This window comes from Pseudorasbora parva, chromosome 21 (assembly GCF_024679245.1).
Source record: "Pseudorasbora parva isolate DD20220531a chromosome 21, ASM2467924v1, whole genome shotgun sequence".
NCBI classification, from domain to species: Eukaryota; Metazoa; Chordata; class Actinopteri; order Cypriniformes; family Gobionidae; genus Pseudorasbora; species Pseudorasbora parva.
In genome coordinates this window covers 31,590,399-31,661,031 of record NC_090192.1, presented here as the reverse complement: position 1 = coordinate 31,661,031, position 70,633 = coordinate 31,590,399, and the positions used below count along the sequence as shown (strand labels likewise).

The following is a 70,633-nucleotide window of genomic DNA, read 5'->3' as shown; positions in this document are numbered from 1 at the left end:
GATTGTTGAGCTTTACTAAATAGAAAGTGGCAGTAAGAAAAGAGCTAAAGCACTGAAAATTCCCATTTTCACTATCAGGGCAATAAATAAGAAGGTGCAATCAACTAAAGATGTTACGAATACCTCATTTGGTAGTCAGACACGACTGGAACTTGAAACGGGACCTGGTTCTATGGTCAGATGAAACTTTTTAAAAATATAGCTTTTGGTGCAAACAAGAATCAAAAATACCCCATGCCCACGGTTAAATATACTGCAGGAGCTGTGAAATTATGCCTATTTTATTTTTTTTTGCTAGATGTTCTGGACATCTTGTTCAGATACATGGTTTCATGGATTCTAGCAAATACAACAGATCAAAAAATCTAAACCTGACGGCCTTTGCAAGAGATCTTATAATAGGCTGTGGTTGGATCTTCCATCAGGACAATGATCCAAAACAAACTTCAAAATCAACACAAAAGTGTGTCGCCAAGCACAAAATGAAGCTTCGCCCATGACCATCTCAGTCCCCTGACCTGAACCCTGTAGAAAATGAGTGGGGTGAACTGAAGAGGAGAAGCACCAACATGGATCTGGGAATCTGAAAGATCTGGGAATCTGAAGGATCTGGAGAGGTTCTGTATGGAGGAATGATCTCTGATCTCTTGTCAGGTGTTCTCCAAACTCATCAGGCATTATAAGAGAAAACTCATAGCTGTTATCTTGGCAAAAGGAGGTTGAAAAAAGTATTAAAACTTTGTCAATAATCACGTTCAACATGTTTTGAAGAAAAGCATTTATTTCATAAAGGGATTTTCCACACATTTTCAATTCTTTTACTTTATTATAAGGTTAGATTTCTGTGGATTTTTGGACTAAAAGTTTACAACATTTATTTTACAGGCTTTTTTGTTCATATTTAGCAAGGGGGGCAATAATTCTGACCACAGTTGTGCATACACAGTATACTTCTCAAAAATGTCAACCACTGTTTTCTGAATATACTGTCAATCCAAAACTCAACAGTCTTCCAAGAGAGATATAACAGTATACAAAGAGGTACTAAAAACATATTTATCAGTTGAAGAACGTTAGAATGTTCTAACATCAAGGCTGATGTCCCACTAGCTGATTTTCAGTCATAAGCGCTGTGTTTCTCTCTGCGGGGAAGCTTTAATAGCCCCAGAGTCTAAACTCCCTGATGAGTTAATGAATCCAACCCAAACTCTTTCGCAGAGCCACATACTGCAGACATTGATTGTTTTTTTGTTTAGTTTTTTAGTTTTTTGTTTTCTAAAATGAATCAAATTAAAAGCAAGGTTCTCATTAATGCTGTGTATGAATATTCCAAAGCTAAATCCTGAAGAATGAATAGGGTAAAAGTACTCTGAATTGCTGGTATTTCTGTCATTATTGCAAATTTCACATTGATTTGTCAAAACACATTGCAATCTATGACAGGAAACCTGCCATGCAAATTGTTCTGAATATTGTATTTAATCAGTGATAATGACAGACTTCCAAAAGAAGAGGGTGAGATTAAAAAAAAAATGCAGGGTTGTTTTAGCAACTAAGGAATATTCTAAACTCACAAGTGGAACATAACAGAATTTTAAAGGGTTAGTTCACCCAAAAATGAAAATTCAGCCATCATGTCGTTCCAAACCCGTAAGACCTTTGTTCATCTTCTAAATACAAGTTATTTTTTATTAAATCCGAGAGCTCTCTGACCCCTCTATACGAGAATACTTTTTATGCGCAACACCCAAAATAATGACTTTATTCCATAGACAGCAATTTCATTACCACTTTTAAGGCCCAGAAAGGTATGAAGCCTCATGTGAGCGCCACGATGTATGTGTGTGATGCTGATGAAGGAGCTAGCCAATGGTGAGCCGTAGAACTCGGAAGTCCTGCTTTGTTTACACTACGTCAACAGTGTAGGAGACTGGCACAGAAGAGAAGATATTTTTGAATTAAGTCATTATTTATTGGGGGGTTGAATACAAGAAGTATTCTTGTCGCTTCATAACATTAAAGTTGAATCGCTGTTTTCACATGGACTCTTTTAATGATGTCTTCATACTTTTCTGGGCCTTGAAAGTGGTAGTGAAATTGCTGTCTATTAAGGGGTCAGAAAGCTCTCTGACTTGATCCAAAATATCTTCAATTGTGTTCGGAAGATGAACGAAGGTCTTATGTGAGTGCAATGATATGAGGGTGAGTAATTAATGACAGAATTTTCATTTCATGGGTGAACTTTAATTGTAAAAACTTAAGTACTCACCTTGGTGGCAGTCGCAGTAGGCCCAACCAATGGCACCTGAGCTCTGTCTGAAAAAGCACCATGGGTTGGACTCACGGTCAGGATTTCGACAAAAATTGTGCTCTCCCAGACCCCTACCCGGATACTGCTGCACGTAGTCTGGGAATTCAGTCCACTTTAGACAGGGTGAACCTGAGTCAGTCTGAGAAACGGTGCCATTGTAATAGCCCAGCTCAGTGAAGCCCTCGGAGCAGGACAGAGGAACTGCAACAACAACAAAAAAATAGAAAAGGGATTTTATAGTGTACACAAATCCGTTTTAGCTTCCAAATCTCATCTTTAAGGCTGACTGTTCGCACTGGCATTTTCCAAGTGATGAAATCTGATCTGTATGTTCAGACAGTAGTTAATATCCGGCGTATCTATATGAGCATGATACCAAACGATTCTCATTCAGCACTCGTGAGCAGCTGTTGGTGGTAAAAGAAAGGACAGAAAAATGGAAATTTAGTCATTGCTTGTCTATCATGAAACCTGGCTGCGATGCTTAAAATTAGATTTGCAGTTAGAGTGCATTCACACTTATTCACTCATTCACTAATCACAATTTAGTGAATGTTACATATTTAAGGAATATTTATGAGGATCAAATATTAATAATATAATACTCCAGACTCCAGATGAATCATTCACAGACCATATACCTTGTATTTAAAGAAGAAATTAGGTATTTATTATTTAGAAAAGCGCACATAAAATGTATTGTTCACTGAGTCCTGAAAAATAAAAAAATTATAGTTAATCAAAACATATATACATTATAGTTAATATATATATTTCTAAAAAGTGACAAAGTAACCATTGGTCTGTGTACAAAAAAAAAAAGGATTTAGTTCCAAGATTGCTCACTATCTAGCAAAATCCCTTTCCAAAATAAAAATCTATGTCGCATAAATTGCCAAAGTGAGAGCTCTGCAGATGTGGCATTTCAATATGGCTCTCCTGCCAGCATCTTATATCTAACAGCGGCCCTTTTGTTTATCTCTTTGGAACACCCACCTTGGCCTCCAAGCCATGAGCACTGAATCCTCAGGGCTGGAGAATGAAAAGAGGGAGAAGTTGGACATCTGGATCCCTTATACAGCCTCCTTTCCAAGCATAAAGGATGAGGGATTAGACAAGGCTGTGCTCAAAGCAGGTGCTGAGAAGCCAAGATGAGCAGCCAATAAAGCGGCAGGGAGCCGAACTCTCACTGACCTGCCCTACTTGAGACTCTCCAGCAAGATCTACACCACCCGTACTGGATTTAAAGACACAATTATTGTAAACTTGCACCTCGTGTTAAGGAAAACAGGCAGTTGTGGTTTCTAAGATCCAGTTTAAATAATAACTATGTTTTTGTCACATTTATTGCATATGCACTTTCCCAAAAATGTTTAGATCAGTTGGTTATTTTCTTTTAATAATCAAAGCAGCGTTTGATTGACCGATGTGTAGGTGGTCCGATGATGTCACCTGGTATGCATCAGTATGGATTAGCGTTTACACTACAAATGTCAGATTTTCGACAACCTCAAAATGTAATGACTCTTCACACCATATGCCATCTAAATGTGATATTTCTGGAGTAAATTCGGGCTAACAGACCCATTTTGAAAAGTATATGAAACCGTGCAGCAGTGCAGAAGTGAATGAAACTGAAATTACCACAAGGCTTTATTCATGGATAGACATCTACCATGTCTACCAATTATACTGTCACTTAAAATGTGTCTCAGCAGGTACAAACTGACAAGCTTCCAGTGACAAGCAATTTATCTGTCCAAACTGAAAGAAAAAAATTGTTGTCATGTGACACAATCTTAGCCAAATTGAGTGCATTTGATGTTATATATACACACCAGGTTTTTGGACCAATGAGATTTCCCTGTGGGAGGGGCTACTCAATGCAACACAACAAAAGCAAAAAGCCGGAATGGACAAAAATGCACAAAATAATTCAATATTTTTTTATAGTGCATATTGTTCCAAAGCAGCTGCAAATGTTTGAGTAACCTACATAAGATAAGGGGTAAAAAAACAAAGAAAAGAAGAAATGAAACAGAAGTCCTCACACGATTATGGCTGGATCATAGCTGGATAGAAAATCATAGCTGGTCTTCTTCCAGAACTCAAACTCGATTATGGTAACTCAGTTTTGGTGTTGTAGTGCTGTGGAAACTGGATCAAATTGCATTTCGCACATAACAACATCACGCACACTGTGAACGGCTAGATAATGTGTAGGAAAGATTATTAGTAGAGCTGTTCTAAACTTTCAAACAGTTTGAACACAACTTTACTTCGCTAAAAGATTTGAGTGTTCGGGTTTGGTGCTGTGCTGATGAAGACACAAATGCATCTCTCTCAGGATGACTGAACACACGGTGGGGAGGAGAGCAGAACTATGGGAAGAACTCACGGAGAGTTAGATGGTGAGGTCCATATGGACTGTGAAATGCTGCAGACATTGCACAAAAAAAGCCTCTAAGAGATGTCAGCAGGTTTTTCATGTTTGTCTGCAGTTTTTGAGGAACTTTGTTGGGAGTTGGACCCAAAGACAGTCAGAGAAGGATGGAGAGGCTGTGATCTGTCACTTCCCATAATCCTCTGTTAACCCACAATTCCTTAAGTCCCAGAATCCAGCACTACATGACTCAGCAGAATGTCCTTCCCAGTCTGTCACTAGAAAGCTCTGTAGATATGAAGGGTTCTCCACCTTCCATTTGCCTTTGAAAACACATCATTGGCAGTGGGAAGAACAGGCTGTTAATCACAGTCATGAATGGCATGTCTGCAGTCTTTTTTGTCTGCATACTCATACGACTGCACTTTCTGAGCCAGGCTGTCTGTATTCAAGTGATATCAGAAAAACATATATTACAGAGGAACTGTGTGCGTGTGTGTGTGTGTGTGTGTGTGTGTGTGTGTGTGTGTGTGTGTGTGTGTGTGTAAAGAACAGCAGTAGATTAATGTCTCCATCTGCAAGCTCAGACAGACTCACTGCAATCAGGGCAGAGCTGAATTAGACATATTAAAACAGGATGACGGAGAGCGCTCTTAGAAAGAGTTGTGCCAACCTCAGGGAAATCGTTGACTGCGTTTCTGCTTAATTGGATGCATAAAGATGTGTGGGCAGGAAACGCCATAATGCTGTCGATAAAGTGTCTGGGACAAACTGAACAAATATTTCATCCGTAGAGAGTGAGACAGAATAAAATGCTTTTGATTGGTTTTTACATTCATTTTCATCTTAATTAGTATTCTGTATTGTTTTACAATAAGACATCCTTAAAACAAGATTAATTCCCTTGAGAAGCAATAATTTGTCAGATAATAAGACTTGCTTTAAGATAATATTTTAATTAAGACTATCTTACCCCATTGGCAAGCAACTCTTGTTTTAAGCATTAATCGAATATTCTTAAAAAGCCCTTAAAAAACATGGGATCGGTCATATTTCTAAAATGTTTTTTTTTTTAAAGCAGTCTATCCAAATGCAGAAAAACTGTAATATTGTGAAATAATGTTACAGTTTAAAATTGTAATTATTCCTGTGATGGCAAAGCAGAATTTTCAGCATCATTACTCCAGTCTTCAGTCACATGATCCTTCAGAAATCATTCTAATATGCTGATTATGGATTTCAAACCGAGGGACAATATCTGCCATTATAAAGCTTGGATTAGCCAGGACTTTTTAAATATAACTTCGACTATTTGTCTGAAAGAAGAATGTCATATTGACTTGAGTGTGGGTAAATCATGGGGTAATTTTCATTTCTGGGTGAACTATTCATTTAACCCCCTTAATTCATTACGTATAGATACATTAACAACAATTTTAAACAAATTTACGTCATTAAATGGAACACTATGTGAGTGGCGCTCAGTGGCACAAGAGGATTTCGAACAGCTTACATTTAAGCTTACCTCTGGCTCCACCACTGCTTGAATCACGTGTCGCTTACGGTGCAGTTTTGATATCATAGACATTAAGAAACACTAAATAGTCATTGAAATTTGATGTAACTGACATCCATCCTGCACAATAAGTGCCATAATTGATATTGCTTTTAGAATTTATGGTGCATCTATTATGCGTTTTGGAATTGTACAGCCCTGGTCGTGATAAACTGACATTAAATCAAGATTCTTTAAAAACAATTGTGTTCCGCACTACTGGAATGACATAAGGGTAAGTAAATAATGATAGAATGGTCATTCTTGGTGAACTATCCCTTTAAGACTGATACATTAGGCTGACATTTGGATCCTTTTATAACAAAGAACAGAGGAGATAGACATCTTCTGTTTGATGGAATAGTACATTTGGTGATAAAAAGAAGCAAAGGGATTTTTACCAGGAATGACAGTGAAGGTCAGGTAATAAAAGAGTGTAAAACAGAGGTGTCTGCGCATCAGGAACAGCACCAGGAGCCGGCCATGCTTATTCAGCACAGGCTCAGACATTTTGATACCATTACATTACGTTGCAAGAAAAAAAAAATGGCTGATCTCCACTCCAGGTGTTAATGACTGCTACGACATGGAAAAGGTCGGGGGAGGGGACGCTACGGGGAAACAGAGAGAGAGAGGCATGTAGGATGCATGCTCTATCATGGATCTGATACATTAACACATCTCGCACTTTGAAAACAAGCCATTCTTTGAGAAATCGACTCCTGTGAAATCATCTTATACTGACATTCTTCTCCATTCTGAACCAAACACACGAGGATCTGACACATAAGGTGGGGGATGAGACATCAAAGCTGTTTGAGAAAGCAAAGACTGGCACAGATGCACAGAAGAGGGAGAGTAGCTGAGGGAGAGAGAGTCTTTTCTCTGATGTTTTGAAGTTGTACTCCAAAAAGAATTATTTAAAAAAATGACCTGAGTCAACTATAAAAATTGGAGGACATAAGTGATTCAGTCAAAGCTTGGGCAATACAAATGTACAATCTCAATTTTGTTACAAAAACCAAAAACTATTTTAAAAGCTAATCTTTGGATAATCAAATAAGAACAACCAAATTAAATAATACGTTAGATATAATAGAACTTCTCTAGAGACAATACGTAGTTAACAGTGGGTGCAAAAAATAAGCAAACCCATCATTCAAAATAATAATAAAAAGAAGACAAATACGGAGCACTGTATTAGAACTCTTTGGCTGCGATTCATTCACCTTCAGCCACTGACACCCTCTGTGCCGCTCCAAGCTAATGGAAGCACACTGGCAGAACGAATGGCAGCAGAAAAATCAAGTCATTTACGCAAAGCATCCGTATGGCGTACTTGGACACACACGCTTTCAGCTCTGCGCCATAGGAGAGCTCATTCTCCCTCCCCAAATAATCCATTTCCCCACCACAATGAATATTTGATACGGTTCACATAACGTGCTTTGGCGTGTTAAGCGAATGAGGGAGCGGATGCATGGTGGGGCACCAATGGGTGACAGGAATCAACGTAAGAACATCAGGGCATTCGCATTAGCATCGGCATTGGCATTTTTTCTGCAAAAAAAAACAGAAATGAGTTCTCTTACAGCAACTGTTTCATGTACAAAGCATCAGTTCGAGACATTCTTTGTTGCACAACAAAGACTTTGCACGCAATCTTTGTTTCGATGGATATAACTTTTTTTTTTTTTATTTGGTCCACTGTGGCATGCTACCTAGATCTATAGGAAACAATCTAACCGTGCAGTTTTCAAGGGAACTATAAAATCATAAGCTGACCCATTTCTTTTGATGTATAAAGGATGCTTCTGGCACAGTTTATGTTTTCAATGAGAAGAGAAAACCAAAATCGCTCCATCTAAGCCCTTTCCGTTCCCGGGCACCATAAAGCCGCCTGATTGGCTGGTCTTGGACGGGCTGTTTATCTGTCTTGATGCAGTGACATCAAAGCGCAGACAGTCATTAGCACTTCGGGATTGGTACTGGGGAATTTCACGCTGTCAAAGTATATGAGAGCGAGATGAGGGAGAAAATCTGACACAGCTCAGAAAGATGGGACACCATCACAGGGTGAATGCCCTTATTAAGCATCCGCACTGGTGATATCCAGCGACCAGCGCACAGTGATGGGGTGTAAATGTCACATTTTGGAGCTCAAGAGGAATTGATGAATTATTTATATAAGACAACCCATCGCAAATCCATCTTCTTCGGCTCATTACTAACACAGCCAGAACTGAGAGAATGAGATATAGTGGAATGTAACTCTAAACAAGCATTTGTTTTTAATTTTTCATACATCTCTATAAATGCACAAAACATGAAAGTGAGCCAGTGTCTTCTTTATAGACCATGAAATGAAAATTGTGTTTTGTGGCTTTTAGTACTTTGAACTACAGTTTATGCTAGTGTACTCTTAAAATATGATAAAAGTTACCTTTAACATGTCCTTATTTTCCGGGCAAATCAACTAAAAAAGTTGATGACTCATCTTGCACTATACAGCTTTGTGGCCAATCAAACGCTCTCTAGAATGAGGATGTCTCTCCCCTAATACCACCTGAATCAATTAACAAAGAGCAAATTCATGTACTGAAGCCTACTAGCTTTTTGTAAAAGGATGTAATCTCTTCAATAAATATATCCTTTTTCAAAAATCCACACATGAAAGAAATGGCTCGTTGAGAATTTCATAGAGAATTTAATGCCCTGTTTCCACCTGGAATTAACATCTGTCATCTGGCCAGATTACTTCTATTTATCCCTAGCCTATAGATCTAGACGCACCCTAGCGACAGCAAATCTAATTTGCAGCCAGGGTCGTCTAGCAACTCTCCGTTGGCATTCGAGCAGGAAAAACCAAACTCTGGTCAGGTCAATCACATCGTGTATAGAGTCGGTGGGCGGGCTTAACATAATGACGGCAAATTTGTGACGGTTCCGTGTGCTACTTGAAAATAAAGAAGCTGGCGAACGGCGGCCTTTCGAATCGGCTTTGGCTGCGACTCTGGAAGACTTGGAGTTAAGCATTCCTTTGAGAAAAGAACAAAGAACGGCACTGAAGTCATTCTTAAAAAAGGAAGATGTGAACGGAGTTTTGCCGACCGGATACGGCAAAAGTTTAATCTGTCAACAAGCTCTGCTTCACCTTCATCGTTGCTCTGGTTGGTTGTAGCGCTATCCTATTGCGTGAAGAGGGACTTTGAAAGACAACCGTTCATCCCGACCCCCGGATTAAGCCCTTCCAACGATGTGTTCCCAGACCCAACTTCATCTTGATGCGAGTCTGGCTTGTCAGGCTAATTTATCCCTGTTTTTTACATGCACCTCAAATGTGTGACTACATGTGTTTCTAAATGGAGGGTCACTAATTTCATGAGAAATGATATCACGAGCAAATGCTGTACAAAACTTGTACAGCATGTTGAGGAAGTGCAGCAATGTTTGCACACCATATTCTCAATTATTAATTTTCATAAATTATGCAATTATGCATATGCAATTTATGCAAATTAAATGATCTGTCATTGCATACAACAGTTAATGTATGCTTTTCCAAATGTTTTCATTTAACTCAGAAACAAAGTTTAAAACTCTTATTTTAGCATAATGGTGATGAATTGAGGGTATGCATCATTTTCCCGCCAGATTTCAGATGTTTCTGTAAACTGCTGCGATCCATTTGCTTCTCTTTTCTGCAGCTTCCGGCAGTCAGTTAAAATGTACCTCAGATTTCTTGTCAAATCTATTTGTACAGGCAAATCACAAAGCTCTTTCATATTTTAGATGCGTTTTTTGAGTGTGTTTTTGCAGTATTCACATTGAAATCCAATCCTGCCACTCAGTCTTTTTGCCACTCGGTGAGCATAACCGCAGTTACGCCGGCCGATTGTGACGTCACATGCATACCCTCTATAGGCAGTTCTTTAATGTTGCCTCAGACACATTAGGACTGATTAGAATTTACACTATAAATGCTGATGGGTCACATGCATTTTTGACCACTTCTGAATGTGGTTGACATTTTAACATGGATTTTGGACTCTCTTTACATGTATTAAATCTTCTAAAATTAATGTTAATAGCAAATGGGGCGTAAAACTGGACACACATTGGCTCACCTGTATTCTGCACTGCATTCAGGTAGCTGTCATCACCGTTCACCTGCAGGCAGGGAAAAAGGAAACTGAGTTCAAATGCAGAGAGAGCTGACAGAATTATGAATTGATTTGTTCGGAACACTAAAGTGTCTGTTTTTCTAGAAAAGTGAAGCTTTATCTTCTTAGACGTGACACACATTTGAACAGCGGTACAATCCGTTTCTGCCTGGCTCAGAGGAAGCTGTGGGAGTCACTCCTGACAAGGAATGAAGATAATATTTGTTAATATTTTAACTGACATTTTATTTATGCGCTTTCTCGTACTGCACTGCGACTGAAGAGCAATTAGGAGATGAGTTATCATTTTAATCTTTAAAGGTAACTGCTGTCTTTCAATGGAAGTGGGGTCTTGGATGCAAGGTAAATAGGATAAAGGGCCTTTCCACATCGTATTTAAGTGGATTTAATAGTTTAATCTAAGAACTTAAACTGTAAAAAACAAAAACAAAATTTACCTATGAAACACATAGCGATAAACAGCAACATGTACATTTAATTTAAATGATTTTTACACTTGAAAAAAATACCACCAAGGTGGTGCAAATTAATAGTTGAACACGCTTTGAAATGATTCACAAAAATGAACAGTATACAGGATCCATGGAAATGAATTGAACATACCAACTCAAGCTATTACAGAATGCTATTAAAACATCTTAATGCCCTCATATTCATGAGACAAAGAAGAACCATGAAACTAGTCTGTGATACACTCTTTAGGAAACCTAATAGTCAAATAAAATGCACAGTATTAATTGGTAACACTTTATAATAATTGCATGTTATGGATCAGTTAAGCATTAGCATATAGTTAATTCATCATTTATAAAGCATTAATAGACATTAATAAGCAGTTTAGAAATACAGCCATAAATGCTTTTTCTAATTGCATGTTCATACTTTATGATGATCAATTTATCATTTATAAATTTAGTATCACATTATTTATAAACCAGTGATTGAAGAGTTGTCAGTGGTTCATAAGATCATTTAGAAAGTGGAAGTAAATTATTAATAAACTATTTAAATGTACATTTATGCATCTTATTATTTAGACATACCGGTAGTAATTGTTACTCAGTGTGTTAATAAATGCTTTATTAAAATGTCTTCCTACTGTAATTCTTGATTAATTCAGGTAGGTTAAACATTTACACTATTTTTGTGAGCTGATCGAGCTCATCTAAAGTGTGGACTATGTATGCTTCGTAAAGCAAAGGAGAAACAACAGAGATTGAAAGGCTCAGTTATATTCTGCACTGATGATTTATTTATGCCTCGTGAAGCTAGTAAACTTACAAGTGACAACTACTAAATGTTTTATAACTACCCGAATTAATCATGAATACATGTTAATAAAGTATTTATTAACACACTGAGCAAGTATTACTATGTCAAAATAATAAGATGTATAAATGTACATTTAAATAGTTTATTAATCACTTTCTAACATATATGAACCACTCCTAAATAACTGGTTTGTAAATAATGTAAGACTTAATTTAGAAATGGTAAATTGATCTATTATTGAACACATTATAGATATAGATATAGATATATAAATCAAGAATAAAGTATTTATAGCTGTATAAACTTATCAATGTCTATTAATGCTTTATAAATGACAAATTAACCATTTACTTATGCTTAACTAATGATTCATTGCATGCAGTTATTATAAAGTGTTACCTATTCATTTCATATCCTTTATTGTGAATATATGGTGAATACTTAATTGCAGTTCCGTAAAGATTTCATTGCTCTGCAAACGCTTTTAAAATTCAGTCGAAAATATAAGCTACTGATACGGTGATCAAATCTGCCACTGAGTTTTCCATCCATTCAGCTAAAATTTAGGCAGCTCTCAAGGTTGAGTACACCCTAGAAATCTGAGGATTGCAGATAGAGCGACATTGTGGCATCAAGAAGGAACTAAAGCTCCTTCTGTGACTTGAAATGCAATGAGATATTTCAGCGAAGCAGGAAAGCAGCTATAAAGGTTTGACTTTTCCAGAACCAATCGGACTCTGTTCTAACAACTGATTTCTCGCTGAGCATCAGAAACCTTGCAGCTTGTAATCCTAAATTTGACCTAGCATTCATCACTGACCCTTAAGAATATTTAAACATTTCTTTTACACTTACCAGTCCTTCAACTAGATAAAGGAATCGTTGAAGCAAAAAAATAAGAGTTCTGTCATCATTTACTCAGCCTAATTCAGTCTTTCAAATCTATGATTTTCTTTTATCTCTGGAACACAAAAGGAGTTATTTATAGCAGAAATCCCAAACTGCTTTTATTCTCTCCAAACAACGATAGTGAATATTGATGGTTTTCAAGCAAGATTCTAACACAAAGCCTTTAGAAGACTAATATACAGCATGAGTCATATGGACCACTTTTATGATGCTTTTTGGAGCTTGACAGCACTTTTGTTGCATTGAAGAGAGCAGATCAGTCATTCTGTTAAGCTTCTTTTGTGTTCCATTCAGGTTCAGAAGGACATGAGTAAATATAAAGCATTTTATTTTTCATTATTCCTTTGAAACCCTTGCTTATAAGCTGCACCGCACAGTCATTTTATCAAACACGTCTGTAGATGAAAACATGGTATTGATTTACTTCATTACTTTACGACCAATGAACTGATCTGGGGGTTTAGCACCATGCACCAGCAGGGATAATTGCATTATAGATAACAAGCTCCAGTTATGCACCCTGATATTTATGCTCATATCAACACACTCCGGTCAGTTACGGCCATAATTGCATCTGTCATTTTCATTCCACAGCAGCAACTGAGGCCAGCCTGACGCTGTACTTGATTATGTTCCTTTCCCTTGAAATAGCAAAATACACCACAAAAAGCCCTTGATTTAAGCAGCATCTTTGTTTTTGACATTTAAGGAACAGACTGTGGTAAAGGAATATAGCACAGATGAGCGAACATATGACCAGGTGTGTCATACTGACAGCTGCAAACAGAGGAGGGCACATCGATGTCTTGCCTATAGCACATATCCGGTGAGCTGCTGCTCTGTATCAGGAGTCTAATTGCAAATGCACATTTTGAAATGCATGCAGATATAAAATCAACCCGGTGTATTACACCCATCTCAGGGGCAAAGCCTTTCAACAGATTTGTTGGTGCTGTAAAATTTTCATAATCAAGAGGAGCATAAAGTCGCTAATGGAGCACGGCAGTCATATTACTCATTAATTCCTTCCAGTAGTGCAGTTGTTTCACCGCCCAAACAGATGTTAAGATACTCCAGCTATAGTATGTAGTGATTGTGAACTGAGATGAAGGTATAATTATCTAGCATCCCGATGCCTTTTTCTTTATGTTATGCTAATAAACCATTCCATTTAGGAATGGTTTAGAATATATTAGTACATGGAAAAAAGACTTAAATCTGTCTAAAATTGCGTTTCTGTCTAATCTTTCACAACTGGATGTTTCTTTGTCTTCTGTGCTGAGCTTGAGTTTTGAGATTCCTGTACAGATATGCTCTAAAAAAAACAAAATCAGACATTCTTTTCAAACTATTTTGATACTAAATCATTCTCCACATCCCCTGAAATACCATTACCTGTGCAGGTCAATAATTTTGTTCTAGCACACTCATCAAACTCAGTCTTACAGCAGAATGTGGGTCAATGTGTTGTATTTTTCACCCCGGAATCATTCTGGTTTGCAAGCACTGGTCTTTGTGCATCTAAAGAGGATCATCCTAAATCCCAAATGATAACTGAATTTGAACGTCTGTAATTCTCTGTATTGTTTAAGCAACATTTCCTCCATACAGCATGTCAGATCCTCTGTTAGAGGGAGGTGGCTTTGCTTGAATCCATTAAACAGCATGTGAGAGCTTTATTGCACAATGACAGATATTAGATGCTAGATTTGATGAACAACAAAAAAGGTGCACCTTGAAATCATGCTATATTAATGTTATCGACTCAAAGCACTAATAAGAACACGTAAAAACACACATGGTCGTAGCAAATGCAATAAAGCCGTTTAGGTGTATTTCTCCCACTCTATCTTATTGAACAGCCCTAAAGGCGCATCTTACCTCCAGTAAGACTGCAAACACACCGAGCAGCGCGAGCATCATCCACACTCTTGGATCCATCCCTATCTGCGGCTATGGGTCAGTGGCATTGTCCTGTATTAGAAGCCACCTCCGGAGCAGGGTGTATTCGCGAATGAGCGCTGTTCAAACGGTTTGAATGGCACAACTGCGAGGAAGCAAGAGCGTAGGTTTCCAGGGTGAGTGATGCCGTGCTCCGTGACCCGCCGTAGGTTGATACGTGATGTCTAATCGGTGTTTTGGAGTAGCCTAGTAGTGTCAGGGACGCACACACCCCTCGTAGCGACCCACGCGCAGCGCTACGTCTCCAAGCGCTCACGCACCCCGCGCGCGCCGCACCGATGAACCAGCAGCCAACAAACTGGGCGTCACTGCTGCCTTAGTGGAAACCTGGCAACACAATAATAGTACAATTAATAAATAACAAGTTAAAGCAATTTGTGACATATGTGCCTAATGAACAATTAAAATGCTGCTCTATAACTGTAATAAAAGCCTATTAATAAACAACTATAAATAAATAAACAATAAATACATTTGTTGTGTAGTTATGCTATAAAAATGTTCTGCTAAATATAGACAAAAATAAATCATGAAGTAGTTCAAAGTGTGTAAACCCCAGTGGTTATTTATAATAGTGTTGTGAGGAATACAAAAATAAATAATTTTGATATCATGCAGATCGATTTTGTGAATGGCTCAACTGATTCATTTGGAAAGGTCCGATTCGACCAAATTGCTCTCAAGATCTCTTATGAATGTCTGACGGAGTGCAAGGCTGGATGCTAAACTTTTTAAGAGATTATAATAGTTTAAATTGAAACTTAGAAAAAGCCTATAGCATATATGTCATTTTGATGGATTGGGGGGGGGGGGTGCTCGTTCACAGAGCCTACACTGTAAAAAATTATTTAGAAATTTTTTTTTACCTGGTTTCCTTAAAATTTTGAGTTCATTAAAATTAAAATTCTGAGTTAATACAATAAAATTGTTTTGAGATTTGACAATCTCAAAATATTATTAAAAGATTTTGTAAGGATATTGGGTAATTGTGTGTGTTTTATTTCTGATGACGCAGTGAAACATGCCAAATAGTGCTATTTTCATGATTTATCACATTTTTTATGTGGTTCAGATACAATAATATTTTGAGTTTCTATTTATTAAACAAATTTCCTTCATCGTATCAACTCAAATTTTTAATTTCAATAAACTTAAAATTGTAAGGCAACCAGGTTACTTACTTTTTAAAGTTAAACCAACAAAAACCAACAAAATGTTTTTTACAGTGATTTCTCAGAACACAGATCAGGTAGGCCTACTAGAACATTTTATAGAAAAAAATAACACTTAGGTTACAGCATCTTTAAATAACTATCCCTTCAGGTAAGCAGAATGACTGACAAAATATTGACTGGAAGAGAATGGTCTCTCTCTGCATACATTGGGTTTTATGTATTGAGTTTGTATGCCCTACTGTTATTGTTTGGGGGGTGTAGTCCTAAAACTTGTCTAACCCCTTTAAGACTAATCTCTATTTTTAAAGTTAAACTGAATAAAACGATTCTTTAATTACTAACCTCTAGCCAATTTGCTTTAAGGGTTTATTTTAGCAGCCTTTTTTTGCATTGTTGTACTTGTACGTTTACCATCTAAATGTGCATAAACACAGGAAAGTGATTTCTCTCAACAAATGTTTGTTTTGCATGCAACCATGGAGAGGTGGAGGTCTGGATCTTCAAAAAGAAAAAGAGCTTGAGGGATTTTGAATAAAACCAGCAGAGGGAACATTATAAACTGCAGCAAAGAGACAAATTAAGCAAATTCATTGTTTGACTGGGTTTTAGATGGTAAGAATAGAATAGTTTTTCTCACAAATAATCGTGATTAATGCACCTACTAGTCAAAAGCATACAATTTATAAAACTATGTCTAAGAATTATTTTACATGGAAAACAAACATATAGACACACAAACATACATGGAAACCATAAAACTTCCAAGAAAATTATGAAATGCATTGATGCAATATATATGATAAAATATCCATCCACCCTATAGCATTTATGGGATGGCATGAGTTCAATTACTCTCAATAAAAACAAATAGAGCAGAGCATAGCTTTAGTTGCTTCATGTTTGCTCATAATAATAAAGCTATACAGCTGGGAAGCCCAGCATGAGTGACCTTCTGCTAGTGGCATGCAAAGTCACCCACAGAGTCTTCGCACCCACACAAGCATGCATACATTACCCTCTCCATCCTCCCTTTCTCCCGCTACACTCATGACCTGATCATTGGCACTGACGTGTTTTACAGTCTTGTTGTATCTCTGTGCCGCAGAGACACCTGCTACATGATGATCTGTGGTTGTAATGGGGGAAACAAGAATTTTACTGGTGAACCACTTTGATGGATGCGGTGTTGTCATGGCAACACAATGGTTAAACTGCCAGCAGTACCTCCAACACTCACAGCATATTTAAGGATTTTTAAGAGACAATTGTCTTTGTGCTCTCTGTAAAATTGGGTCATGAAAGGGGAGTGGGAGTGGGGGTGTTAGAACGATATAGAACCTGAAAGTGGCAATGTCTAGACATGAAATTAAAAAAGACCATTGTAAAAGAGATAGCATAGAAAGTACACTCCTGGACTAAAGAGGGCCAGGCCTTAAATGGATAAACAGCTTTTTATTGTCTTGACCACAGATTATTGGTCAGGAAAGTTGCAACATTAAGCATTGGCTTCTGAGAAAAACATCAAAGCCAGAATGAAGTTTTGGGCAGATTTGGATGTTGTGTGTGGAGTGATGAATCACAGTGAAACACGAGTTGCATGGCAATGAGCGGTGTCTTGAAAAACTGGTAATAAATATAATAATAAATGCATCTCTACCACGGTGAAGCACGGAGGAAGAGGTGTCATTGTGTGGGGAGCCTTGTTAGCTGCTTCATCACTGTGAAAAGTCATTTAATGCTGTGGAGCACAGGAGATCATTGCAGAATGGCTTGCTTCCCACAACTGAAAAGTTGTTATCTAAAGGGGAATGATCAGATATTATTTTTCAACAAGACAATGCTCCTGTCCAAATTGCAAAGACAGTCCATCGGGCTCATGTTTTGTCCTGGTCAGAGTCCGGATTTGAACCCTAGTGAATATTTGGTCTCACATTAAACTCAAAATAACATTGATTTTCATTAACTGTTTAACATTGAGTGGATCAACACTGACTCTTCTTCCTGTGAAAAGCTGTCTGCAAGTTTACCCACACAGGTTAAAGATTTAAAGATAACAAAAAAGGCAAGGCTATTCCCTGATAAGTTACTTTATATACAGTATTTGTGCAATTCTTGCTAATTTTCTGACCAGTGACTGATTCAAATGGTTAAGACCATTAAAAGACCGCTTCATATTTTGCCATAGCCCTTTTTTTGCCATAATGTCATAATGCTTTGTAAAGTATTTCCTTTTTTACACAGCCACACAAAAATCCACATTGCCACAGATTTGGGGGTTCTGTCTGTCTTTACCCAGCAGCATCATCGCTCTATAGCAGCCAATCCTCATTCAGTTGGTATGGTAACAGATAAGAAAGAAAACGGAATAAGCCTTTTTTTCCCGTCTGCATACTGTTAGATATTAAAGTAATAGTTCTCTCATGAACATTTGTTGACCCCTATGTTGTGTATTTTTCTTCAATGGAAGACAAATATATGATTAAGTCATGCACCTACAATAACAATATGTACATATTTAATAGGCATATTTATTTGTATTCATATAAACATGTTTATGTGACTTTTATATTTTATATGTCTTAAAAGTACATATTTATTTGTACTTTTTTATGCTTGCAGCCTTGGTCACCATCCACTTTCATTGTAAAGAGCAGCATTATTTTGCTGAACATTTCCTTTTATGTTTCACAGAGGAAAGAAACTAATATTGGTTTGAACTTGAAGCAACATTCATTTGAGGAGAAACACTTTACAATAAGGTTCCCATTATTAATGTTATAACTACATTCGTTAACATGAACAATACTTCTAAAGCATGTATTCATTTCAACAATAATATCTGTTAATTAAGGGACTTCATTAAATCTATTTTATAAACCCATAACCCTTTTTATGAACCAAATTGCATTGCTTAGTTAGTGCCTCTGAAATAAATCAAGATGTTTTTTGTCTCTGAGCATGAACTCCATATTTTCCAGTCACAAATATGTGCCATTAAAGCCGGATGTATCAAATATGATACTCAACAGACAACACATATGCAAACTTTATTTGAGATTTTCTCTAAAGGTTCAATAAATGCTTCAAAACCATACATTTTTCAGACAATTATGTTATGCTATAAAGGGTTAACTAACATTAACAAAGATGAATACATAATGCAACACATGTGCTGCTCATTGTGTTACTGGTAAATGATTTGATGAACTATTCCTTTAAAGATTAGCAGTCATTACAGCCAATGAGTTCATGGGACAAATCACACAACATGGTGAGATATTAGTGCTAGATATTAGATATTTGTATCAACAATTTGGCTTATTCAAACAACTAATATGTATGCATCATTTTTGTGAGTTTTTTTTTTTAAAACAATCTGTTATGTTAATTATCACATTAATTATTTTATATTTAACTGTTATACAAAAACAAAAAGAGAATGCAAACCTTGTGTGTTCTACATTTATGAATATCATTAAAAAATGTCTAACATGACACTGACTTCCTTATTCAGTGAAATATTTATAGTTAAATACTAAAATACTTAGACTTCCCTGCTTCCTCTATCTGTATCCTTCCCTAGAGTTTGGCAGAGAGACAACAGCAGAACGTTTAGCATTGGCTGCCGCAGGCACTCTGGATGCTGTTGTAAGATAGCGTTTGAAGTGGCGCATGCTGTCAAAGATGCGAGCAGCCTCATTGAGGGTTGTTCTTCTCTTAATGGAGGATCTTAACTACATTACTAATGTACCGAGCATCAATCGTGTTTCACAATAAAGTAGTTTAGAATGAGAATGAAAATGATTTGCTCCATTACGGCTTTGAAAATAACCAGTTAAATATGTTTGAGATTAGATAGATAGATAGATAGATAGATAGATAGATAGATAGATAGATAGATAGATAGATAGATAGATAGATAGATAGATAGATAGATAGATAGATAGATAGATAGATAGATAGATAGACAGACAGACAGACAGACAGACAGACAGACAGACAGACAGACAGACAGACAGACATGGATGGATGGACGGACGGACGGACAGACAGACAGACATGGATGGATGGATGGATGGATGGATGGATGGATGGATGGATGGACATAGATAGATAGATAGATAGATAGATAGATGGATGGATGGATGGATGGATGGATGGATGGATGGATGGATGGATGGATGGATGGATGGATGGATAGATGGATAGATAGATAGATAGATAGATAGATAGATAGATAGATAGATAGATAGATAGATAGATAGATAGATAGATAGATAGATAGATAGATGTGCTACTGCAAATGCCTATTCACAGTTGCACTAATTTTTGCATCTTATTCAAAATCTGTTTGCATCCAATCACAAGAGCACCACAGAGGGCTTTTGTCTGCTGATCAAAGAAAAAAACCCTCCTCTAAAATAAGCTGAAATATCAGCTTCAAAAATGCATACTAGGTATTTAATTTGATGCATGTATACATGCAAGATTTATAGCCTGGGCATATACAAAGGCCACAAGTAATGAGTCCTGGCAGACCTTTGATTTATATGTCAATCTGACCTGACACGCCTGAAGCAGAGGTTGCTGAAGAAGGAGATATTTGTGCTTTTCCTGCACATATTACATCCGTCTCTCCATCTCTAGTCCCCTTGCGCCTCCTGCGCTGCTGCTGACACTTCATTTGTGACCAATAGATAATGGGCAGATATATGAATTCTCTGTGTCAGGAGGCAACAACAGAAATTGGAGAGACATCATCACCTCTCTTCCCATGGAAACATCTCTAAACAAATACTTTCATTAATAGCTCCCTGGTCTCATAAATCTCTTCCACTAGCAAGATTATCAAGATAATGGGTTTGGCTTTAATAATTAGCACTTAAGACTAATTGTCCAACGAGCTGAAAACGCAAATAAACATTGCAGCTTTGTGATGGGCAGCATCTAATGAGACCGAAATAAAGCCATTTGAGAAGAAATACTGCCATCTAGTGCACAAAAGAAGTAGCTGAACTGTATAAAAAACAACATATCCTAAGTCCAAGAATGAGTTTCTTCTGTAAAGTTCCCATTACTATTAAACCAAGATGTGATCGATACTAAGAAGCGAGTGCGACCTATTATATTAACAGGAAAACTCATTTTTAATATCAAATTTGATACAAATATGCATCCACGGTGCGCTTAACTTAATCGTATTTCAACATTTCTGCATAATAACTCAAAATCATTTCAAATTCACTGCATGCTTTTGTCAAAAACATTGTGTGACACACATGAAGACACCTGGAAGCTTTGTTCACGTCCTACCATTTTAAGCTCCGGATATTCCGCCTCTTTTCTCTGACGTAACATGACTTACACAGACCTCCCCGAATAAGCGCTTCCAGAGAACATGATTGACACCGAAATTTGCCAATGAGCGTGCGAGCTTTGGCAGCTATGGCGTCTGTGCCGCGTCTGCTGATTTGCAACCCGCCGAAATAGGATCGGTGAAGAAGGGGGACCTTCGAGCGGTTCGCCATGGACTGTTCTAGGATCAGTAAGGTTTAAATACGACTCTAACCATAGAGCGGTAAGTAAGAATACTGTCAGTAACTTGTGTCTGATTCAAGGTTATGGTTCGTAACCAGAACAGTCCGAATAAAACGGTGGTCTGGACGCTTTTTAGCACATGAATACGGTGGAATATCAAGTTTCAAACATGATGGTGGCTTTGGCCTGTCCTACTGTTGATCAAAACAAGTAGATTATCATTCCTCTTAAAGTCAACACTGACTTATACATGCTGTATGTGTATTCTTCTTTATGTGAAATAGACGCAACATTATATCACATACTCATACTTTATCAAATGCATGTGTTGCAGCAGCCAAATTTTATTTACTGGGTGGGTTTTAATGCTCAAGAGTGTGGAAGAAACACACCATCGCGCGCTCACACGCACGCGCTCCAAAGTTCAGCCGTCTCTCGCAGATGGGACGCTGTCAAAAATAAAATGACATTTGGGCTCACGTTCTCACCTGTATATTAATTTGACAATATTTATCTGAAGTATATGATACTATTTTTATGTTTTAAAACATCACCAATGTAAGCATAAGGCCATGACCAATGTTTTTTGTTCAGTCTCTTTTGCTATTTTATTTATTATTTGGACAAGGCACGTAAAATGCATCTTTTGTATCAAATTAAACAAATTTAAAGAAATTATTTAATTTGGGGACTGGAAAAAGATAAATTCTGCATTTGTTTTACTAGACAAGATTTGGAAGGATTTAGGATGTATACCATATAACCGAAAATAATTAGGATTTAATTCACATTAATAAATTAACGAACATAAGAAGAAATTGGCTCTTTTTAATTACTCTCTTTTTTCTTTTCTTTTTATCTAGCAGCTAATGTTGTCAAAATGTCACAAAAAAAAAATTAAATGTCTGAATACTACCAAAAAAGCTATAACATCGGAAGTTAAATGAAAATAATTTAGTTTACTTTCCTAATACATGTTCCCAAATTGTTTGCATTCATGAACTTTCATCAAAAATAAGAAACTTGGCTCTTATTTTAAATCCCTCCCCTCTCACCATCTTTTATATACTTTTTCTCAGTCTAATTGATTCCGGATAATTAAAGTCTACATTTTATTTAGTCTTATTGAATATCCTATTTCACTTCACATTACTTAAGTGTTGATCTTTTTGAAAAGTATATGTAACATATATCTGTCTAACTACACATTTTTAACATTTTCTTCTTTGTTAGATAAAAAGTTGCATTAAAGAGCTGATGATTATTGTGCTGTTGTGAGGGTAAAGATGGATCCGTCTGGAGGTATGCACATGAATGTTCCCCAGAACAGTGATGTCGTCCACGTCTCTGTGGGTAACCCCATTATAACCATGTATCAGCCGCAACCACAACCTCCAAACATCGCACAAATCATCACACAGCACGTGGTATCTCAAGAAGTCTCCTGTCATGCTGTACCGCACACAGTCCCGTCGCACATCCACATGCCAACTCACATCCAGACTCAGTCACATGTCCAGCCTGCTCCACATCTGCAGACCCCACCTCAAGGCCATATGGAAACACAGGCTCATATTCAGACTCAAGGCCATGTATCAACACAATGTCCGTCAGAAGGCCAGAGTGCCGCATCCTCTCAAGATGCTGCAGGGAATTCACTGCAAGTCCCTTTTGCAGAGGTAGCCTCCCTGCTGGACCCTAACATGAAGAGCTCAAAGGCTCGCAAGTACCAGATCCTTTATGAGGAGGTGAAGAGGAGACTGGAACCGCCTGAGAAGATGTCTCTCCGCTCTCTGGCTGCCTACACGAGAGTGAGTCGGGGTCCGGCTAGTAAGAAAACACTCTTAGAGTCCCTAAATGTCTTTGGACTGTCACCAAGCACCAACACAGCAGTGTCCAGTTCCTTTTCCAAACTAACTGAAGGTAAGTGGCCCACACACTTGGAAGAAATTAAATATTCCTGTTGAGATTTAATGTTGTTCCAAACCTGTATGCCTTTCTTTCTTCTGCTGAACATAAAATAAGGTATTTTGATAGTTTTAGTTTTTTGGACATTGTTTCAGACCCCATTGAATTTCATTGTATGGGAAAAACACTAAAACTATCAAAATAATCTTATATGTTTTGCAGATTAAATACTAAGTCAGATAAGTTTGGAACAATAAATGATGACTGGATTTTCATTCCTTTTAACCACAACATCAAATGATTATAGACACTAGGTTGAAGCAAAATAATTCTACATAACTAAATGTTTTTTTTATTATTTTCAGGTGACACAGCGGCCCTTTGCAAAGACATGAAGGATTTTGCACTGCAGTATGTCGATTATGAGAATATGGCTAAACAGTTGCTACCTGAATCAAACCAGGTGCAGCACTGGTCAAAAATCATTGAAACAAGGTAAAGTACTATATGGCCCGTAGAAAGAACAATAGGGTTTGTTCACCCTTGGCATGTTTGTTTCTATTAAAACAAACCCTGGTGCAATTGCTCTGTTAGTGCGGCCCATTTGAATAAGTGTGAATGCTGCATTTCGAATCCTGGTGTGCACCAAACAAGCGGACTAAGACTGCTGAAAACATGGTTTGGTGCGCTCCAGGGTTCAGATGGCAGCGTTCACACTTATTCATATATAACCGCACTAACAAAGCAATCGCTCCAGGTTGAAATGGGAACGCAACACTGACCAAAGACATATAAACAAACCAAAAACAGGATGTGATGTCACTAGGTACAACCCTAAAAAAAAAAAGAATGCTCTAGAATACCCATTTTTTTCCTCGTTATAGTCGGGATGTTGCCCATCACCGTTTGGTACAGGAATCTGAACCATGTCTCCTCGCTGTAGATCATTGTTTGTGTGTGTGACAGAGGGATTCCTGACACTATTTTGACTCCTTTACTCATTTTATTAGCTCTTCATGAGTTCTCAGCTCCACCATAAACCATCATAATATGTACACACATACAGCGAGAGCATTTAGCCCAGAACACAGCATAGTTTTGGATCTTCAACAAGTTCCGTCGCAAAATACTACACAAGTCATAAAGGCCTTTTTGTGTGCGTGTATGTGTGTGTGTATCTTTAGGTTCGGTGTTGAAAATTAAACTGTGAACCAGTATGAAAATGCTTCTTTTTCTCTCAGTTTTGGCCTTCCGTCCACCGTGAGACAGCATTTTTATTCACAAAGACAGTTTTTCAAAAACGCTGTTTTTGTGTTGTAGTGTGAACTGAAGACTGAGGTAATTTGAATCATGTAACACACATTGAACAAATAGATATGTATGTTTATATCACTATTGTGCCTGTTATGTGCCATTCACTTTCACTCAGTTACTAAAATGTTACTTTGTACACTTCATATCACAGTGAATGACACTGAATGACAGAAAATGTTGCATTTGCTGTACTGCAGGAAAACATAAAAGCAGTTGCGTTTTAGACCAAGCATAATAATTGTGAGTGAATGGTAAGATTTTTTGCTACGTAAAATGATCCTGCCAGAAGAATTGCGTGATAACTTTATGATGTCTGTTTCATCTGTAGCTATCATCTCAGTGAGCTTTTATGAAGGTTTACGCATTTGCAGTAAGGTGAATTCGGCGCTCTCTGACATTTCAATGGGGAAGAGAAACTTTTGGAAAATGCTTGAAAACACTTTTGTGGACGTAGAGCGTTTTAAAACGAAAACTTAGTTTTGAAATCTATCCGGGTTCATGTATTATCCCGTCCAAAAGAGCCAAGAGAATTGAACTACAAGTGTGAACACCCAAAATGGTTCTGCTTTGATTCATAAAGTGATTTTGTTTTTGTTTTTTACTGTTGAACAGGAACTATCTCGAGGAGATGCGAAAGATTTTTAACGACCCTGTGAATACCCGCTTGTTCTCCAATGTTACTCATGGTCTTGGTAACGGCATGATGGATGTGGCTCTCGATATCATAGATACCGTCATTGACCGACAAATCCGAATCCTCTCAGGGAATACGGACCCAAAACCCGAACCTCCAGTGAGAAGGATTCGGAAACGCAACCGCAAGCCCAAAGCCATCACGGAAGATGGCAAACCTAAAGAAAAGGGCAAAAGGGGACGGAAGAAAGGAAAACAGATGCGGCTGGATTCTGTTGTTCCTGAGGTTCAACAGTCCACAGAGATGGAGAGCAGTGTGTTAACGCTAGTCTCTGTAGGATACGAAACCATATCCAGTGGACTCAACCCCACCAATGCAGGTCTTGCATAATGTCACGTGTCTGAGAGGCACACAGAGACACTGTGAATTCTGAGTGCAAAAAAAAATTTCATAGAAAATGTTAGTTTTATAAACATTAGACTTCTCTGAAGACTGAATATTTTCTTTTTTTTTCTCACTTTAGTCAATCAAGAAAATCTTATGGGTCAGAGTGTGTTCAGCAGAGATGTTTTGATTTCACTTTACCAATCACATGTCACCCTCAACCATTTGTTTTGTTGTTTGTGGTAAAAAAACAAATGTACACAGACAATATGTGCTATTGAAGTAGCATGCAAGCAAATCTTTTTTTTTTCGAGCACTGTCGTATTCTCATGAAATTGATCAAATATCAGTTTCTGTTAGTCTCATTTTAGAATTTTATCTCTGTTGTACTTAATCTTACAATCTCCGAGCAATTTAGTTTGACTAAGAACATATCTTCTCTTGGACATTGTTGGATTTCTCTGACTATTTATTTCCTTTTTCTGTTTGTGTCTGATCGTGTATGTGAACGACTATACCTGTACTCGGAAAGTTTTGCAGATTTCTCATATGCTTGTATTAAAAGCATTACATTTTGTAAGCAATTTGTATATTTATTACTTTTTTGTATTGCTTTGCAGAGCAAAGAAGGATCCACTCAAATGTATGAATTTGCCATTTCTATTGCTTATAATCACGGTTAGGGATTTGAACAAACCTTAAGTATTAAAGTTTGGAGCGTTGCTTATCTCGCACACAATCCAGAAGCAATTACATAGCATGTTATCATTTATTTGTTTTATACATCCTCTCAAATATTAACAATAGCAAACTGTTTTGTTTTCAATTATGTTCAGTTCAACAGCTTTATCTTTTGTATTTTCACAAAAGATTTCCTTCACAAAAGATTTCCACCACAAAGCAGCTTTTCTGAATCCCTGGCAAGCATGCAAAGAAAATCCTCACCGTGGAGTCAGTTTTGTAGCTGAGCCAATGACATTGTGTGTCTGTTAGTTGTTCCACTCTTTCTTCTGCCCTCTAGGAGACATTCGATGATGGCGTGCTGCAGTTTACATTGTCACCTACAGGCGGCCTGTCCACTGTGAGGCATTTGTTAGACTGAGGATTTGGAGTGCATTAGTGAAGGTCTAAATCAGAGCAGGCATTGGAGAGGCAGGGATTGAGAGGAAGAAAATAAACGAGTGAGTGAGAGTTTGTGTCGGAAACATACATGTGTATATACAAACCGGACAAGCAGTTCGGGGACACAAAAATATATAGAGATACAAAGCAAGAGATGGAGATGTGTGAGATTTTAGATTTTCTGAGACACGATCAGTGCTGAGAATTAAAAGGTCATCACAACCTCACACAGACATATGGACAAGATGGGGGCCAGTCGTCCACTGCCCAGTGCGCCCAGGGGTAAGTAGTAACAGCAGACACAACACAATAGGAAGACTGCCTGAAGGATGTACATTTTTTACATTTTCTTTTCTCTCAGATTCATTAAGTGCTGCAATAGAGGCCATCAGTGTGAGCACAGAACTTGTAGAGGAGGAAATAAAACCCTATTTGGACACAGTGCTGAATGTTGCCATTGAAAGAAGTGAGTATTTCATGTTTTTGTTATGTATTTTAGGATTTTGATGAGTTATTTGGGTGTCAAATGTTTGGGACCTGTTCAGGAGCCGGATCAACAATGTACCTGTAGTTGTCTCGGTGCAAATGTTTAACTAAACACTCAAGTTATGTCTAACTAAATGTCTAAATAAACTTGAGAAAGAAGTGAATCCCTATGAACATGTATAGTACTAGTTGAGAGCTTGTTTACCAAAAGCCAGTCCCTCTGAGCGTTATAATATTTTCTGACATTTATGTAAACATTAAGCGTTTATAAAGTAGTTTCTTTTTTTTTCTTTTTTTAAATCAATTTAAAAAAAAGTCAAATCTAAAAGCTTGCTTGAACTAGTTGGATGCAGAATGTGCCAGCACTAGTGTGAGGTCTGAAAGCTGCTTAGTGTGTATTGCAATTACACTTTGGCTTTAGACATTACTATTTACTAAGTTGTTTTGCTTCTTTTTTTGGAATACTCGATTCTGATAGCTCAATCACAACACTCTGTGGTCGAAAATTTAGCATAAGTACTTCCAAATGTGTCTTTTAAAGCTATGCTATGTGCATATTTTTTCTCTTTCTTCTCACATATTCAAATAATTAAAACTTAAATCAATGTTTGATGTGTAAAAAGCAGGATAATGTACAGTCTGATTATGTACTGAAATTATACAATATCACGTCAGGCTTATTTTACTATTAATGACCAGCTGACTGTGCATTATCCCTCGCATATCACAAATCATTTGGGCATTGGTGACAAACCATACTTAATATGTCATCGATGGCAGCTACGAGAAGGATACGCAACTACGAAAACAGAGACGCTCTAATCCGCATTTGTCTCTGTGAGAGCCATTGAGTGACAGGAACGATTAGCTAGACTGCTCAGTTGTACACAAGCATCCAGATGGCCAGCTGTGAGTGACCTTTGTAGTTCATGGAAACATAATTTGTTCACATGTGTGCACATTCACTTGGGACAACTGGATAATGGTCTAGCTTGTTTGAAACAGTTGATCCAATTTGTTGATCTTTTCAAACGGATGGGCTTGTAATGTATACAGTGCCGTACAACTTTTTAAAATTTAATTTAAACAAAATGTCCTTGTTACAATGTAATTATACATTTAAGTACTGAGCAACATTATTAAACAATATGTACTTATATACTATAGGGTTATGGTTAGGATTAGTGTTTGGTTTTGGGTTAGCTGAATGCAATTATGCATTTATATGAAACGTGTAACAAGGGCACTGTAAAAACTTTATAATAATTTTAATGAACCAAAAACTCATGAAGTCATTTATAATTTTAAAATAGATTGCACAAATGAATGCCGTTCTTAACTATTTATTTTATTAATCAAAAATGTCAAGTTTTCAACTAAAATATTAGGCAGCACAAATGTTTTTAGCGTTGGTCATAATGAGAACTGCTTCTTAAATTACAAATCAGCATATTAGAATTAAAGACATATTAGCACTAAAGGCTCATGAAGACTGGAGTAATGATGTTGAAAATTCAGTTTTACCCTCGCATGAATAAAATACTTTGTAAATTATATTTACCGGTAATTAGAAAGTATTGATAATTGTAATAATATTTCACAAGATTGCTATTTAACTGTAAGCAGCCTTAGTGATTTATTTTAAAACAATAATGCATTTTCCTGATCCCAAATTTTTGAACAGTAGTGTATCTTGATTGTTTAGAATGATAGTGTTTTCTCTGCCCTAGAGAAAGGCATATCTGAGCAGGTGGTAGAAAGTGGGATTCTCCCTGTTATTGCTCAGATTTTAAGAAGGAAAAGCACGCTCACTACTCACACGGCCAGACTAGTATCTGAGCTGGCTAGAGACGGTAAGAACAAATATTTTATGTACCAATATAATGTGTTTGGGGGTAGTTAAACATTTGGGCTGGTATTGAAGCTGAAAGGTTAAACTCAATAGGGGATCAATGAAAAAGATCTTGGCTACACCTTAAAGGGATAGTTCACCAAAAAAAAAAAAAATTCTTTCATTAATTACTCACCCTAGTCCATGTGACTACGGAGGTTCAACCTTAATGTTGTGAAATGACGAGAATAATTTTTGTGTAAAAAAACAAACAACAATTTCTTCTCCTCTGTGTCTGATGCTGTTCACATGAGCACCACGATGAATGTGTGTTATGCTGACGCAAGAGCATCAGAGACTGATACAGAATAGAAGAAATTTTTGAATAAAGTCATTATTTTTGGTTGTTTTTTGCAAACAAAAAATATTCTAGTTGCTTCATAACATTTAAGCTTGGACCACTGTATTCACACATGGACTATTTTAACCATGTCTTTACTACATTTCTGGACCTTGAAATTGGTAATAAAATTACAGGCTATGAAGGGGTCAGAAAGCTCTTGGATTTCATAAAAAATATCTTAACTTGTGTTCCAAAGATAAACAAAGGTCTTACATGTTTGGAACGTCATGAGGGTGAGTAATAACATCATTTTTTTAAGGTAAAAGTGTCCCTTTAACCTGGTGGATTGTCCCTGAAATGACTTTAAATTGCTGTGGACAAACTGCAAATCTTGAAAATAATGGCTTTTTTCATAAACCAAATGCATTAACATCTAACTGTATAGTTAAAGCTGAGCACTTACTCTTTTGATTATTCTATAATTTCTTCTTTAGCTCCTGTGAGAGAGCAATGCTTTGAAACAGGCATTGTGTCTGCCCTTGTTACCTTACTGCTAAACCAAGACCAAGACCTTCTCCTTCACGTTAGCCAGGCCATCGCCAGGATCTGCTATAACAGCAGTGAGTGGACCTGAACTTTTGCTCTTGTTCTTCTAGTCATACTTTAGTACTTTAGACTCAGATTTTAATTCAATTTGAATCCCCCTATTTGCGATAACATAAGTATTGATCCCCAGTTCATCTGTATCAGAGGCGATTTTAGGATTTCCGCCTGAAACCATAAATCTGAGATGATTTGCTCAGAAGAATGGTTTCAGAAAATTGTTTACATATTCTAGTAGTTTTCAATTTTTTGTTTTTCAGTGGTAATGGTGGTGTATTTGGCTGCCTTTTATAATGATTACACTGGAACAGTCGTTCACATAAGAGAAGTGGAGCTTTCAGGAGCTGTGTGTGAACATTGGCAGATAATATTTAAAGGAACACTCCACTTTTTTGGATAATAGGCTCATTTTCCAAGTCCCTTAGAGTTGAACAGTTGAGTTTTACCATTGAATCATATAAGACCATTAGCATCGGTGCTCAAAAAAATGACCAAAGACTTTCAATATTTTTCCGATTTAAAACTTGACTCTTCTGTATAGTTACATTGTGCACTAAGACCAATGAAAAATGAAAAGTTGCGTTTTTTTAGACCAATATAGATAGGAACTATTTTCTCATTTCTTCATAGGGACTTTGCGGCCATCATGGGTGCAGTGGTGCAATGATATTACACTGCGTCTGAAAATAGGCAAACTTCCGTCAACATAACCAACATGGCCATCTGCTTGCACAGAGAGCCTGCCTTGTAACCATGGAAATGTTTGTGAGGAACGATTCAGAAGAAATTTACTTTGGTGCAGATCCCGAACCGTATTTGAACTGGAATAACAGTTACACTGAAGACAAGCTTTTGAAATGTGAAAGAGAAAGTGTGGCTGAACAGACTATAGGGCAGAAGGGACGAGGAGAGCAGATTTAAACTAGTAAGTCAGAGAAGAGTCAAAATTAAAGGAAAAATTGTCCATAGATTCAGTTTTCCAACCTTTTGATTTTGACTAACGTAATATGTGAATGAAATATGCTGAGACGGTGCTGCTTATTATGAATACAGAGAGAATGCGCGCACTCCGCTCTTCCTCTTTGTCACTCAGTTAACATGCGCCCTGTCATCTACATCACTCATAAATCACAACAACTGATCAAATAAGGAATTGACGGGACAACAAAATTTTTGGCGGGCGCCAAATAATTTTCAATGCAGGAGACACGCTCCGAAGCCTCGGCACAGAACGTAACATCACTAACGTAGTATTTTGTACCACAGAAAATGTGTAGATAAACGATACCAACAATTCCACATTCTATTTTAATCAAACTATACACTACCTACTATCCCAGGATAGTAGGTAATCAAACTATACACTACCTACTATCCCAGGATGTCCGTCGATAAAAGAGTAGGGGTGTAACCCCGGCATCCTGGCCAAATTTGCCCATTGGCCCCTGTCCATCATGGCCTCCTAATAATCCCCATATAATGATTGGCTTAATCACTCGGTCTCCTCTCCACCAATCAGCTGGTGTGTGGTGAGCGTTCTGGTGCAATATGGCTGCCGTCGCATCATCCAGGTGGATGCTGCACTTTGGTGGTGGCTGAGGAGATTCCCCCCTTCTATATGTAAAGCGCTTTGGGTGTCTAGAAAAGCGCTATATAAATGTAATAAATTATTATTATTATTATTATTATTATTATTATTACCTCACCAGAACTCTACCGCAAACCTACTAATGTTATACTGGATATCCGTGGAAACACCTACACTCAGTGATTGCATTCACAGGTAGCTAAAGACAACAGCAATGCTTTTCAATCTGGTCGTTCAAGCTAACTAAAAACTAATAATGTAATACTTACTGCCATGGGGGATGATACACTTCGCCCTGTCTGGCCATATCCTTTAGACGCCATACCGTGGTAACACTGTTCATGTTTTCCAAATAGTCATCTGGTCCCAAATGCTTTGAACAAGCACCCAATATCTTGTTTGAAGTATATATATATATATATATATATATATATATATATATATATATATATATATATATATATATATATATATATATATATATATATATGAAGTATTAGTATATGGTGTTTTAATATCTGTGGACCACTGATTCTTTTGTTCCTTGTTTTTTGTTGGTATTCTGTGAAACATTATGGTAGAATACACCTTCAACTCACTCACAGCCTTTTACAACACACAGAGCCATGGCTAATTGAACAGTACAACTACACAAACTTAGTGCCGGTCAGATTGGAAGTTACCTATGTGAGGACAACTTTCAGGCACTGCGTAATATCATTGTGTCGCTGCACCCATGGTACGGCTGCAAAGTTCATGATTCTTATGCAGGAATGAGCGAATAGTTCCTATCAAAATCGGTCTAAAAATCTAAACTTTTAATTTTCCGTTGGTCTTAGTACAGGATGTAACTACAGAATAGTCAACTTTTAAATGGGAAAAATATTATCTTTGAAAAAATAAAGTCTCATTTTTGAGTGTGATGCTAATGGTCTAATAGGATTCAATGATGTATGCTAAAAGTGCTTCCGCCAGATACGGAGATCGACTAAATGGATTAAAAACTGTTTAACTGTTTACTTCTAAGGGACAAAAAAAGTGTTCCTTTAAAGGGATACTCCACCAAAAAATTGTAATTCCTCATATGGTTTTAAACCTGCATGCATTCTGTTCTTCTGTGAATGAAAACACAAAAGAATGTATCTGAAGAACATTTGGAACCAAACACAAATTGGGAACCCCCTTGACTTCCACTGGATGGACAAAAAACAAACAAACAAACAAACAAAAAGTAAAGAGTAAAAAGAGTAAAAAAGGACATATTTTAGTTTCAGTATCCCTTTAAAAATCTGATGTGATCTCTTTTCAAATTCTCTGAAAACAGCAGCTCCCATGAGCTATTCGAGGTTATTTTACTCCAAATCCCGCCATTAAGTATTATACAGCTTGTGAGATTAAGAGGTGTAGAAATCCATTGCAGATTTTTAGGGGGCTGAGATGAAAAATAGGGAGCTAAGTAGAGCCTAAAACCATTTATCTTGATGCTGACCCTGGAGTTTGGGATGTAAGTGTGATTACTCTCTTGTCAGACTTGCAGCAAGAGCGATTCCTGAGTCTCGGAGCTGTCCCACGACTGGTGTTGGTTCTTCTCCAGCACAGTGAAAATGAGGCACTGCTGAGCTCTTGCCTTCTGGCCCTCTGTAACCTGGCTGACATGGGTGAGGAGGACGGCTCCATGCTTTCCTGGGAGGAAGGGGCAAATTTCGGCGAAGGGGAACGTGTTTTCCGCGGCACCTCGCGTTACTGTTTCGGCCTCTCTTCAGCTGTGACGATGGTCAGGCTGAAACAGTGGACTAACGGCCAGTACTCTGTGGCAGTAGAAGTGCTTCAAAGGTGCTCCACAATGTTGTGGGGTGCAAACAACAGCCACCAGAATGGACACCGCTTACAGAACTTTGCCCACCTGGGCAGCTGCCCTAAATTGTATAAAGTTATCAAATGTTCAGTGAAGAACATACCAAGAAACAGAAATCTGAGGGCAGCAGTGCTTCATACCCTCTTGTGAGGCTTCATCATAGTGCTTTTGGACATATTAAAGAACGTCTGAGGTGGCCTAAACAGGTGATCTGGTTTAAACCATGTCCCGACATTTTAAGGAGCTCATTTCAGCCAGTTTAATTAGAGAATGGATCTGAAAGCAACAAAAATCTGAAGATTACCGCTCTTGGTTTCCTGAACCAATCGAGAGTCAGAATCACAAGCCAGGTCACAAGACACGTTGTGTCCAGGCAGTTTAAGTATTGTAAACACTGGCTGCGTAGAACATGACAGCAGTTGGATGCGGAGCTGCAATCTGCTAGCCTTTCTGAACTCTGTGATTAGTCCATAAGAGGCCTTACAGTAGTGGATTATCCAGACCCAGTGTTAAGGGTCAGAGCAGCTACATTCACCCAGGTCTCAATATGCAACCATGTTGCAAAATGCACCAAGTGAAATAGAAATGTGAATTATGTTTACAAACTTGATCAGGTTTACACAATATTGGGTTTTAAATTTCATAAAAAATAAAATAAAAACTGCTAAAATGGCCTATATACATATTACCTGTATGTAGGCACGGCAGGGTGGGGGATTTTACACTGTGTGGTTCCAGCAGACATGGAAAAAGTGAAAATATTAAGGGAATATTAATATTGTGTGACTAGATTTTGCTTTTGTGTTGAGTAAAACTGGCTCAAGCTACACTACCTTTCAAAAGTTTGGAGTCTGAAATGTCTTAAATGTATTTGAAAGAAGCCTCACCAAATTTGCATATATTTGATCAAAAGTACAGTAAAAACAGTAATATTATGAAATATTTTACAATTTAAAATAACTATGTTCTATTTGAATATATTTTATATGTGCACTTTTTTTTCCTACGATGGCAAAGTTAAATTTTGTCACATGATCCTTCAGAAATCCTCTAATATTCTGATTTGACATTTTAAGAAATATTTCTACTACTACTAAAATGGTGGAAACCAAAACGTGTTTTTTTATTAAAGGGATAGTTCACTTTGAAATTAAATTTTGATATGTTTTAGCTTACCTCATGGGGATTCGAGATGTAGGAGTATTTGTTTCCCCAGTAGTTTCAGTTTTGATCATTTTAGGTCAAACTGTTCTTGTCTGTGCCTCACATAATGCAGGTCTATGGTCACCACCTCAAAGAGCATACACAGAGAAGTCCAAATTAAACAATCCCCCATCGTAAGTACACACTGATGGCCTAAGACACGAAACAAGCAGTTTGTGTGAGAAAGCGAACAGTATTTATATTGTTTTTACCTCTTGTACACCACAGGAAACACGCACGCGCGCCCTCGGATCAGTCGGACGTAGTGGAAATACTGTTCGCTTTCTCACACAAACCGCTCGTTTCGTGTCTTAGGCCATCAGTGTGTACTTACGATGGGGGATTGTTTAATTTGGACTTCTCTGTGTATGCTCTTTGAGGTGGTGACCATAGACCTGCATTATGTGAGGCACAGACAAGAACAGTTTGACCTAAAATGATCAAAATTGAAACTACTGGGGAAACAAATACTCCTACATCTCGAATGCCCACGAGGTAAGCTAAAACATATCAAAATTTAATTTCAAAGAGAACTATCCCTTTAAATAAAAAGTTCAAAAGAGCAGCATTTATTTCAAATAGAAATCTTTACTGATATTATAACTGTTGTCACTGCCACTTTTGATCAATTTAATGCATCGTTCATGGATAAAAGTATTAATCCCTAAAATAAAATAAAATAAACTTACTGACCCCAATCTTTTGAACTGCAGTGTATGTCCATCAGTTTGTAAGTGAATCATTCTTTCGAATTGGCTATTTTCAATTAATTAATCAAACCTCAACACTGTAAAAAAAAAAACCTGATTGCCTTAAAATTGAGTTCATTAAAATGTTTTTTTTTAGTTAATACAATGAACATTTTTGAGAATTGACAACCTTTATTCAAATATTATTAAAAATCTTTTGTAAGCATAATGGGTAATTGTGTGTGTGTTATTTGTGATGATGCAGTGAAACATGCTAAATGGTGCTATTTTCATGATTTATCACATTTTTTATGTGGTTCAGATACAATTATATTTTCAGTTTCTATTTATTAAACCAATTTCCTTCATTATATCAACTCAACTTTTTAATTTCAATGAACTCAATTTTTTAAGGCAACCAGGTTACTTACTTTTTTTAAGTTAAACCAACAATCATTTTCTACAGTGCAGTGTACAGTAGGACAAGAGGTTTGGAAATGGATGGTTGAATGCAAATCAGTCTGAATCCAAATTATATTTTAAACAAAATCCTTATCTATTCATCACAAATAACTGGAAAGCTAATGGAAATGCATGGGTCAAACATGCACTGTATTCTTACATCCTGCATCAAGTCACACAATTACTCTGATGGGACAGTTATTATAAGTTTTTAAAAATGTAATTACAAACATGCCTCATTTACAAATGTATGCTATCAATAAACCTTTTCTTTTAACTTTGTTTATTTTATTTTTACATCAGCCTTGTTCTAAAAAAAGAAGAAAAAAACGCTCGTCCCTTAAATACAAGAAAAAGTCTGCCATTCTTTTCAGAGAGAGGGAGGTTGGCATTGAGTTTGTTGCATGTTGTCAGCGGATCCCAGTGGGTGCCATTGCCTGACCAGCTCCTGTGGTTTGCTGACCATGTCGTTCCAGTGTTCTAGTTCTCTGCCCCTTGCATACATGAACGGCCCAATGACCACAATCCCCAACAACACTGGCATCAAAGACAAAACAGAGCCACTCAGTAAAGATACAAGTGACAGAAATTTTTAATGGTGCCTTAAAAATAACTATCTCTTAATTTTCTAAATACATATATTATCAGTATAACAATTAATTATTAATAAATTAATATGATCAGCACAAACAATAGTGTAGAATTTTAAATATTTAAAAAACATATATATTTCTGTAATTTACATTGTTCAATATTCAATATTAAATTGAATTAGTTTGTTTTTGTTTAGTTTTTATTTTCATTTTTGTGGTAATTTTTAAATCATATTTTTTTCCATTATTCCTTATTTATTTCCAGATAGTAATCTTAGTGCTTTGTCAAATAATTATCTAATGTTTTTCATGTAATATTAACATTTTATTTCAGCTTTATTTCAATTAACACAAGTAGTTTTAGTTAACAATAATAACCCTGGTTTTCATTTTCAAACATTTACATCGGTTTCCCCTAATATTTTTGTTTCAATTAATATAGTTTTATTTCAATGAATATAAACAATATTATGCTAATACATATACATTATAAAATGAATATAATGCTTTGTTTTGCATTCTGTTATTTCTGTATTAATAATAGCAGGATAGTGCAGAAGAGTGCTGCCCTGCCCCCTTGGAAATGATTGATTGACAGTTACCAGGTTCCTTTGTGCTGGGCTGCTGGAGCTGCAGGGTCAGACAGGCTGTGTCCAGCTGCGTGGGGAGGAGTCTGAAGGTAAGCCTCTCATTAAAGGATGGATTGTTTCCTTTTGCCACAGAAGTCCACTTGTTTCTCACCACCTGAGTATGTATCTTCAGAGAGACCTGAGCACACACACCTGTACCGTTCGTTCTACATGTGAGTTAAAGGTGCAGAGACTTCTTGTAACTGCATTGCATTCTTTATTGCTCTGTTTCTTACCTGCATCACTGGGACACTGCAACCCTCGTGCTCGTAAAACAACCACAGTGAGGCGGTGTAGAGACTGATTGTAGTTCAAAGACACCTGAATGTCACCATTTTTTGAGAGGGGCTACAATAGCAGAGAAAGGCACACATTCAGTAGGCCTACCTTTAGCACAGCACTCTCTCCCACAAAATGTTCAGAATCATAACATTTTAATTCTGTTTTTCACCCTTACTGTAGGTTATTCCAAACCTGACTGGTTTTCTTTTTACTGACTAAGAGTTGAGTAAATGATAACAGAATCTTCACATTCGAATGGATAGCTCGATAGTTCGAATTGGAAATTCTGTCATTATTTACACACCCTCAAGTTGTTTCTTTCTTCTGTTGAACGCAAAGAAGGTTTGCTGAATGTGGATAACCTAACCTAGTTTCTGACCCCCATTAACTTCCACAGTATTTGTCAATGGGGAACCCCAACTGTTACCCAAATTCTTAAAGGGATACTTCACCGCTTTTTCATATTAAACTATGTTATTCCCTTAACTAAAACGAGTTGATACATACTTCTCTAGTCTGAGTGCGTGCACTTAATCTCTCTGATGCACGGTGACGATCTGATATTGACAGAATGCTATTGACAGAAATGAGAGAGGCAGGGGGAGATGTGAGGGAGGATTTTTCAGCCGGGACTTTTTACTGCGCCGAGTCGAAGTACTCTCAGAAGTGCTATTCTATGGAGCCATACATTATAGTTCTCCTTTTTAATCCGCATAGAAAAGCGGCACGTTTTATTTTATGTCGTCATTCTAGGTCGTTCAACTATTCGTGTAACTGTATTTAAATAGGGAAAAGGTGGAGGTGTTTGGTACTTCTAACTTGATCTCTGTTTGGTACCATATTGAATGAACTGAGCTTTGGGCTAAGCTAAATGCTATCAGATCGTCACCGCGCGTCAGAGCGATTAAGTGCACGCACTGAGACGAGAGATGTATGTATGAACTTGTTTTATTTAAGGGAATAACATAGTTTAATATGAAAAAGCGGTGAAGTATTCTTTTAAAATTTGTATATATATATATAAAAAAAAAAACTCATACAGGTTTAGAACAACTTGAGGGTCAGTAAATGATAACAGAATCCTAAGATCCCTTAAATTATCATACTTGATCACTTTCATTGTCCAGATCCCTCCATTGCACTTTGCCTGCTGCCTCCTTTATTTCAGAGTGACTGAGGGGGATCAGGACTTGACCCACTAGATGGTGCTTCTTCTGATGGTCCACAGTGAACATGCTCATGTTCAGAGAGCACTGGTCAACACAGCTATTAGATACCTGTTACAGGGCATAGGAATCTGGTTACAGGCATTATTTTGACTCTACACCATCCAAAAGTTTGTTTGTTTTTTCCAGCTATTCAGTTAGGATGTATTAAATTGATAAAAAGGGACAATAAAGACATTTATAATGGATTTCTATTTTTAAAAAATGTTGTTATTTTGTATTTTATATTTGTAAAAGAATCCTGAAAAAAAAATCTCAGTTTCCACAAAAATATTAAACAGAACAACTGTTTTACATATGGATAATATGGATAGGATGAATTCTGATGAATCATGTGAAACTGAAGACTGGATTGATGGCTGCGGAAAATTCAACTTTTCCATCACAAGAAATAAATTACTTTTTAAAATATATGAAAATATAAAAAAAACAAATAATAATTAAAAAACTTTATTTTAAATTATTATAATATTTTAAAATATCCTCAACAAACAACCAGTTTCAGATGTAACCATGAATCTCCAAATATTATAATCCATTTTAATTTAGGTTGTGATTATTTATGAGCAGATATATGCAGTTTAACTTGCATTATAAATACATATAGAGCAACATATACAGCTTTATAATGCATTATACATTACTTTTTTTTTTTTAAACCCTAAGTTGGCCAATAGATGGAGACATCAGCTATGAAATGTATTCTCTATTTCCAAGAAGTTTCTCCATTATTAAAAACTAAAATATTTTTTTAAATGAATCCACATACTAATCATTGAAACATTAGTTTAAAGCACTTGAATCTTAATTGACTGAGGAAGATTTTGCTGTCGTACCCACATACAGAGAGACCATCTTAGATTGCTGATGTTTAACAGAAGACACTCTCTACCTGAAACACAAAGGTGTCGTTGAACTGCGGATGGCATCCTTTCCGCCGTGCTTTGGCCTGACGGTGTCGTCGGTCATCAGACGGTAGCAGTCGCAGTTTGACCAGTGTGGCATTACTCTGGCACTGAACAGGCAGGTTAGCAGCACGGAGCAGAGACACCACCAGCTGCTCTCTCTCTCGCTGGTACCGCACAGCGAACCACAGACGAACAGCTGAGCCATTGGGAAGGGCCCATTCACTGGGTTCCTCTGCGAGCTGGTACAGGTCTGGCCTTATGCTGCCCAGGGGAAACCAACCTCACATAGAGCAGAACGAGACATTCAGACAATTCTCCTTAAACTTTCTTTGAATCATTGTTTTCTGATGTTAAATGCCTTTATTCCAGTCCCGACATACTCCCTACTGTTAGAGAGCCTCGCTGGGTGTGCAGATCCGAATGGAGTTCCCATTTCTCAGCATAATCTCTTCTCTCTTTCCCCTCGTTTAATTGGGATGTTCTTTTGAACTGAGGAGGCACGAAGAAAGAAACTTCCCCTGAACTGTGAAAGTTCAAAGATTTTAAAAATGCATTTCAATCCACATTGCATAGGAATGTTTGGTGAACACATAATAATTGCCACACACAATACTTTTTTTAGCTCCGATCTGGCATACTATGACCACCTTCCTAATATTGTGTTGGTCCCCCGTTTGCTGCCCAAACAGCCCTGAGCCATCCGAGGCATTGAATCCACTAGACCCCTGAAGGTGTGATGTGGCTCCAAGATGTTAGCAGCAGATCCTTTAAAGGGTTAGTTCACCCAAAAATGAAAATTCTGTCATTAATTACTTACCCTAATATCGTTCAACACCCGTACAGACCTCTGTTCATCTTCGGAAAACAAATGAAGATATTTTTGTTCAAATCCAATGGCTCACAAAGGCCTTCATTGACACCAATGTCATTTCCTCTCTCAAGACCCATAAATGGCACTAAAGACATCGTTACAAACTATACTAAATAACAACTTATATAGTGTTGGGACGGTTATGAATCAGCGTACTGATTCATGATTCAGATCGCCAATGTCACATAATTTCAGCATTGAAACAGTTTGACATGCGATCTGAATCATGAATTCATAAGCTGATTCATAACCGTTCAAATCTTTGTTTTGAAATTGGCCCATCACTACATAAGTCATTATTTCGTTTTTTTGGTCACAAAAACTATTCTCGTCACTTCATAAAATGATTGTACAGACTTTGTAGTGAGATGGGCTTTGTAACGAAGTCTTTAGTGCCTTTTATTGGTCTTGAGAGGAAATGACATTGGTGTCAATGAAGTTCTTTCTGAGCCATCGGATTTCAACAAAAATATCTTAATTTGTGTTCTGAAGATGAACGGAGGTCTTACGGGTGTCGAATGATATTAGGCTAAGTAATTAATGACAGAATTTTCAGTCCTGTAAGCTGCGAGGTGGGGCCTCCATGGATTGGACTTGTTTGTTCAGCACATCCCACAGAAGCTCGATTGGATTGAGATCTGGGGAATTTGGAGGCCAAGTCAACACCTCAAACTCGTTGTTGTGCTCCTCAAACCATTCCTGAATAATTTTTGCTTTGTGGTAGGGCTCATTATCTGCAAAAATGCTTAGGTAAGTGGTATGTGTCAAAATAACCTCCACATAAATGGCAGGACCTAAGGTTTCCCAGCAGAACATTGCCAAAAGCATTGCACTGCCTCCGCAGGCTCGCCTTCTTTTCATAGAGCATTCTGGTGCCATTTGTTCCCCAGGTAAGTGGTGCACCTGGCTATCCACATGATAACATGAAACAAAAGAAAACATGATCAGACCAGGCCACCTTCTTCCATTGCTCTGTGGTCAAGTTATGATGCTCTTGGGCCCACTGTTGGCGCTTTCGGTGGTGGACAGGGGTCCGCATGCGCACCCTGACTGGTCTGCGGTTATGCAGCCCCATACGCAACAAACTGCGATGCACTGTGTAGTCTGACATCTTTCTATCAGAACCAGCATTAACTTCTTGAGCAATTTGAGTAACTCGTCTGTTTGAACGGACCACACAGGCCAGCCTTCACTCCCCACGTGCATCAATGAGCCTTGGCCACCAATGACACTGTCACCGGTCCTTCCTTGAACCACTTTCGATATATACTGACCACTGCAGAACGGGAACACCCCACCAGAGCTGCAGTTTTAGAGATGCTCTGACCCAGTCGTCTAGCCATCACAATTTGGCCCTTGTCAAACTCGCTAAATTCCTTACACTCGCCCATTTTCCCTGTTTCTAGCACATCAACTTGGAGGACAAAATGTTCACTTGCTGCCTAATATATCCCACCCACTAACAGCTGCTGTGATGAAGAGATAATCAGTGTTATTCACTCCACCTGTCATAATGTTATGCCTGATCAGTGTATGTACATGTTTAATTATTTATTCACTTATTTATATTTCCTTATAAAATGTACTAGTAATTTTATTGTATTTAATATTTAATTTATTATATTTCTGCATTAAATTATAATAAAATAAGTGATAGTAATAATAAAATAAATTAAATATACAGTGTATTTGGTTCACATTACATTTCAGTGAATGATACAGTATAAATCTTATATTACTGGCATTTCTAATCAAGCGACAATTGTTATTTACCCATAGCTGTTGCTCTGTGATGTCTGAAGCACTGGAGTGGTGCATTGTGGGATTGTGGGGGTGGTAGGTATCAGTCCCCTGTAGACCGTTTGAGATCGCCTCTTCCTCCACAGTAGATAGACTGATAGGCCAAACAGCAACAGGAACAGAAATGCTGCAGACAGTCCACAAGCCAGTGCTACAAGGGGATCTAATGCCATAGACACAGAATAAACTGACTGATAAGCTGACGGTCACTTGTTTCTTACAAACAGAGAACATGGCTTTGCATTAACTAAACCTGCTGTGTGACACTATTAGACAGTCTTTTTCTCTTGTGTCTTTTAAATAGATGTGTCAACACACTTTAGTGGAGACCTGCATACAAGATTTGGAGCACATTGTGTTTCTGCTGCTCACAAAACAGTATTTCTAGGACAAGCAATCTATTCTCTCCCTTATGGTTATCCGGTTATCCTTATGGTTATATGGTTATGGTTACCTTAAGGAATCTGGTGCATCTGAACCAGAACTTTGTAAAAGGTATAGTAGTTCATTTAATACAGATCATAGTTCAGAAATGTAAAGTAAAACTTACAGAGAATAATTCATTATACATTACAATATATTTTAATAAAAAATATTTTTATAAAATAATACTATAATGTTAAAAGGATAGTTCACTTTGAAATTAAATTTTGATATGTTTTAGCTTACCTCATGGGCATCCCAAATGTAGGAGTATTTGTTTCCCCAGTAGTTTCAATTTTGATCATTTTAGGTCAAACCGTTCTTGTCTGTGCCTCAAATAATGCAGGTCTATGGTCACCACCTCAAAGAGCATACACAGAGAAGTCCAAATTAAACAATCCCCCATCGTAAGTACACACTGATGGCCTAAGACACGAAACAAGCAGTTTGTGTGAGAAAACGAACAGTATTTATATTGTTTTTACCTCTTGTACACCACAGGAAACACGCACGCGCGCCCTCGGATCAGTCGGACGTAGTGGAAATGCTGTTCGCTTTCTCACACAAACCGCTCGTTTCGTGTCTTAGGCCATCAGTGTGTACTTACGATGGGGGATTGTTTAATTTGGACTTCTCTGTGTATGCTCTTTGAGGTGGTGACCATAGACCTGCATTATGTGAGGCACAGACAAGAACGGTTTAACCTAAAATGATCAAAATTGAAACTACTGGGGAAACAAATACTCCTACATCTCGGATGCCCATGAGGTAAGCTAAAACATATCAAAATTTAATTTCAAAGTGAACTATCCCTTTAAGCTTGTTTGCTTTCTTGTTTAGTCAGTGCTACAAATCCTTATTTAAATCTTCTAATCACAGAAAGACTTAAAGAGAGAGTTGAACCAAAATGAAAATCCTGTCATAATTTACTCACCCTCATGTCATTCCAAATCTGTATTAATTACTTCTGTGGACAAAATGAAAAGTTATTATGAAAAATGTCTCAATTATTTTGTCCTTACAATGAAAGTCAGTGTCTGATGTTTTGTTGGACCCCAAAACAAGCTTCTTTTGGGTTCAAATGATGACAGAATTTTCATTTTTTGAGTGAACTGCTCATTTAAATAAGAATTTGTCATGCACAATTCTAATGGCACTTTGCCTCACTGGTCAATCATTTTTCAATTGCACATAAAGATTATTAGTGTACAGGGGGTCAACCATATGTTCAGCAGAGTCATGTATTTCTGGTCGTGATAATCACATTATCACGACCAGAAACACATGTCGCTATGACAGCACTAGACCCTCGTGTCTGAAGAAAGCTTTGGTGCAACTAAAATACATAGTGTGTAATAACGTGCCAAATTTGAAGTCACATTAGATGACAGAGCACTGATCAAATATTTGCAGCCTGGTTAATCAAACAATTTCTGTTTATCTTAAAGATCCACTATCACATATTATTATATGTGTGTAAAATAGGTGTCTTGCCTTTGCTCAAGTATATGGTTTATCCAACTGTTTCCAGTAATCCTCTACTCACCAGTCATGGATGGCCACAGGTCTGTCTAACTCCTAACTGAATAAAGTGTCTTGCTTTCTCCAATACAGTCAGTGTGAATCACCAATCAGTGGTCTGACTGGTCCATTTTGCCTGGAGGCTGTCTCATTGACACTCTTCCTGATGTCCCACTGAGAGTAAACTGGGGCTTCTGACAGCCTGGTCACCCTACAGGGCACTGCACTTCCCCTAAGGCTTCCCAGGTTAGTTAATCAACACCGTACACTGGTTTAAGCAGGTGACCGATATGTGCTCTGCCAGCTGCAGGGTCTATTTCCAAACAAACACAAAACCTTGATGCATTGAGCATACAAATATCAAGCTAAATGGACTTCCAACAAAAGAGCTGTTGTTGAGCTATTGCAATTGTTTAAAGCTAGTTCTGAAAATGTTATTTCAACATCTTTATTTTGCTTCTTACTCTTACATTATGGAGGCACCACAGGCCTCATACAGTGTGTTTTAATAACTACAGATTGAATGTTATGCGTCCACAAGAGCCTAGTTTGCATTCACTAAGCGTTAATGAATAACTCTTGGACAACAGGGGAAGTTTATCAAGGCTGCGATCAGGCAACACGTCTGCTGTTCCCACAATACATCTAAATGTGTTTAACTTGCATGGAGTTTCAAAACATTCGATTACAACAAAATCACCTGTTACTTACTGTAAACTAATCCCAGTTATCCTATAGCAGAAATCGTAATTTAGTAAATTCCAATAAATTTGTATGCGTTTAAGTGAATATATAATGTTTGATCTTGTCTGTTAACTACTAGTTTGCAACAGTGCATGTTAGTACTCTAACATATATGATGCATCTGAAACTGCATACTTCCCTACTATATAGTAGGTGAAATGCAGAATGACAAAAGATGAATGTCCGAATTCACAAAAGGGTAGGCAAAAAGTACCCGGACGACCTAATTTCTCCGGTGAGATTGCATTGAAAACCTAACTATCCCATAAGGCCACGGGAGAGGATTTGTGAATGGCAGCGAAGTGACGCAACCTAAACCTATCCATCCTAAATAATATATGAGATTAAAATAAGTGTGTCCCAAAGCATATTATGTTGAAAAGAGAATGCCAGAAGTCCCCGGATGGTCTACTATTTCAGGTAGATTTTTGAAGCGTGGATCATGCATTGCACACTCTTGTTAAGACTGCCCACAAGCCATATCGCTTTAGAAGAGGATTTAGTTCAGAATTACAAACATGAATAAAAAGGGTTCAAAAAAACTGAACTGAAACAAAACTTGGCAGATTTGTGCAAGGCAAGGCAAGGCAAGGCAAGGCAAGTTTATTTGTATAGCACATTTCATACCCAATGGCAATTCAAAGTGCTTTACATAGAAATTAATTAAAACAGTGGTAACAAATGCATGAGAAAAAAAGAGTACCATATAACCATAAAAAAGAGTACCATATGTGCAAACAACAGTTAAGTACAGAGGTTTAGATAAAGGGGTTTGAGTGACTAATAATCAATATTTAAAGGTGCACTATGTAGGATTTTTGCTACCAGCCCAGTGTTATTTTGTTAAGTTGAATTCTTACAATATCCCAAATGTTTTCAACTATTTGTAAATTTTAACCAAGGAACTGGGACGTCTGAGGGCGTCACCTGTCAATTGCGTCATATCTGCGCTACCCTAAGTTTCCGCTTTACTCTTAGCAGTGTGAACAAGTGTCACAGCAGTCGCTGAGCAAATGCACAGAGTAACATCATAACATTATTTGAAACACACTTAAATGTGTCTAATGTGATAAACAGAGCTGCGTTACCTTATACTCATGACTGGAAATAGCGCCGACGACTGTGTCCCGTCATAATAAAAGTTCCGCTGCTCGCGAGCCGTGTATTGGATAACAATCGGTCCAGCAGCCTTGCTCAGCTCCCTCAACACTCGGTCCTGCTCTGCTTCATACTACAGTAGACATTAATAACCGCATATATCAATATGATTTCCTGGATGAGTCCTAGCTCGATTATTTTCCACCAGCTGTGAGGTGAAGACCACATGTCCCCAGATTCTGAGCTCAAACTTGGTGTCATCAAACTGAGCTTTTGTTTTGAATAGGCACCCTCTAGTGGACGGAAAAGTTACATAGTGCAGCTTTAAGCTGTATTTATAGTATAAGTTATATTTCATCTGAAACAACAATGTTAACTTTTATAAAGATCTGTTTGACCATTAACTTTTAAATGTGTCGTTATGAGGAGAGTCTCCGCATGAAAGACCCACGACTGACAGATTAACGTAATACTTAATTTCTTTCTGATATGGTTGGAAATTAAAATAAAAAATTTTTATTCGCTTTGGTACTATTTTCTCAAATAAGGTGTACATTTTCAAAACTCTTAGTACACTTGGTACAAAAATCCAAATTGATCACACTTATAACACAGCTATTCATTCTGTCAAAGCCTGATCTAATGCTTTCATTCGTCCACATTACCATTGTTTCAAACACAAGATTATTGTAATATGTAATGAGGACATTTGGTTTAATCACCGAAACACAACTGTATGATCTTCTTTTTAACAAATAGCCCATTCAACAGCAAACAATGCAAGATGTATACATGTTTCAAATCACCTTCGTTGCTGAATTATCTACAGTAACACATTCACAGGTGAGGGTACAGATGCCACATAAAAAATATGCTTACATTACATAACTTATGTAATTGAACCCATGTTTGTAACAGTAGCTGTGTGTTATCAAAAGGTGTGATACAGTTATGACCCAGCCATGAGGTTCTGGGGTATAGAGCAGAGTTTGCTGCCAATAGAGTAAATGTTCTCACTGTGCCATATATGACTGAATATATACTGTAGATGACCTTTATAAGGGTGAGTTACAGTAATATGGCAGCCTCTACCATGGTAATCTGTTTACAGTATCACATGGCATACATACTGTAATGTGCACTGCTATATTTGATTCCATCTGTCTTATCCTTATTCTATGTTCTCTCTCCCTTATTCTATGCTCTCTCTCTCTCTCTCTCTCTCTCTCTCTCTCTCTCTCTCTCTCTCTCTCTCTCTCTCTCTCTCTCTCTCTCTCTCTCTCTCTCTCTCTCTCTCTCTCTCTCTCTCTCTCTCTCTCTCTCTCTCTCTCTCTCTCTCTCTCTCTCTCTCTCTCTCTCTCTCTCTCTCTCTCTCTCTCTCTCTCTCTCTCTCTCTCTCTCTCTCTCAGAATAAAAACTCATCCTGTATGATTTTTAAGCATTTGGGAAAGTGGGGACATGGCCAATGTCCTTATATTTCACCCTCTCCTTGTAATACCTATATCATACCCATGTCATTATACACATTGTGTCCTCATATGTCACAAAAACATACACACACACACACACACACACACACACACACACACACACACACACACACACACACACACACACACACACACACACACACACACACACACACACACACACACACACACACACACACACTTTAAACATAGTGATTATAATCTAAAATAAATAGCTTATAATGTAAAAAATAATGAATTACATATGGTTATCCATATCAGAAATAGCATGTTGTTTGGGCTACAACAATATTCCTCCTTTGTGTCCTGCAGAAAAAAGAAAGCCTTGCAGGTTTGAAATGTCATGAGGGTGGCAAAATTATAAAAAATTCCCCTTGCCTAATCTAATATTAAATTAGGGGTTTACAAGGGTTTAATTCCTGTAGAAATACACCTGACAAAACTGATTTAAAGTAACAACAAATAGACAGCATCTGTGTTATGCCAACAAAATGTCGTTATACTGCAACAGGTTCCAAATGTCTCTGTAAAGAGAGAGAAAAACATTCAGGTTTGTTGAAGGGCAATTCAAAATGTGTCCAATGTAGCCTCAGCACGTTTATTCAGACAACAGCATGTCAGGATTTCACTTCATCTTTTTTATTATGAAACAGGTAAACCGTGAGATTGCAATGACAAGTATATGGACAGGTGAATCAGAACGATGAGTCACAGACATATATCATAATGATTTCCCAGCACCACAAGCCCTTCTTTCAAAGAGACTGTTTTCATTGTTCCCATGACAACTTAAAAAAAGGCATGATGAAAATTCATCAGGCTCCTTTTGAGCATGGCTGTTTCTATAGCAACAGGAAGAGAGAGAATGGATGAGTAAGAGGCAGGAGCTACGAGTGTGTGAGAATGAACACGTTATTATGTGTAAAAAAGATAGAAAGAGTTTGTATTGTACTGATGCGGGAGGATATCTGATTTCCTTTTCTAACAACTCAATAGAATCTACCTGTTCCTCCTCAAAACCCCATCCCTTTCACACAACTGTGCCCCCCTCCATTGGGCATACAGTGCTTCTTGGCTTTCCACCATTTCTGTCTGTGTGTGTGTTTGCACCTCCTCCCCCTCCACCATGGATTTCCTCTCAGAGAGGGAGTGTGTGGTGTGTAATCAGATGACAACAACTGATAATCCAGCAACACACCCACTCTGTCCTGTTCACAGTGGAACGAGAGCGCAAGAGTGGAGGAGAGAAAAGAAGGGAAGAAGGCGGGAGCTGTCTGGATAGAGGGGAAGGAGACAAGAGGAGGAAGTGGGAGGTATGTACATGTGCGTGTGTGTGTGTGTGTGTGTGTGTGTGTGTGTGTGTGTGTGTGTGTGTGTGTGTGTGTGTGTGTGTAGGGAGGGAGGTTGTTGACTTACCTGTGGCCATGAGGGAAACCGCAGTTGTGCCTTTATAAAGCAAGTGCTGCTCAGTGTGAAAGGAATGGTAAAATGAGGCTTTAAAAAGGGGGGGGTGAAGGTGAAAAAGGAAAGACAAAGGATGTCACAGGGCCTTGATTGGACCATATTTGCTAGCAAAACCCAAAGGTGAGATCTTTCTTGTTTGATTTTCTTATATGAGATGGGAGGTTCATTCAGTGTTTATATTCACTTGTGTGGAAGAGTGTGTCCCAGTGTAAAGCTAGTACGGATGTATGGTTTCTGGATGGGTGGAGGTTAGCATGTGGGTTGAGGTGGAAGAAAATGGTTAACGGTGAATACCTTGTCTGTTATTTTTAGATGCAGTGGGAAGATAAGTATTTTGTTTTCCCATAATAACTTAGGAGAGATAACATCTGTCATTATGAGAGTCACAATCATTTATACGGGTTATTAAGATCCAGTATGTCTTAAGATCCAGCATGACACAATCTATGTTTTTATGTACCTGATTTTAAAAAGATATGAAGAGTCTTAAAGGGAAAAAAAATATGTCTAACTTTGTAAGACTAGTCTTAGGAGTTTATGCAACCGGCTGCTGATCTACTTTATTACTGTTATTAGTATTGAAACATTCAGCTAATGGTCAGTAGTGTTAAATAACTGTAAATACAGTATTAAATATTTTTTGAAGTAGAACACTTGTTGCACTATAGTGCTACCCTGCAGATACAAAAAAGTGATCTATTAATATTTGTGGATTTGATGCAGTTTATGTGCTGCAAAATGAACACCGGCTTTTGTAGCATGGTCTTTAGATCTTTTCTAGAACGCCCTTTTATGAGAACATGTTATCTGAATTATAGATTGTGCAAAATTCTACTACACCCTTATTGGTACAGTCAAATTTGCAGCAACTCAACACAAGGGACCAGAAATCTGCTGAGTTTTCTTCAGAGTTCTGCATGCAGATTCTGTGTGGGCATCCTTGGGAGTTAGATTTATATGGTATGATTCAACTAGTCACAGATGGCCTAATCATTAAGTAACGAATATAACACAAAGGTTGTAAGTTTTTATATATGAGCTTACTCCTGAAAGTTCTGAAATGCCAGTGTCTTTGAGGCACTTCAAAGAACGTTCCCTACTCTTAGTCTACTGCAAGTTGCTTTAAAACAGTGGCACCTCAATAGCAAGTATAAACTAAATTCTGAATAAATGTGTGCCTTGAATAACCCTCAAAGATTAGAGTGTGAGTTTGTTGTAGTTTGGATTCAGCAGTATGTGTGTGTGCTGACAGTAGGGAGTGATAGACCCACAAAATCTGCTGGAGTGTGATGTAAACATGAACAGTCCTGACACACATTCCCTCTGTGCTCTCAAAGGAAATGAGAAACACTCACAGTAATGATTTGAGGTCCAGTATACCATAAAGTATAGGACATTCAAACTCCTTTCCTTTTTGGGCCATGTGGAGTGGAACTGACCACCTGTGCTGGAGCCCCATGTGGATTAACGTCAACTGGCATTCCCATGTTGTAGCTAATAATCTTAAGACTTAAATTGGGCTTATCCATTTGTAATCTGGTCAATCACTCAAGGGAGAGATACCTAAACATCACTATGTCCTGGTCACTTTAATCTATGTGCAGTAAGGACAAAAGAAATCTAAGCTTTATCTAACATAAAAGTAAAGGTTTAAAGGTGCACTATGTAGTATTTTTGCAGTAAAATATCCAAAAAACCACCAGGCCAGTGTTATATTTCGTTCAGTTGAGTTCTTACAATACCCCAAATGTTTCCAATTGTTTGTAAATTGTGAGAAAATTGCTATTTTAACCAATGAACCGGGACATCTCAGTGAGTCACCTGTCAATTGCGTCATATCTGCGTTACCCTCGTTTTTTTATTTGGCAGAAACGCTTTACTCTTAGCAGTGTGCAACAAGTGTCACAGCAGCTGCTCAGCGAACGCACAGAGTAACGTCATAACATCATTGTAAACACATTTAAATGTGTCTAATGTGTCTTAAATGAGCTGCGTTACCTCATACTCATGACCAGAAAAGTGGAAATGTGTCCTGTCATAATAAAAGTAAAGCTGAAATAAAGTTGCTCCAGCGGCCTTACTCAGCTCCCTCAACACTCGGTCCTGCTCTGCTTCATACTTCAGTAACGTTAATAGGGCTGTCCTCGACTAAGGATTTAGACATTCGAATCAGAATTGTCGAATCTCTCTATGGTCGACTGATAGTCGAATCATCTGTGTGTGTGTGAATGGGTTGGGACGGGCACAACACTGTCAGCAGAAGGGTAAAACTATTTTTATTTTCCTTTACACACTGCACACAGCAACAACTTTTAATAAAGCGACCAAAACTGCCTAAAAAACTGAAAGACGAACTGACAATGGCTTTCTTATTTAGGTTTAAATAGCCTAAAAGTTAATGTGGTGGATAACCATTAATAAACCGTTTTCTCATAACATGTTAAAGGTGCGATTGAAATACAGAACATCACACAAATATATAAAAGAACATTTTGATAAATAAACCTAAAAAAATACCTGCCTAGAGAGGAAAAGAACACTTTGAGTGCGTTTACATGCACGTTCTTAAGCCGATTGTGTAGTAGTTTCTGTGTGTGGTCATTCACAAAGGGGGTGAAGATGTACGCAAAGCTCAGCCCCGCGCCTCAGGATCTCACACCGCCACCTGACGCGCACATTATACACACGCAAGCTCAATTTTGAATTGACTGACAGATGAGCTGCACGAAAGTGCAGCAGGATTTTAAACAACTTCCTGAGTGGCCGCGGACAGGCGCTGAATGCTGCCGCCGGTGTGTGTACACTCATTGAACGTTTTCTAATTTTAAAGGCGGTGCGAAGCTCAGCGCCCTTAAAGGGGTCGCACACCGATGCTCAGCGGCGCAACACATTTTCAAAATATTGAGCACCCCCATATTGCCAAAATGGTTTGATCCTCGTTTCATAATACCCACGAAGATTCGACCGTGAGATCGGTGGTCGAATCAGGCTCCGCATATCGATGCATCGAATCTTCGACTATTCGGGGTCACCCCTAAACGTTAATAACCGTATACATGAACATGATTTCTGCCCGAGTCCTAGCCCTATTGTTTTCTCTGGCTGTGAGGTAAAGACCACATATCCCAAGATTCTGCGCTCAAACTTTCAAGTAGATTTTCTAGTAGACAACTAAAGAGAGAAAGAATTGGTGTGCCTCTTCCATCTTAAGAAACATGTAGCTGTTTATAATATATTGTGTAAATAAATAAGTTTTAAAACAATCAAATGAATTGTACTCCCCTTAGTTTATCAATGTCTGTCTTTCTTTGCCAGTAGATATTACACTATGGAGGAAGGAAAAAGACCTACATCTGAGATCTACCTCCCAAGCATCAGCCTTGGATCTGTTGATGCTGAAACAGTGGAAGACCATGAGCTGCCAACAATTTCTTTATCCAAAAGCTCGATAGAAATGGTGAGTGGACCTCCTCAACGAATGGAGCTGGCATGGTATCGTCAGAATTTGCGCAAGAGTGTCAGCAGTGCAACATGCACTCAAAGGCCTATCAGTCTGGGTGGACCGGCGTCTGGAGTCCCTGTGAGCGTTTGTGACCATGAACAGGGGAGCTTGTGCAGTGACAACAGCACCCCTGAGACTGTAATCTGGCATGGAGGAACTCCAAGATCCTGGAGCGTCATGGAGGACTCGCCCAGAAGGACTCCAACGCAGGATATATTCCTGGGGCAAAACCAGATCCATAGTGGTGTGAATTGTGTGCCACACTCGCCATCCACAAATAGAGATTTAAGAATGAAGGGCCTGGTTTGCAGGGAGGGATGTTGTCGATGTTGTGGACCTGCAGAGAACCTGACAGGATGCAGCTGTTGCAGAGTGGCTTGCAGAATGAGTTCTTCAGGTCTGAGCAACAGCTTCACACCACAGGGAGCGAATACAGACGACCTTGCTCAGAGCAACTATGAAAGCCATCATTTAACTGCATGCCATAGATCTACCTGTTCTGGTCACATGATGAACACTGCCTGTTTGAGAAATACTTGCAGTGTTCTTCCATGCCCTGGACATTTGATATCTCGGCCACCTTGTGCAGGAAGCCCCTGTGCAGGACAAAGATCCCTGCTTCATTCAGGCTTGCTCGGTTTTCCACCACTTGTGTCATCTGTCAGCGAGACCAGACTTGATAGCCGGAGTACAGGTCATTGCTGTGGATCTGAGTTAAGGGGGCAAAACTCCTCCTACCTTAGACTAGACCGGACAGGTCAGACTTGTCTTAACAGGGGAGTCAAAGATGCCACGACCATGACATCTGACCACGAGCTCAGAGATGTTGGTGTGCAGACCATTTCTGATTCCCTTGTTTCTCCTTTTTCTCACGTGTTTCCTGAAATTAGTTTGAGAACGGATTCTACCTCGGACACATCTTTGACAACCGAACGCATGTGTAACAGGACCCCTGTGAAGGAGGTGGAATGGGATGCCGAGGGTATGACCTGGGAGGTGTACGGTGCAGCTGTGGACCCTGAAGAGCTTGGTCTGGCAATTCAAAAGCATTTGGAACTTCAGATCAAAGAGACTGCAGCCGCTGCAGCTGCAGCCGTGGCCGCTCAAACAGAAGACTCCATGGACAATGCCAGTAGCCTTGCACTGCAGCCCGGGCAACGGAAGAAGAGTGAAGGCATTATAAAATCACTGCGCAGTTCTGCATGTTGCTCTAACCCCAGTACTGTGGGAGACTAAAGCGATTAGTGCAGGGCCAGAGCTTGCCTTATCAGTGTGTGGATGCCTCGGTTAAGGTGTAAGCAGGGCTTGACATTAACACCCGCCAACACACCAAATTCAGGTGGATTTCAGCAGTGGCATATAACCCAGTCACTCCCACTAACCACTTTGGGCAGATTGAATTGTATATAATATATAAAAAATTCAATTGTAGTCTTTTAAAGAGGCATCTGGAATAATAAACTAAGTAATATAGTGTTGTCAGAAATATAAATTTTGATTTGATACTGAAATATCTGAAACACTTTTCAATACCCATTTTCCACAGAATAGATACACTACCAGCTGCGCCTTTTCACTTTCTCATCTCTCTGACAGCGAGCTCACACACAAACCCGCCTCCCTCACTTACTCTTTCCATTTGAATTTCAGCGTGGGATTGCGCATATTACGCATAATTTTACTCATTCTTGCAGATTTTGTAAGCAATGTTTTGTCACTGCTTATTGCACTTAAAGAGTCAAGTACACACAAAATAATGTTAAAATGCCGGTCTTGGCGAATATTCGCGAAGACACGTTCAGTTATGTTTTAAGTGAATGTAAACGGTTGAGAAAAAAAGCCTAATATACCTGCTGCCAAATTATGAAATACTATTAAAAATATCGAAATCTTTTTGCACGTGGTATCGATTTCAAAATTGTGGCCAGTGAAAATGCTGAGGGGCTAGTAACTTTGGAAAACCACTAGCCACAGTGGCTGGTGAGCAAAAAAGTTTATGTCAAGCCCTGGGTGTATAGAAACAGTACTAGGTTTGCTGCAAGGTGGAAATGGCCCATGGTATAGCTAGCTAAAATTCATTTAGCTAAAGGAAATTGTTCCTTAAATAATTATTTAAATATTCCAAAGCCTTGTCTGCTTAGCTATAAAAGCCCCACTATTCCATCAGTAAAGTGGTAAATGTTTAGAGAAACAATGAAAGCTAATGTTGCATAGAGCTACCATGATAGATGGATAATGGTGATATAAATAATGGTGTGTTTCCACCTACCTTCACTCATGGCCTTGTTCCTGTCTTGACCTTCAGTGTATCTTTTGGATGTCCTTTTTTGGCCAAAAATACCAAAATCATTATTTTGGTAAGCACTGAGTATTAGCTTTTTTTTTAAATGCTAAATATAGGCTAAATGTGTCTGTTGTACTTGTTGGATTTTGAAAAGCGAATAGCAGGTTAATGAGCATTAGCTACAGGTACCTTGACGTTAAAGCTGCAATTTTTTGAGCAAGTACATAACCAGCTAGTGTTCACAACCTACTGCTTACCGTAGCTTGATTTACAAAGGTAAGCTTGTAATAATGTTCTTAATTCCAGTGGTACTGGTGGATTTCCACTGGAAATTCAAGCATATTTTTGCGTCATATCTGTACACATAAAGAAGGTGTCCTGGTTAGCAGGCTGAGGCTATGTTGTATGTGAGGATGTTGGAGGTGGAGATTTATAGCCTTTTCTCACATCACTTGATATAATTAAACGTATTCATTAGATGGCGGATCCAAAAAAGGGTTCAAACAACAATCACCAGTGACAACTGGAGATTCATCCATTGTAAATTGCAAAAGTCTAAAGACTTAGGAGTGGCTACAGAAAGAAATACACTTCAACCGGCCGATGCGAAAACGAGGATAAAAGGGGCTTATGAAAGGTGGCATGAACTTCGTGTTTTGAAGGTTTTTTCAGCTTTTTTTCTGTTGGACAGGTAAGACATTGCAATGGTTGAATTAGGCTACAACAGTAGCACACACTTGTTCGCTTAATTCATACAGTTAGAGTTTTCTTTGTTGTGCCTTTCTCGTTTTTGCTATGTGCATTATGGTAAACATCAATTATTTTGTGCTAGCTATGAGAGGGAGCAGTCCACTACTTCACATTCATTTGTTGGTATAAGACAGTTAGAAATTATACTGCACTGAAATGGAAACTGAACAGATGGCCCTAATACACATTAAATGTAGTCACCCAATGCTGATGTTAACATTAGTTAACATTATAAACGATCTAATGATCGTTTATCATATCACGTTAAACCGTGCAAATATTACTTTTTCAAACTATTTGAAAAAGTAATATTTGCACAGTTTAACGTGATATGATAAACGATATATTGCAATGCTTTTTTCTCCTTAGTTGGTTAGAACAAAAGTGGATGTTAGCTACTTACTTGTTCAGATGACATTCTTATGTCGGTCATACTTACAAACTGTAGAATCTGTGATTCTGAATGACAGTCTCCACATTGGCGCGGGAACTGACAGCTGCACATTGATTCTCCACAAAACATTGGATTCCTCCGCGCTGTGCCGTGCCGAGGCACAACTCGCGTACAGTTAATCATTCCACGAATAACTGCAATTGCAGTTTTTGAATAGAGATGGTGACAAAGAGGAAAAACTAAGGACTGCAGCTTTAATGGAGCGCTCATACACCCTGATGGGCTTCCTGGAGCAAGATCTGAAGGCTAGTTCTATAGTCTATGATAGTCTCTGTTTTCTGATCTCACAGTTAAACCGTCTTTTTCTTTTCTCTCTTCTTTTGTCTTGATGTAAATGGTGATTAATTTGTTATGGTTTGGCCTGGTGGATTAGAGTGGGCTCAATGCCAGAATCAAACAGTGCTAAAATATGAATGGTAGGGTAGGCAATTTCTGAGAGGCTAGCAATAGCAAGTTAGCTTTGAAGGCATAAGATCCCACCTTTCCTTTCAGAGCGTCTCAAAAAGCCACGCATCGTTCAAAACACACGAACACACAGCCAGAGCAGAGTCTGCAAAGTGTCACGAGGGACGGCGTTAAATTACCTCACGTCTCAAGGCACATAATGTAAACAACTTAAAGATTACTGACTTGTACCAACGGACTGCTGCAGATGCGGACTGCTCATTATGCTGCTGATAGTGTTGTCATAGTTGTCATGCGGATGGTGTTGCCGCTCTGAGCAGTAACCTCTCTGACTTTTCAGGAGGAACTATAAAAAGGGGCCGCTGTTTGTTTGTGGCTCGGTGACTGTCTTTAACTTTGCATATCCTCATGAAACACGCTGACGATGTGTTGTTTGCGTGAGCAGGGTGCGTGGAGGTATGGAAATATATATGTTAACAGGCAGGAGGACATCCTATCATTAAATTCGGACTCAATGCAATGATTGGACATATATTTTTTTGGTCCTGAGATGTCTTCTATTATTGATTGCTATCAGGATGTGAAGAGAGTTTCAACCAGTATAACAAAAAGGGAAAAAACGTTGCCCTAGCTTTAATGCTCATGAGGTTTGTGGGTGTGTAAAGCTTTACACACACTTTTACAGTACACTATGAGCTGAAACCTAAGCCCGTCCTAGTTCTATGCTTAGGGACAATCTCAATAAATTATCAAACTAAAACGTGCACAATTTGTTGCCAAAATCTGACCTGAAAACATCTTTCCACTATTTTCATGGCGCAATTTAATAATAAATAATATGTTGTGGTCGTGTGTCCTATTCAGAACCTGTGCAAGGACAAAAATAATAATGGCTATTTTCACATTCATAAATCATACTTTTTTGTTATGTAATATCATAAAACCATTTGTTCTTTATAATGTTCAAATATTAAAGTTTAATTGGTTCATTTCACATTCAGTAAGAGTTTGACTGTATATCATAATCACATGTGCTATATCACAACTATAGCATACAGAATTATTCATGATTTTGTGGAAGTTAGGGACTGTAATAACAGCAATCTCTGTCAATAATATTTAGATTATGTTCATTTAAATAGCATGGACCTTATTGTATGTAAGTAAATGTATATCCAGGATCTCTAACCAAATTAACAGTATGTGCTACACAAACTGCTTTTGTTTTTCTTTGCCAAAGCAATGTTTTCTTGTTTTTCTTTCTTTCTTTTTTTTGACCAGAGCATTGTGATTTAACATAATACAGATATTACTGGATCAACACCTTACAGTATGATGAAAACAAGCTTTATATAGGCTTTCTACTGCAAAAACTACACAAATGTGTTTTAATATTGAGAATAGTGAGTGTCTTGAAAAGTATGAGCAACAATAAAACGTTTGGCAAACAATGGTTGTGTCTTTTATTTTGATTAATATACGCTAAGATAAGAAGATTTCTCATAGGATTGCTGGAAATAATTATCTTTGTTTGTGAAGAATGTGGCAAAGCGAGGGACACGAGAACATGTCAGAAGGTCCTCCTAAACTTGGTGAACTGTTTTCCAATAGACTGCCCTGGACATTTCCATGGCTCTTTTATTGTAACTTTGACCAATTGGATGAGCAGGCACATTCCCTGGTATTGACTGTCCAGTCCCTGAGCAGGTGATCCCTTCTGTTTTTTTTTGTTTTTCCTTGCTGTACCATATTTAACAGTTTGGAATAAATACAACAGGTGAGTGGGGACACATCATAAACAAGCATAATGCAACTCCATTCACCCTGAATATAGTTTCATGCATTTGGTAATTAACATCTCGGCATCTCTTGTCTTAAAATTTGCTCCACCAGAACAAATAACTTTGAAATTCAGTAGGTTTCACAGGCCCTATTCTATCTCTCCATCTGGTTCTAATGCCCCCTCTGCTGGTAACATGAGAATCATGTTACACTAATACTACTGTATTCATCTTCCATCCTGCACTAGCTTGAACTCATAACTTTAGCAAAAGCTATAAGGCGGCAGTGACTCAGTGGTTCATGTAGGTTGGCTACAAACCGGAAGGTTGGTGGTTCGATCCCCGGTTCCACCTGACCAAGTGTCGAGGTGTCCTTGAGCAAGACACCCAATCCCAGCTGCTCCCAACAAGCTGGATGGTGCCTTGCATGGCTGACACCGCCGTCGGTGTGTGAATGGGTGAATGTGAGGCAATATGTAAAGCGCTTTGGATGGCCATAGGTCTGTTAAAAGCGCTATATAAATGCAGTCAATTTACTATAAGCTAATTGTAAAATCTATTATGAAAATAAAGTGGTATAGTGGTTTATGGTCCAGCTGAAACATTATGTCTATCTGCAAAGTTCAGGCTATAAACAATCACCATTGTACCCTTGAGCAAGACTCCTAACACCAGGTTGCTCCAAGGGGATTTTTTTCTGTAATGAGTGGACTGTAAGTCACTTTGGATAAATGAGTGCTTGCTAAGAACAGGTTCTGCTAATCTTTAATGGAATGAATATATAAATGACACATGAATCAGTCATAATCTTGTTAATTATTTGTCAGGGCTTTACCAAGGTAAAACTTGAATCCTGCAAGGTTTTGAAAGGCCATATGAAGGCCAGCACTTCTGCTCATCCAAACAGCTATGGCGTGACTGTAAGGAGGCTACTGGCAATCTATTCTGGGAGGGTTGTTTTGCACTGTAGCAAGGGCTGTAGCTGAAAGTGCTGATGGGACTGCCATGATCCCCTGGGGCCAGCTTGTTCTGAAAACCCCCAGCTACCCCACCAGAACAATCTAGGATTGGGAGGGGTATTGTGAAAGTGCTTTGTCCCAATGACAGGGGTGGGGAGTGCACAAAGGATGGCCTCTGCACTAGGCATGGTATAAATGGGTAACCACCAGAGTGCAACACACAGTTTACTGTAGATCATGGCAGTAAGGAGCCCATTTTTTCCACTGTTGCTAATGCTTCTGGGTCTGGCGCTGGACAGAGCCTCCACCCATGCATTCAACCCCAGTCGCCTTCAACAGCACAAAGTCCTCCACCTTGGTGAGAAATGAAATGAACGCAAACCACTGACATTTTTCAAGTGCATTTCAAGTGGTGCCATCTTGAGAAGAAGAAAAAAAACTGAATTTACACATTTCTATATCTTTCTCAAAGATCCAAATATGGATTTCCTTTCCTTCTTTCCTCTCCTGGTACAACACCTTTCATTTGCTTCCACATAAATCCTGTGTACCTTGTGTTTGCTTGTCTTCATGGTACTTTAACTGACATTGACTTGAGTATTGTTTCGTCCTTAGACTGGCCGCAGGACTGTGGTCTGGCTCATTTCAAACCAACCACAGTGGAGCGTATCGTGTCGGGCAATGAGGCGAGACCCCACTCCTGGCCGTGGCAGGTCTCACTGCAGGTAAATTACACTTGAAATGACAGCATAACTCAAGGTGTAAAAGAAAGAAAAAGGAAGTCGTTAATGCTTGTATTTATTTGAATAGGTTCGTCCCAGAGGGAGTAAACATTATGTTCATGTGTGTGGAGGAACTCTGATCCATAAGAACTGGATTCTTACTGCTGCTCACTGCTTCCAGAAGTAAGGCAAAGCATACGTTTATCATCAGTACTAAGGGTGCTGCCTGAATTTTGTGCAGGACAACTTATCTAGATGTCATAGTTAGCCAATCACAGTTTGTATCCCCTTCTTTGTGCTCGTTGCCCAGGGGGAAAGCAGAGGATGCTAGTAGCTGGCGTATCGTTTTGGGTAAGCATCAACTGAAAAGATCAGAGACCGCTGAGCGTATTTTCCCAGTGAAGAGGATCTACAGGCATGAGCACTTCCGTTATCCAGCTCACAGTGAGCTAGACTATGACATCGCATTGGTTAAAGCTGGCACGGACATCCAGACCAGTAACTTCATCCGCTATGCCTGCCTGCCGCGCAAGCAGATCAACCTTAAACCAGGGCACTACTGCTGGGTGACCGGCTGGGGGGACACGCGAGGTAAAATCTGCAGCATAAGCCATTGCACTAAGAAAGTTGGTTCTTGAAATATGATGGCTGGCTTATCCATTACATCAGTGGCTCATAGATAAAGTATGAGTGTCCAGTAACACTCTCACTCACAGCAGTTTCATAGAAACTGGTTCATTGAATGCCCCTGAGACAAACTCCTAATCTTTTGTTGATATCATTGAGTTTACAAAGGGAGGTGATCCACTTATCCAGAACATGGGTTTGGCATCTCTTCTTAGGCGGGAAAGAAAACGTGTCACTTGCTGAGGCACTGAATCAAGCTCGGCTCCCAGTCATCGACTACAAGACCTGCCGGCAGAAGAAGTTCTGGGGTGACCGCGTGCGAGACTCCATGATTTGTGCTGGGTTCCGTGATACAGAGGGGACCCCAGCCGCATGCCAGGTGAGAAAACCTATTTTATGAGTAAATTTATCATGGTGCCCAATGTTCAACACTGTTCATACCTTCTCTGTGTCTTCCTAAAGGGTGACTCTGGTGGCCCTCTGCTGTGTCAGGTGGGGCGTGACCGCTGGGAGGTCCGCGGCATTGTGAGCTTTGGTCCTATTGGATGCACCGTGGAGAACAAGCCCAGCGTCTTCACTCGCACTGCAGCTTACATCCCATGGATAGAGGCTACACGCATCAGGGACTTCTTCTTGCACTAAATTGTTACCTCCAAGAATTCCTTGCTCACATTTGCAGGCACAGGAAGAGTTGTGAGAGCAACTGATTTAGTGCCATGTCCCGGTCTGGGTCTGGCCCATGGACCTGCTTATCCATTTGTGGTCCGAGAGCTGGTGTGCATCATCACAGCCACCAGCCACCAAGTTAGGGTAGTTTGCACTGGTTTGTGGGTCGTTTCACCGCTATGCATGCGAGATTCTCCTGGGCTTCGCTAGAATACTGCAAAGTTTTTACTGCTTTCAGCTAAATCACATTGATCTCCACATTGTGTTTAGCAAGCCAAGCAACATTTTCTGTAAAACAAGTTCAGTCTTACACTCAGTTCAGTTGGCCTTGTTTTTTTCTGTAAGGCATGGCATGTACATTTGCCCTCTCTTGGGCAGTCCAGTATTCAGTCTCTAAGGTGCTTTGACGGTCAACGTCAAGTGACAGAAAATTTCACCTGTTGGGGGAGACAGTGTCCCTTTGATACAGTCTACTCCAGTGCTTTTAACTAATCAGGCTAGATAAGGAATATATAAGGAATATATAAGGAATTGGATTTATGCAGATAATTTTCATACATTTCTTTTTAATCATTATTTTAAGAAGGAGTTTTAATTATTGCATAATTTAATCTAAGCATCTATTGCTCATAATTATTCAAACTACAGGGAGAGTAAGTGGTACAATACTGCTAATGAGGGATATTAATTCTGTAATATTACAATTATTATCCCTATGTACTCTACATATTGACTGTAGAAATAAAAGTTGACTTGCTTACAAATAAAACATTTGTAAAACAAGACCCCTACCAGTTCATTTCTATGTAAAATCTTGCAGTACATTACAAATAACGATGTACTAAATTATTTTATTTTTTATATTTTGTGACTACAGGACAGTATATTACTAAAATAAATTAACTAAATGAATGTATTAAACAACTTAATACAAATAAAGAACCTCCAGAAGTGGAAACTAGCATTTTATTTTAGATGGTTGCAGAGGAAGTTTAGTCAGCACTAATAAAGTGCATCAATTCACAATAACAGACGCATTAAAGGATACAGAGTTCCTCCAACTGCAACTTATAGCAAAGACATGAACTTGAACAACTGTACGACTGAGATGTCACCAGCAAATTCACAGCTACATAGTCCACACAGCTGGAGACAGTCTGGCTCTTCCGTTTAAATATTACATGTAATATAACTCTGAAGAAGTCTGTGCACATGGTGGTCCATGGGTTTCTTTAATAATAAAAAAAAAAAATCAAAGCATCGCCAAAACTGGCTGAAAAAAACTAAGAATGGGCTCAGAGTCAAAATAAGTCCATGGTTTGAGCTCTCAGTCATCCTCAGTAATGTGAAGGCGATGTCCCCTTCAGGTGATCCCAGTTGTTGTAAAGAGCATACAGCCCTGACATGGCTAAACCAACGAGACCTCCTCTGGCAACTCCTTTGAGTCCACCTGATCACAATACATTTTTATGTAATGAATAAATATAGCAAATCTTATGTTCAATGGATGAAATTGCCAGTTTTTAGCACTTAAAGGGATAGTTCACCCAAAAATACTCACCCTCAAGACATCCTAGGTGTATATAAAGACGAATACAATCAGAGTTATATTAATAAACTTTTTTTTTAAAAATCAAAAATTTAATTTCCTGGGGGTTAATAAAGGCCTTCTGAAGTGAATCGATGGGTGTTTGTAAGACAAATATCCATATTGAACACATTATACAGTAAAATATCTAGCTTCCGACAGACTGTCTTCTGTTAAAAGCGTAACTATGACATCGGACGTAGCGTAAGCATGTTGAACTGCGAGAGGTGTTATACTTTAAGTTGAATAAGGTGGTCCGCCGGCGGCTAGATATTTTACTTTATAACATGTTAAATATTGATATTTTTCTCACAACAGTCCAATTGATTCACTTTAGATATCTTTATTAACCCCTGGAGCCGTGTGGATTATTTTTATAATGGATGGATGCACTTTTTTGGGATTCAAATTTTGGCCAGCCATTTACTACCATTATAATGCTTTGATTAGCCAGGATATTTATTAATATAACTCCAATTGTAATATGTTATATACACCTAGGATGGCTTGAGGGTGAGTAAATAATGGGATAAATTAATTTTTGGTGTACTATCCCTTTATGTAAATGTGGCTTTTCCTCACCTGTGGATTTAAAAAGCATCCCAGTTAACGTTCCAGCTGCCACTGTGTTGAGGTCATCCTCTGCACCTCTGGCCTTCTCAATGGCTACACCAAACACACTATACAAGAGAGCTGTTGAGAAAGAGAAAACAGCATTTTTATGCATGCGTCTCTGTGGGCGTGTTTACACCTGGTCATTTAATGCGTTTTATGACCAGATAGCTATCCGATAGTGAATAGCCCAGGTGTAAATGCCCTCTGAAACACTTCATCAGATCGCTCTCTCATTTGTTAAAACAGTTCCATTTACATTTGGCCACATAAATGGGTAAAATCTTCAATTCTCACGCTATATGCAAATTTAAAGGCTGATTTTTACTCCCACGTCAGACTTGCGGCGTAGCCTCTATGTTGTGGGCTACACACCGATTTTCATTTATACTTCTGCGTCCTTGTCCGCATCAATGTGCAGTTACACATGCAGCGGGAGCATGATACCCCTGAGGGAGTGGTTCTTGCAGACCAATCACAGCACTTGTGGTCGGTGTAGAATTGCCACGTTGTTACATTTTTGGAGATGTGCACGTCAGGGTAGGTCGTAGGCTACATTATTTTTGTATAACACATGTAAAATATACATGTGGTTTAAACAACCAGTTGCATTTACAGTTGTCCAGTTTCATTTGGAATGCGTCTCAAACCACCTCCTGAAGTAGTTTAAGTGATCCGATTTAAATCTGTCTCGAAAGCGCTTCAGAGGGGATTTACACCTGGTCCATTCGTGATCGTATAGCCATCTGATCAGAGAAACGCATGAAGTGACCAGGTGTAATCAAACCCTGTTACTACTGACAAAACAGGTTGTGATATTCTTTTACACAAGCCGTTTAAATTAAATGCATTTCTTACCTACAGATCCTAGTGTGTTGGCCCATGATGCCCCTTGCCGTGTGACCATGTTCAAAATCCTGAAAAAACATTACAACGGTCAATATTACAATATAATTATATGGGTAATAAACAATGGGTAAAGTTTTAGTGAATGTTGATTTTTTTTTTACAGAGACACCAAAACATTAAAGTTGTCAATGAACTGGACATGCTGTTCAGGGTGTCAAACCAGTCATAGTAAAGTTTTTCGGCAATGACCTGCCTCTCAATATTTCAGAATGTGGTAATTTTTGGTGATGACGAAAAGCCACATGAGTGAACCAAATAGACACTGACCGTCAAAATGCTAAATCCATTTTGTTTTTGTTTTTTGTATTTGTAGTATTTGTTGCCCAAACTTCAGTCTATCACTACAAATACCTGTTCACTGCATTGCAGCAAATTTCTTTAACATTCTTTTTTCATATTTAAGCACCATCAAATCAGCCATTGCCCACTCTGCTTCAAGGAGGTTTAAAAAGATCGAAACTGTATTTTCCAGTAGCTCTTCACTGCAGAACACGAGATCCAGGGGACGAGGTTGGATCTGGATCCAGAGGGTGGAGTTGGGGATTTAGGAGTTTATGATTGGGGTAGGGGTAGTTGTAGTCTCAGCCTCAGCTGGCTGAATGTCTGATGCATATGGCACACTTAACTGGAAACACTTCTGGATTTTAGAATTCATCCTCTGGTTGAGAGAATTCTACAGGATGTCCGGGAGACGTGTTGCGTTCTTTAACAGTCAGCCTGGAGATAAATGCTGTGACGCCAAACTCCCTCATGTGAGAAGAAAGCCTTCCTGTTTCAAACCTTGACAATGAGCGCTTACCAGGACCAATAAATGTTGGATTTTCAAAAGTATGATGTTCGTGGCTCCATTGTTGCAGTCATATAGCAATAAGTATATAAAGTGGGATCTAGATCCAACTCCACCCCCTGGTTCTCGTGTTCTGCAGTGAGAACCATCTCACATTTTCTATTAAGTTACAAATCATTTTCAATCAAAGTATTTACAAAAGAACAGACACTTACTGTACGTTTCTGGGTTTGGACCATGGCATGTCTCTAGTTTCCATCAGGCCCATACGGAGACCGTTTAGTGTCCCAAAAGCAGCGCCTTCAAAGTAATAAGCACCAGTTAAAATGAGTGAAGATTTAAGGGACAACTCCGGTGATTTTTTAAGTTTATCTTGATCGTTATATCTTTGTGAGTACAGTCTATAGGGAGAAAAAAAAAAAACGAATTGGTGCTATTACTGTAACTGCATGGAGCTTTTACAGTTAATGCCCAGATCCCCCCTCAGCTAAAACGGCAGCTATGGAGGAATAAACGTAAAGGGTGTCTTTGTGCCTCTTAACAGACACAAAATGCAATTAAAATGTCTGCTCAACATGAACAGGGCCCTTACATGAAAACGAGATGCATTTAGCCACTTAGCCATTGTTTAAATTCACCTGTTTTAGACAGCTAGCTGTGTCTTGCGCTGAAGTCCCGTGGGGACTCCGTTGTAGCCGGAAAAAAGGCAAATAGTCCAGTTGGGAAGAGCGTTGTGTGTATGAAGAGGCTCACTGCCCCGGAAAGATTTTACCCATACTGGAGAGGCTCTGCTCATCGGCTCAGTATTGAACATGTCCGAGAGAAACGGTTTTCAATTCTGCACCGCTGACCCGAGAACTGCTGCTCGTTCAGTTACACGCGCTCGCTCAGTATCAGCTGCTCTTGAGTTCATCAGTTTCTCTCATGACTCAGTTCAGTGAACGGTAGTTCAGAGTTACAACATATAATTCAAGACATTTGTTTATTTATATTCGGAGGGACTGTCACTCATGTCAGAAAGTAAGTAACTAAAATAACGTGTGTGGTCAGCACTGATTTGAGATGCAAACCGTTTAGAACGATTCAGTCCGATTTGGTGAACTGGTTCGCCCGGATCACTAAAAAGAACCGGTTCAAAAGAACGATTCGTTCGTGAACCGGACATCACTAGAGTGATGATCCGATCGGGCTTACAAGTGAAGAAGAAATGGTTCACATTTGTGCCTTTCCGAATTGTGGCAACAGAATGTGAAATTTTGCTGCGAACATTTTGACAAGGATGACTAACTTAGACACAACACAGCCGGGCCGGTTGAAGATGCCATTCCGTGGTCGAAGATGGGTGCAACCACTGTGGAGGTAATGTAAACTTTATTTATCCTTCCATTTGGGCACACACAGCGTGAGGAAAGATGTGCAGGAATAAAATACTCATGCTTTACACACACAACGCTCTTCCCAACTGGACTAGTTGCCTTTTTTCCCAGCTACTACAACTGCGTTCCCATGAGACTTCAGCGCGAGATACAGCTAGTCATCTAAAACACTATTTAGGTGAGTTTAAACAATGGCTAAGTGGCTAAATGCATCCCGTTGTCATGAAAGGGCCCTGTTTATGTTGGACAGACATTTAAATTGCATTTTGTGTCTGTTAAGAGGCACAAAGACACCCTTTACGTTTATGCCTCCATAGCTGCCGTTTTAGCTGAGGGGGGATCTGGGCATTAACTGTAATAGCTCCGTGTTGCAACAGGGATGCAAACATGTATGGTCGCAACAAAAAGAGAGAGGTACAACCCCCCTGAAAATGCCTAGTCTATAATGTATCTGTCCAACAGTTTACAGATCATTTGTTTCTTCAGTTTTAAATTCCAGTTAATGTGCGTATGATGCTAATAAATAGTTCTTGTGTTGTAATTGTTCAGAAACAGCTATAAACTCAAATCCACAGCCCTTTATTTACAATCAAGTATTATAATGGGAATATATGATCTTGGTTAGTTTTACCTGCTGACTGTCATAACCGAACGCAACGCCAACGCGCATTTTAAATGCTGAACGGAGATGATGATTGACAGCTGCAGCGGAGGGAAGAAAAGTTTCCGTCAACTTTAATTTAACAATAGAAATAATATTAATATAATATTCTTTCCTTGTCCTGCACATTCAGCTATGGAACTGCTTTACATGACTTTGTACCCTCAAATCATAATATAAGAGTGATTGCTGAAGAATCATGTGACGATATAGGCTATATTTCTGATTATCACGACAGGCCGAATCTGAGTAATTGTCTGCCTGTCTGAGTTTTGTCGACAGACGAAGGCACCCGTCTCTATGCAGGAAAAATCCTGTATAACATTATAAACCAACAATACCTAACCTGCAGTGATCTCACCAGAACATTGGCAGTAAGACGGGAAGGCGCAGCACCGAACTGGTCTCAGGGAGAACTGTTGCAGTGGCAGATACCACAGACATTAAAAGATGTGCAGCCAGAAGAAACACTAGCAGTTCAACCACGTTCATTGGCACTCAGTGTTCTGAATTACTTAGCTCATGTTTATTGTTTGGAGGCCTTCTCCTCCTTAAAAAAACTCTTCGGATCTGCAAAATTCACACAAGTCACCCAAACTGACGTGAAAAAAGCGGGAGGCGTGCCGAAAAGCACGCTGTTTGCATCCCTGGTTGCAAGCAATAGTCGATCATAACGATCAAGATAAACCTAAAAATTCCCCGGAGTTGTGCTTTAAGACAAAAGATTGATCAAAGACTGCAAAGAGACAGGCCTCACCTGTTATACAGCATCCCCCAATGGTGAAGAAGGCCAGCTCAAAGCGACCACGTGTTTTATTTGCTCCAGTTGGCAAAATAAACTCATCCGTGTCCTAAGGGAACAAGACAAGCACCATAAAAGCATCTTAATTGTAAGATTTTGTGTATTACCATAATTCCAATTTCATACACAATGTTTGAAAATTGCAAAATCGTCTCCCCAAATATTTTATATTTCTTAATTCTGGTCTCCAATATTAAATAATCCACGGTAACAAAGTCATGCAAAATATTTTTTATAATTTCGCAATTTTTAATAAACACTATGCAATCATATAAATAGTCATTCATAATTGAATGCAATGAGACAAGAAACGTTTGAACACTTTTGATATATTAGTCATGGTTACAATATGTGTGCATATTATTAAACAAAATAATATTTCCAAAGAGTTTAAATGGATTACTTTAAACGATATAGGCTATAATAATTAGATTTTTTCCCCCTGAATTTTCCTACCGTTCTTATTTCGCGTCAGGTCTTACAATAAATATATGCTATAACTATGTTGGCCAAAACATTGTTCTGAAATGGTTTTGTATGTTACAGCTGTCCATGCCGTTTAATGCATTGTTGGGGGGTTAATAACCAATTTGCTTCTCTTTATTTACCATTAAGTCTACAATAGGTTTCTATTTTAACCCTAACATTCTAATATTAAATAGATATCATAAATTCATAACACATAACCAACCTTTAGGTCTTAGAACCTTTAGAAACTCACCTGTATGAGGTAACGAGGGTCAACATTGAGGTATGGCGAGAGAGGACTCATACCAGTCACTGAGAATGACAGATAACACTCAGAATACATTATCATATACAGATTATGACAGCAACACATTTGACCTTAAATTAAACAGGAATAACACTAGCAAAGCTTAGACACTTATCACGTAACTTACATGGCACTCCTGCGAGCTCGGTATTTGAATACTCAGGGGTTCCTCCACCAAAAAGGCTCCCGAGTCCCGCTTTAAACCCTCCTGATTCCGGCGTGTTATTATCCATTTCTTCAGAGATAGAGAAAACCGTCTAGCTAGATGACCAGGCTTCTTCCTTGCCGACCGGGAAAACTGATAAACGCGGGCGACACCAAACGATTTTCTTTACCGACTGTGTTGTGTTGTGTTGTATATCATCTATTGTAAATCCCACATAGATGTCACTGTGCTAAATTGCTGTCAAGTGTTGTTGGATAACTAGAGAGTTTATCTGACCTCCACATGCTCCCCTGCCGTAAAGTGAAAGGACACTGCTGACGTAACACTGCCGTAAACCTACTCGTTAGATTGATCCATAGACTGTAAAAAAGCTCGACCATTCCAACAAAAAGTATAACATTAACATCAAATACATTTTGGTTTGCTAAAGTACCGTATGCAATATCAACTTGAAAAGTCATGGGGCTATCTGTGTTTGAGAGACAAGAGACCTGTCAGTGAATGGGCCAGTTGATTGCACGACATTTTGCGACCACCCGTGTTTTGTTTCCTCATTTCAGCAATGAAATACAAACAAAAGTAACATTCATGACAATGCAATAAAAAAATATTTAAAAAAACAAAATTGAAAGTCAGATATAAATTATGGGTTGTTTCATCCCATGTTTTGGTCAAACATGAACAAATCAAAACATAAGAAACAATCTCAGCAGTGCATTATCTGCTTTTGCTGTAGGCCTATCAGAGATTAATGTTAATGTTAAAATGTGAAGTGGGTTTATGAGAAAATAAATTAAATCAGCCCTGAAAAAAAAACTAAAACTAAAACTTAAAACTGCAATGGCATTAAATTCAACCATGACATTACAATATATGGCTGTTTAATAACTTATAATATAATATAATAATTAATTTGGTAATAATTAATAGTATACAAATTCAACTTATAATAATAATAATAATACAATGTAGACTTTTCCAATTTTTAAAATGCATTCTTATTGAGTGATGATATCCTGTATACTGTTTGTATTTGATATTGATTTAATGGGTAACAGCCATAATTGATAGGTTGATCATTTATTTATTTTAAATGATTTTTAAAAGTATTTGATAGACATAAATGGACTGTTTGATATGTTTGGAGACAAATCTCTGCCACCAGAGTGCAGTCTGCCATCTGTGTCCCACTAGATGGCAGACAAGGACAGATTTCAAAAGGTGTCTGATGGAGTTGCATTAACTTTTTTTTCTTCAACAGTTGGATAGTTTTTTTCTTCTTCTTCCTTTCAGTTGATTTGTTAGTTTGTGTGTGTGTGTGTGTGTGGGGGGGGGGGGGGGGGGCTGGCTACCTCACACTGAATCATGTGCCACAATAAAGCATGTCCCGCAATGCATGCTTGAAAGCACAAATGGTTGTTTAGCACCATAAAGGTTGTCTTCTGATCCTCCTAGCTCGCATGAGATTTAAGAGGAATGCGCCATGTGGGAGGATGCTGAAGCAGAGTTCTATCACCATTGCTAATTTTTTTCTGTCTCTTTCTTTTCCACCCCTTGAGGTGGAGCAATAACGTTTGCCATTGTTGTCATTCTGTGAGCTCAGACTTCCTGGCATCCACACTAAATTACCCAGGGCTTTCTGTGGGAGCAGAAATGGCTCACTGTTCCCCAACAAAAAGACCATTCACAGTCAGTGGAAGGCCTCCTATAGACAGCCCACAGTGCTGAAGAGAACCAGAGGCAGTCGAATAGAGACAGGCACCCCGAGGAACATGGCCGCACTGGGAAATGACCATGATGTCATAATGAATGCATCTCACAGAATATCTTTTTATCACGCTTGTGTTTTATCATCACACATTGTTGTCAGCCTCTTGTATCAAGACTTTTTGTGCCAAAACTCAAACAGAACAAATGATGAGTAGCCTACACACACACACACACACACACACACACACACACACACACACACACACACACACACACAAAACTCCACAAGGACCCCAAAGGGGGTGTGTTACCATGGAGATATGAAAGCTGTGCAGAG

At 38.5% G+C, this 70,633-nt stretch overlaps 7 protein-coding genes across 14 annotated transcripts in view; 4 read left to right on the top strand and 3 right to left on the bottom strand.

Moving 5' to 3' along the window:
• Positions 1 to 14,903, bottom strand: part of si:ch73-127m5.1 (neurotrypsin) — a 44,830-nt gene extending 29,927 nt beyond the window's left edge. The window contains exons 1-3 of the mRNA XM_067430450.1: positions 14,496 to 14,903; positions 10,377 to 10,419; positions 2,270 to 2,512 (exon numbers count right to left, since the gene is read on the bottom strand). Of these exons, the coding sequence (XP_067286551.1) occupies positions 2,270 to 2,512; positions 10,377 to 10,419; positions 14,496 to 14,555 (346 nt within the window). The 5' untranslated portion in view covers positions 14,556 to 14,903. The remainder of the gene's footprint in view (positions 1 to 2,269; positions 2,513 to 10,376; positions 10,420 to 14,495) is intronic.
• Positions 14,904 to 21,193: 6,290 nt separating this feature from the next.
• si:ch73-127m5.2 (uncharacterized protein LOC561202 homolog) lies at positions 21,194 to 26,113 on the top strand. The gene is made up of 4 exons (XM_067429244.1): positions 21,194 to 21,329; positions 22,523 to 23,212; positions 23,563 to 23,692; positions 25,124 to 26,113. The coding sequence occupies exons 2-4, from the start codon at positions 22,576 to 22,578 to the stop codon at positions 25,533 to 25,535; spliced, it is 1,179 nt and encodes a 392-aa protein (XP_067285345.1). The 5' UTR covers positions 21,194 to 21,329; positions 22,523 to 22,575; the 3' UTR covers positions 25,536 to 26,113.
• A 575-nt stretch (positions 26,114 to 26,688) lies between these two features.
• si:dkey-21e13.3 (uncharacterized protein LOC100150043 homolog) lies at positions 26,689 to 34,704 on the top strand. Its single transcript, XM_067430012.1, has 5 exons — positions 26,689 to 26,933; positions 27,013 to 27,117; positions 28,868 to 28,990; positions 29,806 to 29,931; positions 33,032 to 34,704. Exons 1-5 carry the CDS (start codon positions 26,888 to 26,890, stop codon positions 33,505 to 33,507), a joined length of 876 nt encoding a protein of 291 aa, XP_067286113.1. The 5' UTR covers positions 26,689 to 26,887; the 3' UTR covers positions 33,508 to 34,704.
• A 1,065-nt stretch (positions 34,705 to 35,769) lies between these two features.
• Positions 35,770 to 44,130, bottom strand: syt15 (synaptotagmin XV). Of its 4 annotated transcripts, none has more exons than XM_067429301.1 (9): positions 43,990 to 44,128; positions 43,378 to 43,410; positions 41,994 to 42,183; positions 39,730 to 39,838; positions 39,334 to 39,629; positions 38,322 to 38,492; positions 37,170 to 37,281; positions 36,907 to 37,086; positions 35,770 to 36,248 (listed from the first exon to the last, which is right to left on the bottom strand). In XM_067429301.1, exons 3-9 carry the CDS (start codon positions 42,036 to 42,038, stop codon positions 36,082 to 36,084), a joined length of 1,080 nt encoding a protein of 359 aa, XP_067285402.1. In that variant the 5' UTR covers positions 42,039 to 42,183; positions 43,378 to 43,410; positions 43,990 to 44,128; the 3' UTR covers positions 35,770 to 36,081. The 4 variants fall into 4 exon arrangements, with proteins under 4 accessions (XP_067285402.1, XP_067285403.1, XP_067285400.1 ...); XM_067429302.1 differs by having other exon boundaries at positions 41,994 to 42,147; XM_067429299.1 differs by lacking the exon at positions 43,378 to 43,410 and having other exon boundaries at positions 39,730 to 39,872; positions 43,990 to 44,130.
• Positions 44,131 to 44,135: 5 nt separating this feature from the next.
• Positions 44,136 to 55,512, top strand: LOC137055493 (GRIN2-like protein). 5 transcript variants are annotated; one of them, XM_067429297.1, is made up of 3 exons: positions 44,136 to 44,210; positions 48,515 to 48,609; positions 52,076 to 55,512. In XM_067429297.1, exon 3 carries the CDS (start codon positions 52,089 to 52,091, stop codon positions 53,496 to 53,498), a length of 1,410 nt encoding a protein of 469 aa, XP_067285398.1. In that variant the 5' UTR covers positions 44,136 to 44,210; positions 48,515 to 48,609; positions 52,076 to 52,088; the 3' UTR covers positions 53,499 to 55,512. The 5 variants fall into 5 exon arrangements, with proteins under 5 accessions (XP_067285398.1, XP_067285399.1, XP_067285397.1 ...); XM_067429298.1 differs by lacking the exon at positions 44,136 to 44,210 and having other exon boundaries at positions 48,244 to 48,609; positions 52,079 to 55,512; XM_067429296.1 differs by lacking the exon at positions 44,136 to 44,210 and having other exon boundaries at positions 48,244 to 48,609.
• A 2,990-nt stretch (positions 55,513 to 58,502) lies between these two features.
• On the top strand, positions 58,503 to 61,717 carry zgc:112285 (uncharacterized protein LOC561476 homolog). Its single transcript, XM_067429303.1, has 6 exons — positions 58,503 to 59,253; positions 59,511 to 59,620; positions 59,706 to 59,800; positions 59,928 to 60,208; positions 60,460 to 60,623; positions 60,707 to 61,717. The coding sequence occupies exons 1-6, from the start codon at positions 59,133 to 59,135 to the stop codon at positions 60,884 to 60,886; spliced, it is 951 nt and encodes a 316-aa protein (XP_067285404.1). The 5' UTR covers positions 58,503 to 59,132; the 3' UTR covers positions 60,887 to 61,717.
• Positions 61,718 to 61,862: 145 nt separating this feature from the next.
• On the bottom strand, positions 61,863 to 68,918 carry timm23a (translocase of inner mitochondrial membrane 23 homolog a (yeast)). Its single transcript, XM_067429304.1, has 7 exons — positions 68,548 to 68,918; positions 68,367 to 68,425; positions 67,601 to 67,694; positions 65,022 to 65,106; positions 63,969 to 64,027; positions 63,081 to 63,191; positions 61,863 to 62,360 (listed from the first exon to the last, which is right to left on the bottom strand). Exons 1-7 carry the CDS (start codon positions 68,651 to 68,653, stop codon positions 62,248 to 62,250), a joined length of 627 nt encoding a protein of 208 aa, XP_067285405.1. The 5' UTR covers positions 68,654 to 68,918; the 3' UTR covers positions 61,863 to 62,247.
• Between the last annotated feature and the right edge of the window lie 1,715 nt (positions 68,919 to 70,633).

Coding starts and splice junctions, on each gene's coding strand:
- LOC137055493 (XM_067429294.1), top strand. CDS start 48,834: ATGTCACAGGGCCTTGATTGGACCATATTTGCTAGCAAAACCCAAAG. Junction 48,881..52,075: donor TTTGCTAGCAAAACCCAAAG/GTGAGATCTTTC, acceptor TTTCTTTGCCAG/TAGATATTACACTATGGAGG.
- si:dkey-21e13.3 (XM_067430012.1), top strand. CDS start 26,888: ATGGACAAGATGGGGGCCAGTCGTCCACTGCCCAGTGCGCCCAGGG. Junction 28,991..29,805: donor ATCTGAGCTGGCTAGAGACG/GTAAGAACAAAT, acceptor TTTCTTCTTTAG/CTCCTGTGAGAGAGCAATGC. Junction 29,932..33,031: donor CAGGATCTGCTATAACAGCA/GTGAGTGGACCT, acceptor CTCTCTTGTCAG/ACTTGCAGCAAGAGCGATTC.
- si:ch73-127m5.2 (XM_067429244.1), top strand. CDS start 22,576: ATGGATCCGTCTGGAGGTATGCACATGAATGTTCCCCAGAACAGTGAT. Junction 23,213..23,562: donor CTTTTCCAAACTAACTGAAG/GTAAGTGGCCCA, acceptor TATTATTTTCAG/GTGACACAGCGGCCCTTTGC. Junction 23,693..25,123: donor TCAAAAATCATTGAAACAAG/GTAAAGTACTAT, acceptor ACTGTTGAACAG/GAACTATCTCGAGGAGATGC.
- timm23a (XM_067429304.1), bottom strand. CDS start 68,653: ATGGATAATAACACGCCGGAATCAGGAGGGTTTAAAGCGGGACTCGGG. Junction 67,695..68,366: donor ACCCTCGTTACCTCATACAG/GTGAGTTTCTAA, acceptor TTGTTCCCTTAG/GACACGGATGAGTTTATTTT. Junction 62,361..63,080: donor GATGCTTTTTAAATCCACAG/GTGAGGAAAAGC, acceptor TATTGTGATCAG/GTGGACTCAAAGGAGTTGCC.
- syt15 (XM_067429299.1), bottom strand. Junction 39,873..41,993: donor TCACAGAGCAACAGCTATGG/GTAAATAACAAT, acceptor GAACTTTCACAG/TTCAGGGGAAGTTTCTTTCT. Junction 37,087..37,169: donor GCAGTGTCCCAGTGATGCAG/GTAAGAAACAGA, acceptor CGAACGGTACAG/GTGTGTGTGCTCAGGTCTCT.
- zgc:112285 (XM_067429303.1), top strand. CDS start 59,133: ATGGCAGTAAGGAGCCCATTTTTTCCACTGTTGCTAATGCTTCTGGGT. Junction 59,621..59,705: donor CGTGGCAGGTCTCACTGCAG/GTAAATTACACT, acceptor TTATTTGAATAG/GTTCGTCCCAGAGGGAGTAA. Junction 59,801..59,927: donor GCTGCTCACTGCTTCCAGAA/GTAAGGCAAAGC, acceptor CTCGTTGCCCAG/GGGGAAAGCAGAGGATGCTA.